This window comes from Engraulis encrasicolus, chromosome 10, assembly GCF_034702125.1.
Source record: "Engraulis encrasicolus isolate BLACKSEA-1 chromosome 10, IST_EnEncr_1.0, whole genome shotgun sequence".
Classification (NCBI taxonomy): domain Eukaryota; kingdom Metazoa; phylum Chordata; class Actinopteri; order Clupeiformes; family Engraulidae; genus Engraulis; species Engraulis encrasicolus.
Genome location: NC_085866.1, coordinates 26590997 through 26645996, shown reverse-complemented (window position 1 = coordinate 26645996; position 55000 = coordinate 26590997). Strand labels below are relative to the sequence as shown.

General features: G+C 41.7%; 4 protein-coding genes across 7 annotated transcripts in view; 1 reads left to right on the top strand and 3 right to left on the bottom strand.

The window, feature by feature from the left end:
• The window catches only part of mfsd4ab (major facilitator superfamily domain containing 4Ab), a 13553-nt gene extending 4122 nt beyond the window's left edge, over window positions 1–9431 (top strand). The window contains exons 4-10 of the mRNA XM_063209678.1: window positions 1404–1635; window positions 3179–3294; window positions 4247–4420; window positions 6696–6843; window positions 8129–8199; window positions 8875–8995; window positions 9205–9431. Coding sequence (XP_063065748.1) covers window positions 1404–1635; window positions 3179–3294; window positions 4247–4420; window positions 6696–6843; window positions 8129–8199; window positions 8875–8995; window positions 9205–9257 — 915 coding nt within the window. The 3' untranslated portion in view covers window positions 9258–9431. The remainder of the gene's footprint in view (window positions 1–1403; window positions 1636–3178; window positions 3295–4246; window positions 4421–6695; window positions 6844–8128; window positions 8200–8874; window positions 8996–9204) is intronic.
• Window positions 9432–12561: 3130 nt separating this feature from the next.
• On the bottom strand, window positions 12562–24685 carry nucks1b (nuclear casein kinase and cyclin-dependent kinase substrate 1b). Of its 4 annotated transcripts, XM_063208502.1 has the most exons (9): window positions 24365–24683; window positions 24055–24121; window positions 22471–22520; window positions 22208–22268; window positions 20945–20973; window positions 20355–20513; window positions 16110–16277; window positions 15540–15680; window positions 12562–15001 (listed from the first exon to the last, which is right to left on the bottom strand). In XM_063208502.1, the coding sequence occupies exons 2-9, from the start codon at window positions 24069–24071 to the stop codon at window positions 14604–14606; spliced, it is 1023 nt and encodes a 340-aa protein (XP_063064572.1). In that variant the 5' UTR covers window positions 24072–24121; window positions 24365–24683; the 3' UTR covers window positions 12562–14603. The 4 variants fall into 4 exon arrangements, with proteins under 4 accessions (XP_063064572.1, XP_063064573.1, XP_063064571.1 ...); XM_063208503.1 differs by having other exon boundaries at window positions 22208–22265; window positions 24055–24685; XM_063208501.1 differs by having other exon boundaries at window positions 24055–24683.
• Window positions 24686–25305: 620 nt separating this feature from the next.
• LOC134456886 (acidic mammalian chitinase-like) lies at window positions 25306–32699 on the bottom strand. Its single transcript, XM_063208500.1, has 11 exons — window positions 32642–32699; window positions 32370–32399; window positions 31534–31738; window positions 30811–30867; window positions 30235–30400; window positions 29525–29649; window positions 28498–28621; window positions 27954–28139; window positions 27324–27440; window positions 26204–26345; window positions 25306–25737 (listed from the first exon to the last, which is right to left on the bottom strand). Exons 1-11 carry the CDS (start codon window positions 32661–32663, stop codon window positions 25406–25408), a joined length of 1506 nt encoding a protein of 501 aa, XP_063064570.1. The 5' UTR covers window positions 32664–32699; the 3' UTR covers window positions 25306–25405.
• A 10639-nt stretch (window positions 32700–43338) lies between these two features.
• Window positions 43339–52899, bottom strand: LOC134456884 (F-box only protein 44-like). Its single transcript, XM_063208499.1, has 6 exons — window positions 52562–52899; window positions 50692–50953; window positions 49026–49140; window positions 48186–48281; window positions 47655–47790; window positions 43339–45901 (listed from the first exon to the last, which is right to left on the bottom strand). Exons 1-6 carry the CDS (start codon window positions 52643–52645, stop codon window positions 45725–45727), a joined length of 870 nt encoding a protein of 289 aa, XP_063064569.1. The 5' UTR covers window positions 52646–52899; the 3' UTR covers window positions 43339–45724.
• Window positions 52900–55000: the final 2101 nt, after the last annotated feature.

Genomic DNA, 55000 nt, shown 5'->3' with positions numbered 1-55000 from the left:
TGGAAACACAATTCTTGGCCCCCTATCTCCCTGGGCCCGGGACAACATACCCCTGTCTGCGGGCCTGCACGTACGCACACACATACAGATACATACACACATGACACACATACACACATGACTGTCATTATAATGAAACCTAACAATGGTAAACTATGCCCAGACCCAACCCAAACCAGTTCCAAAGCATAACCTGTCAGTAAATAAATGACAGTAATATTTAAAGAATGTAGTATTTAAAGAAGCACCATGTAGCTTTTGGTAGGGTTGTCTTTCTAAGCCTGCCCCTGTGGACCTGGATTAAATGTTGACCGCCAAATGTTTACCAGCCACTCACTCACAGATTTGCAAGTGCAATGTGCCCTTGAAAACGTTGCCTGATGTGGCTTAAAGTGCAGCTTTCACAAAAAAGAGATAGTAGCTCCACAGCAGCTGTTTTGTGCAATTTGGATGAAATCCATCTTTTATTTATTCCCACCGCACCTTACCGGCAGCAACGTTATATCTTCTGCCCATCCTGTAGTCTATCTCTGTCTCAAAAATATAATAGTTTAACAGCAGCTGTTTTGTGCATTTTGGCAGGAAGCTGTCTTTTTGATAATTCCCATTGTACACACGCTGTTGTCATATCTCCAAGCAGTGTTTTTAAATCTGCTCTGTTTGGCTTGCACCCATCTTTTGTTCATTCCTTATATACGAGCCATATTGTCCTATCTCCAAGCACTGATGTTCTATTGCCATGCCAAGCATTGCTGTTCTATCTCCAAGTCGTGTTGTTCTATCTCCAAGCCATGTTCTATATTCAAGCTTTATTGTTCTGTGTCCACGGACTGTAGTTCTATCACCAAGCACTTTTGTTCTTGTTCTATCTCCAAGTACTGTTGTTCTATCTCAAAGCAGTGCTATTTTATCTCCAAGCACTCTTGTTCTATGTCCAAGCAATGTACCTCTATCTCCCAGCTGTGTTGTTCTACATCCAAGCTCTGTTGTTCTAAGTGCACGCATTGTGGTTCTATCTCCACGCACTGTTGTTCTTGTTCTATCTCCAAGCAATGTGTATCTATCTCAAAGCACTGCTTTTTTCTATTTCCAAGCTCTGTTCTATCTGGTGCCTGTCCTGTAGCTGCTTTGAGGCTCAGCTGGCACTCCGCATCCTGGCTGAGCGCACACGTGCGGTTCAGCGAGAGGTGCATGATTATCTTTGGGTTTGTTTCTTTTGTTTACTTACCCCCTCTCTTGCACACTCACTCTGTCTCTCTCTCACACACACACACACAAACACACACACACACACACACACACACACACACACACACACACATGCACGCACCACAAACACACACGCACACACCTTCCACACCCCCCCCCCTCTCCTTCCCTCCCTCCCTCCCTCCCTTCCTCAGCTGCCGGTGCCGATCGCCGTGTTTGTCCTGATGTACGTGGAGAAGCTGCTCCCCTGCTGCCCCGGCACCAAGACCCGGCTGCTGGACAAGGACGAGCTGTCCATGGAGACCCAGGGTGGGGACGCGGCCCACTCCAACTCCCACTCCCACTCCAACCCAGCGTACGGCAACAACACGCCAGCCGGCACCACCGAGCCTGAGCCACCGCAGCCGGGGGAGGAGGAAGTGGGAGGTAAGGAGATGGAACAGCAGGAGCCTGTGATTTGGTACCATCATGTGTACACTGCATGGAACTGTACCCAGGGGTGGATCTAGCCATTTTGGGGCCCTAGGTGAAAAATAATTAGTGATGCACGATATGAAAAATGTCAACTGATACCGATAACAGATAATTTCCTGCAGTTCACATTTTCATATTTAATATAATATATTGATAACAATGGGCCCCTCGAAAAAGTCAGTATTCAGACATTAAATTCTGCGTTTGGTGCTATTTAAGATTTTTGTCTCATATATTTTCGATTAATTAACACGCGAGTAAGTCACACATCAAGATCAAGCCTACTTTTTTTGTGTTTACCGCGACTGATGTTACAATTCGGGCCCCTATGGAGGACAGGTTTGGTCGGGGTTTACCGCGACTGATGTTACAATTTGGTCCCCTATGGAGGACAGATTTGGTTGGGCCCTAGGCATTTGCCCAGGTTTGCCTAATGATTGAACCATGCAAAGTCATTGCAAATTCTGTGCAATCTCTATGAATCCCCCCCCACACACACACACACATTAACAACTTGGAAGTGCCATGGAAGTCGCATTGTGTGCTCATGAAAGGGGGAAAGAAATAAGTGGCTCCTACTGTGCTTCAAAGAGGAGATAACAAGAGAAGCTCTTTGTAATTTCACATAAACAGCTTCTGGAGCTACAGCTCTGTGTGAACCGATTTTCTCATTCAAAGCGTAGAAATGCGATTGTGGGCAGGGAAGAAGGACAAACTGAAGAGAGAAAGTGAAAGTCCAGCCAGCTATTCCTTCTGCATGTGCTCCCAACACAGTGGAGGAGAGACAGGCAAATGAGTGGGGAGAGAGACAGGGAAGGATCTGCAATTGACCCTGGTCAGAATCGAGCCCGGGTCGCTGGCATAGTAACCTAGTGCCCTACCGTTAGCCAACGGCAGGGCCAGCTGTTCAATTGACTGGAGCAAATTTGTTGCAGATATTTTATTTTTCTGAACAAAGGATGTAGGTGTATGGTTTTTTATGTAAGCATTCTCTCTCTTCTCTCTGCAACCCCCCTGCTATTCCTCCACAAGCCCGTTAGGGGTTCCAACCACCAATTTGGGAACTATTGACTTACATGTATGCCTGCCTGCTCTTTATTTTGTTGTACTGTATCTCCGAACTCATAGAAGTAGTAGCAATACTAGTAATAGTACCATTAGTACTAGTAGTTGAGTTTTCACAAAGAAAATGTATAAAGAGTTCAGATGCAAAACTCCCTAACTCCATTTCTGAAGACTTGCACTTCTATATTTTTAGAGAACCCCGTTGATGGTTTGGTTTAAATGTATGTACTTGATAATACCTATAAATAGTTAAATTACATAAATGAAATAAAAAATATGCAATATTGATAGCTTTGTATTAAATAAAAATGAATTAAGATTATTTTCTGAAAAGGCACTTAGGGGGGTTTTGCATCTGAACTCTTCATATAAAGAGATGATGTAATGGGCCATAGTCAGCATCATTGATGTGTCATGTATGTGTCTATAGGTCACGGGGACATCTTCAGCTGCTGTAGGGATGGCACCCTCAGTAGCATGCCGCCATCTTTCTTTGGCATCCACATCTTGGGAGGCATGGTGCTCTTCATGACGGACGGCATCGTGGTGAGTGTGTGTGTGTGTGTGTGTGTGTGTGTGTGTGTGTGTGTGTGTGTGTGTGTGTGTGTGTGTGTGTGTGTGTGTGTGTGTGTCCGCACGTGCATTTGTGCATTTGTGCATTCGTACGTTGAACATTACTACTCCACTATACCACTTCTCCTAAAAGGCTTTTAAGGCCTTTGGAATCTTTGACAAGACTTTAACCAGTCACTACTGAAGTTTAGCCATATCTTAAAGTGACCACTTCTCCTATTTGGAAAAGGGATGTCACTTGCGCTCAAAATATTTTTTGACGCTCAAAAATCCAGGACTATAGACTAAGGTCCATTTGAAAAAGTTGAAATGGCTGGAGCACTCAAATATTTTTGTATTGTGGTGCAAACATAATGACTAAAACAATGTGCGCCACAGTGTGTCAAAAGAAGAGACTCACAGCGAGGACACACATTGTGAAAAAAGTGCATTTTAGTGTTCCAGTCATCTCTAGCTCTAGCATTACATTACATTACTTTACATTTCATTTACAATTACGCGACTTCTCTCACTTAGGGCACTGTACAGTAGTACTCCACTTCTCATGCAGTTGTTGAGTTCATGTACACATACTGTAGATTGTGTGTGAAGCCTATTTCCAAGTGAATATCTGTAGGTGTGATACATCTGTGATGTACCGTACAGTGTATGTTTCTGAATTTTTCCGGCAGGTTCACACCGGACGGTGTGTGTGTAGCTTCAGCGCCCCCTTGCGGAGCAGGTAGTGTGTGTAGCTCTGCTCCACCGCCGAAGCTACACACACACCGTCTGGTGTGAACCAGGCTATAACATCTGCATGCACACAGTACACTTGGCCAAACAATGTCTCTTCCCTCCCACCTGGCTGCTAATTACTGCTGATATAATCACTACTAATATTACTTATATTTACTATTGTGTGTATGCTACTCCACCTGTCCTGCAGGGTGCGTATGCCGGCTTCGTGTACACGTATGCGGTGGCCAAGCCCATGTCCCTGCCCTCCCACACGGCCGGCTACCTGGCCAGTCTGTTCTGGGCCGCCATCACCGCCGGTCGCCTCATCTCCATCCCTCTGGCCTACCGCTTCAAACCCGTACGACTTCTCATGGTCAACCTGGTACGGCAGTCTCCCTCAAGTGTGTGTGTGTGTGTCCCTCTCTCTCTCTCCCTCTCTTTCTCTCTCTCTCTCTCTCTCTCTAACTGTCTTTCTCTCTCTCTATATATATACAGTGCCCTCCATTATTATTGGCACCCCTGGTTGAGATGTGTTTTTTAGCTTCCAATTATTATTATTTTTCTCTAAATAATATGGGACCTTAATGGAAAAAAAGAGAAAAATCCAACCTTCAATACAAGTGCATTTATTCAGTGGGGAAAAAATCCCACATAAAGAAATAATTATTTGACATCAAATAATGTGTGTCACAATTATTAGCACCCCTGTTGTTAATATTTTGTACAACCCCCTTTTGCCAACAAAACAGCACCTAATCTTCTCCTATAATGTTTCACAAGATGGGAAAAGCCATTCCTCTTTGCAGAATCTCTCTAAATCATCCAGAGACCTGGGTCCTCTCCTCTGTACTCTCCTCTTCAGCTCACCCCACAGGTTCTCAATGGGGTTGAGGTCTGGGGACTGAGATGGCCATGGGAGGAGCTTGATTTTGTGTCTGGTTAACCATTTCTGTGTAGATTTGGCCATATGTTTAGGGTCATTGTCTTGCTGAAAGACCCAGTGACGACCCATCTTCAGCTTTTTGGCAGAGGGCAACAGATTTTGATTTAAAATGTCCTGGTATTTCAAAGCATTCATGATGCCATGCACCCTATCAAGCTTCCCAGGGCCTTTGGAAGCGAAACAGCCCCACAGCATCACTGACCCACCCCCATACTTCACAGTGGGTATGAGGTGCTTTTCAGCATGCGCATCTTTCGTGGTACGCCAGACCCACTTAGAGTGTTTGTTGCCAAAAAGCTCAATCTTGGTCTCATCTGACCAAAGCACACGGTCCCAGTTGAAGCCCCAATACCGCTGGGCGAACTCCAGACGTTTGCGTTTATGATTGTGGGTGAGGAAAGGTTTTCTCCGTGCATGCCTCCCAAACAGCTTGTTGGCGTGTAGACAGCGCCTGATGGTTGATTTGGAGACTTTGTGACCCCAGGATGCTACCATTTGTTGTAATTCTGTAACAGTGAGCTTTGGAGATATTTTGATTTCTCTTACCATCCTCCTCACTGTGCGTGGTGGCAAAATAAACTTGGGTCCTCGTCCAGGCTTGTTTACCACTGTTCCAGTTGTTTTGAACTTCTTAATTATTCCTCTCACAGTAGATATGGGCAGCTGCAGTTGAGTGGCACTCTTCTTGTAGCCTCTGCCTGACCTGTGAAGGTCGACGCACATCTGCCTCACTTGTATGCTGTGTTCCTTTGTCTTTCCCATGTTTAAGAGTGGATAAGAGAAATGGCCTCGGTGTCACGTCATAGTTATACCCCAGGGAAACAGGAAGTGATGAATTACTAATTAAATGTTCCTACATACTCTGGTAAACTTTGTAAACTACTGTAGAAATGACAGAAATGCTTCAATTATATTTATTTCCTGGGAATTGTTAAGGGTGCCAATAATTGTGGAACAGGTGATTTAATGAAAAATAATTATTTTTTAGTCAGGGATTTTTTTTATTTTCCTACAATTAATTTGAGTTGAAGGCTACATTTTCCTAAAATGTTCAGTGTGACAGTATTCTTCTGCAATAAACACTGAATTTATTTTAAGGCACATCTCAACCAGGGGTGCCAATAATTATGGAGGGCACTGTATATATATATATCTCTCTCTCAAGAAACCAACAGTTAAATCTATATCCACACTTATGTCCGTATGCATGTGTGTCTGTCTGTCTGTCTGTCTGCGTGGGTGTTTAAGGGACTGAAAGGTGTTTGATTAGGTCAGGTGTGGGCTTGTCCTCAGGTTATTGTGATTGCCCTAATGTGTGTGTGTGTGTGTGTGTGTGTGTGTGTGTGTGTGTGTGTGTGTGTGTGTGTGTGTGTGTGTGTGTGTGTGTGTGTGTGTGTGTGTGTGTGCATGGCTGCGTGTGTGTGTGTGTGTGTGTGTGTGTGTGTGTGCTGTGTGTGTGTGTGTGTGTGCGTATCTGTGTGTGTGTGCCTGTGTGTGCATGGCTGTGTGTATGCTTGTGTGTGTGTGTGTGTGTGTGTGTGTGTGTGTGTGTGTGTGTGCATGGCTGTGTGTATGCTTGTGTGCGTGTCTGTGTGTGCATGGCTGTGTGTGTGCACGGCTGTGTGTGTGCGTGTGTGTGTGTGGGTGTGTGTGTGTGTGTGTGTGCATGGCTGCGTGTGTGTGTGTGTGTGTGTGTGTGTCTGCCCTCCCTCAGGCTGGTGTGATCGTGACAGTTCTGCTCCTCCTCCTCCTCTACACCAGCAGCACCTTCCTGTTCGTGGGCACCTGTCTACTGGGGCTCTTCCTCAGCAGCATCTTCCCCTGCATGCTCGCCTACACAGAGGACGTGCTGGACTACCAAGGTACACACAGAGATTCTTTAAGTATAGAGATATGCCAATGTAATAGGTTGCTATGGGCACCTAACATGACCAGGTTCCGGTCTGCCTAAAGGGGCGTGTCATAATACTCCTAGCATTGAATAGAACAGTCCTTAGGTCTGCCTAGGTCTGCCTAAAGGGGGATTCCCCCCCATCCCCCTTTCAATAATAGAACCCGGAAACAATGGGCCAATGGAACCTCTCTCTCTCTCTACTCTCTGGTACACACACATGCACACCAGGGCTTGACATTAGAGGTGCACCGAAAATTGGGCAACCGAAAATATTCATCCGAAAACGCAAAAAAAGAGACATTCGGCTTTCGTTCGAAAGTCACCTGAGTGGCCAAATCGGAGGCGGAATAGAAAATGAATTGAAAATGGGCATTGATGAAACTAATTTCAGTTCTACTGTAACATTTTAAGATTTCAAATAAACATTTATTTTCTTTGAAAAACATGTCTAAATATTTTGATAACTTTTAACTGAACTGTAATATTCGGTTTTCGGTATTTGAAATTAATTAATTATTATTCAGTTTCAGCCACAAATGTTAATTTCGGTACATCTCTACCCTACTTTTTCACTCACCGGCCACTGTGTTTTTCCCGAGTCATTAGCCATTCAGCTATTCTATTAGCCACAAATTTGATATTGTTTTTTTCTTTATCATGATACTGTACATCTAACTTCAGAAGATAAGTTGCTAAAGCAAGAAGATGAGTGCATAGTTTTCTACTGTACATGGAAATACATCAAACAAATAGAAACAGAGTAACTGAGCTTTTTCTTCAACTTAAATACACACAATTGATACACAAGGGGCAAAACAGATGAGCCTCTGACACTTAGTTTGTACTAGCCACAGTAAAGTTTTACCAGCATTTGACCGGTTGGCAGGTGCCAGTGCAAGCCCTGATGCGCGCACACACACACACACACACACACACACACACACACACACACACACACACACACACACACACACACACACACACACACACACACACACACACACACACACACACACTCACTAACTCACTCATGAGACTATTTGTATGTATGCACTATCCAGAAAAGAGAATCTCTGTCAATGCATGTGTTAATGGAGACACTCTAGAATACTGCTTTAACATTATTATTCAACCTGATATCAACTCGTCTTAGCTTTATGTCTGTTGCTGTCTGAATGGAAATGCTGCCACCTAGTGGTGGATTATTTGCTTTACACAGCCAGCAGTTGACCTCTGGCATCCTCCTCTTACAGGTTGTGCAACCACAGTTCTGGTAACCAGCGCTGGCTTAGGAGAGATGGTCATGCAGGTGTTGGTTGGATCGGTAAGTTATTTCAACATGTGGAGACAAGGAAAAAAGATTGCTTCACCACCATATTATTGTAAAACTGGAAAAAACACGCGTTGATGTACTACAATAGTTTTCATTGAATACTATCTACATTTAAAGTTTGCAGCGCCACCCTTGTATACGTCTTGATGACAGGGATTTGATTAATTTTGATTAATGAGTAATAGCATCTCTACTCTACTGTGCTCTACTCCTCCTTCCTTCAGATCATTTACATGTCGGGCAGTTGCAGTTTCTTATCGTGTGCGATGGCCATTGGATAAAATGTGCTATTTATATTGGAAAATGTATAAACACTGCTGAACACCTCACTGATAAAGTTCTTCACTGTGCTAGATTAGATATTTCTCAACGAGGGCTCTACAGTCCCCAGTGGGCATTGGGGGACACTAGGCGGGGTATTTAGAACAAGAGGGGGGGTGGCGCTAAGCTGCCATTGGGGGGCATGAGTGTGTTTCATATTTTAATAATAAGGGGGGCATTGGCATGCCTATGATGAGGTCAAGGGGTCGTTAGGAGGCTTATGATGAGGTCCAGTGGACGTTTATTCAAAAAAAGAGAACTACTGGCCTAGAGTGGTGAGGTATAACATGTAATAATAAATAATAACAAGTAATTGCATCTTCACCGTACTCTCCTTTCCTTTAGATTATGCCTACAGCAGGCAGCTACAGCTTCTTACTGTGTGGGATGATCATCGGCTGCATCGGTTTCATCGTCTTCTTCGCTCTGCTCCTCTGCCACCGCATTCACAGCAACTACCTGGCTGGTAAACGTCACCCACATACCCTAAAGTGTGTGTGTGTGTGTGTGTGTGTGTGTGTGTGTGTGTGTTGTGCGCTCAGTAAGAATTTGTTGGTAGGCCTAAACTAGTCCTGTGGTCATCCAAGGCACTTATGCACAATATGGTTTGTTAATAATAAACATTAATTTCGATAGCTTAGTTTTCTAATACCATCCTGTTCATTTTCCCTGCAGGAATTTCGAAAAAGCCTACCGTGGTAGAGGACCCGCCATCGGAAAAACAGTGAAGGGAAATAATCGAACATGAAATGACCACTGCCTACCCTACCTGATGGATCTAAATATTCTTCTACTGTACAACAGATTTGATGCTACTTGATGTATTTTTCATACTAGATGTAGTTTTGTTTTATGTCCAGAAAAATCTATACAATTACAACTTTCACTGAATTAAACTTTTTGTGCATACATGTGTTTGTGCACTCGTGTTTTACTGGTGATTCCTTAATGGGACACTGTGTGCGATTATTAGTTGTTTATTTCAAGGATTCATGCTACCCATTCAATAATGTTACCTTTTTCATCAATACTTACCACCACCACCATCGAATTCTAAGTATTCATTATGACTGGAAAAATTGCATTTTTCATACATGAAAAGGGGGATCTTTTCCATGGTCCGCTATTTTGAATTTCCAGAAATAGCCATTTTTAGCTGCAGAAATGACTGTACTTGGACTATACTGGAAAATATTAGCTTATTATTTAGTAAACTTTCATGAAAAGATCAAATTTGGCAATAGGCAACACAATTTCAACGAGCAGCATAGTTGCAGTACCTTTTTTGACCATTTCCTGCACAGTGTACCTTTTTCAACCCAAATATTCATAAACCTTAAAATGGCTACCCAAGGATCTTGCAGGCTTCAGATTAACCATGTATATAGGCTGGCTACTATGTTCATCTAAATACATTTCAATATAATAAGCAGGAATGACATAGTCTAACTATGCCAGCGTATATCATTTTGTATTATTAACACCTGTAAGTTTGCCGTGATATCTAGCCCTTCAGTCAATATTTGAAACCCAATGTGGCTCCTGGACCGTAGACATGCAACAAGTATAGGACAACAATGAACTCAACAATGGGTTTTAACAAGCTACTCTGATCAAATGCACTTCAGTCACAATCATGGGTGCTTGAATGTTGTATTGAATACTGTATTACATGTTAGCAGGGCAATGGTCTGCTGCACTTTGTCGACACAGTTGAGTGGAGGGCTTTAGTCATACTATATGCCAGTTTTTTAAGTGTTTCAGGGACTGTGGTCTGCTAGAGATGAAATGGTTCGTGAGGGGATTTCTACAAGTCTGTGTTTCCAGGACAAGCTAGTACAGACTATATTTGTAAAAATTGCCAAACATATCTAAAATTGTTCTTTTATTACAATAGGACAGGCCTGTAATTTAATATATATATATTAAGTGATCTGCAGCTGAAATTGCAGTGTGGAAATGAAATTGCAAGTGTGAGCAAACCACTCAATTTAGTTGACAGGTGGTCCATGAATTGTTTTAAAAGAAGCCATTTTAAATGGTCCTTTGTCTGAAAAGGTTGGAGAAACACTGAACTACACTGTGTGCAGAATTATTAGGCAAACATGTTTTTTGACCATATTGTCCATTTTATGCGTTTTTTCTGCCACCAACCTTTATGAACATGAAAACCTATTGGATTTAAGCATTCCAGATCATGCATATGTGTATAATAAGATGGGGGTGTGATCAAAGGAGCCCAACACCCAATATCCGGTGTGCATAATTATTAGGCAACTTTGCTTTCTCCTGGGAAAATGGACCACAAAATAGATCTAACAAACTCTGAAAAGTCTATAAACAATTTTGAAGTCTTCCAGAGGGATGTGGCTCTCTTGAAATTGGCAAGACGTTGGTAACGTTAGCACAGAAGTATCAAATGCACCGTTGCAAAGTCATCAGTCTCACATGAAATGTCACTGCCAAAAATTTGAAGAATTTAAGGTGAAACTACAAGAAAATTATTACCCTGCAGTGCTATCATATTCCAGAATGCAAACTTACATCAGGTGTCCAGGTTGTTGAGCACTCAGAGACATAGCAAAGGCAAGAAGGGATGACACCAGACAACCATTTAACAAGTTATTTAAGTCAAGACTGGGTCAAGAAATACCCTAGGACAGAGTTTTTAAAGGTATTATGGACTGGTGAAAGTGACTATTGACAGACAGGGTGGATGAGCCCATAGCTGGATCTGTGAGGGAAAAGTTTGCAACTTTCAAGAAGACAATGGTATTTATGCAGTATTCTGCTGGCATTTGAGTAGAACTCAGGAACTCATCTGAGTGTGCACATTACCGATCTAGCCATGGGCTCATCGATCTGGTCCATTAACAGTCACTTTCACAAGTTCATAAAACCATTGACAAAATTGTCTAAAGACCTTTCTTGACCCAGTCTTGACTGCATTTCTTGTTGAGTGGTCTTCAGGTTTCAACCTGTTTTACCTTGGTCATGTCTCTGAGTGCTGAATACAATGTTCTTGTGGACACACAATGTAGGTTTCAGTTCTGGGATATAACAGCACTGCAGGGTAATCATTTTGTGATAGTTTGACCTTCAATTCTTCTCAATCCGGCAGTTACTTTGTGAGCACAATGCATGTGACACTGATGACTTCGTAACGGTGCATTAGACGGATATGACCAATATCTGGGCAATTTCATGACAGCCACATCCCTCTGGAAGACTTCAAAATTGTTTATAGACTTTTCAGAGTTTGTTAGATCTCCTTTGTGGCCTATTTTCCCAGAGGAAAACAAAGTTGCCTAATAATTATGCACACTAATTTTGCCCTGATATAGGGTATTGGGCCCCTCCGATCACACTGTCTCTTATTATACCAATATGCATGACCTGGAATGCTTAAATCCAATAGGTGTTCATGTCCATAGAGGTTGGTGACGGAAAATATGCATATAATGGATAATATGGTCAAAAAACATGTTTGCCTAATAATTCTGCACACAGTGTATGCCGTAGAACACTTCCATAACAGTTCAGAACTAATACCTTAGAATGACAAGGCATTTTGGGTTACACTTTTGAGTTCAGTGGTGTAGTCTACGTAGAACGCGGGTATACGGAGTATACCCACTTCTAAATTTCAGGGATTTCAGTATACCCACTTAAAATTGACTGATCCATTGTTTTGAATAGCACAAATAGATACAGTATACTCACTTCAAAAAATGCTCAAATATACAGTATACCCACCATAAAAAAGTAGACTACACCACTGCTTGAGTCATTAACATTATGTAAATGTCATCACAAGTTTGTATGGCCATGAAAAGTTGAAATTGTTGGGATTGTCTTTACCATAACCGAATGTCACTTAATAGCAACAGTGATAACATGTTTGACATTGACATGTTTATGACACGTCCATGACAGTGTTATGACACTGTTATGACAAAGTAATGGCATACCTATGACACCACAGTCAAGTGAAGTGTTTTACTCACAAAAACACAAAGGCTGTCACTCATGTCTTTAAAACCTGGGTACATTTTATTTCTTTTCTTTGTAAAACAAATATTACAAAATCGGACCAGAGTAATTAAAACAAATAAACAAAAACAAAAAAAATGAACAAACAAAAACAAAATCGTCTTTTTTTTGGATAAATTATGATAAAGAATGTTTCAATGTGAAGAGAAGAGATTAGAAGCGGTTAAAAGGGTGTTAAGATTTTAAAGTATTACAAAGTAACTAGGCGAAAGAAAGCCTGGTAAAAAGGTGCTCACTTCTCTCTCCGGCACACAAGCGCCCGGCTCAGGTGTATCTTTACCTGGCACAGGTGTGTCTGTCAATCTGGTGCCCTACTGCCCAGACACAACCATCCGTCAAGAAATCTCATCAAGAAGGCACCCAGAAGCATCAACGACATCCACAGACAACGTACGAAAGGTCACAGAAATAAAATTCATACAATGCTGCTGAAAATCTACCATTTTAAGGAACATCAGGGAAAGAGAGAAAAAAAAGACGACGAATAGAAGTAGTAAGTGTGCTGTCATGTAGCCGTATGTGCACCAATCTATAGACATTATCCCCCGCCTTTAACGCACCTTAAACAAATCCCCTTGCTTCATTAAGTAAGATGCACACAGCAGCAACACATACAAAAGCATGCCGCCAAAAAAACTATATAAAACAAAAACAAAAGAAACAAAACAAAAGAAACAAACAAACAAAACAAAACAAAACAAGAGGACTGAGGCGGAAACAAACGGTGATCAAAAACTGCAGTCTTAGTATCATTTACATTGGTGAGCTGAGAGATACAGATTCATCAAACCAGGAAAGAAAATGAAATGGTGAGCAGAAGTTGTAGACCCAACAACACTGTTGCTCCAGACAGTTTGGGTCTTCAAATAGCTACGTCCATGTCACTCAAACTGTACTGTACAAAGGGTTCGGATCAGAAAAAAAAGCCAAAAGACGTTATCGGCAGGTTTGATTCCTCGATTCCCTTACACTGGTAAATAGAGCAGACACATATTTAAGCTCTCATACACAACCGTCTTTTATGTTTTGATTTTTTTTTCTTTTCTTATCGTTTTCTTCTTCAAAATATGCATTGACTGTAGCTCATGGGAACAACCAAGGCCTGCAGTCCCAACAAAGCCACTTCACAGAGAGGTATACTGGAAAATAGCACTACACAAAATCATTTAAAAGCAATAAAAACAAAAAATAAAATTAAACAAAAACAATAAAACAGGATTCTGATTTAACCGTTTTTTTTTCTTCTCATCAACAGCATTACGGTGATCCACAACGTCCTTGCCAGACACACAGGGCTTTTGACTCTCACATTTCTTTTTTTTGTGTTTGCTTTTTTTCCTCATATAAAAAACTGCAGCCAGGAACAATGAATTCAAGCTGCATACAACATCATCTTCATGAAGAAGTTAGCAAATTTACACGGCCAGCTAACGTAGTAATCCCTGAAAACTTGATTCAATAAGATCTACCGAGCAAAAGTTATTTTAAACATAGTTAAGTATGCTTCTTCTTACGAGTCGCATTATAGAAACCGTAATCAAGAACGCTGTGAAATTGTACTGTCATGATGACACAACTGTCCGTTAAAATTAGTTTGGAGATAAAAGCACACAAAGTGAGTCATAATCCCATTATTTTGCAAAAGAACAACAAAATAAAAGCCAAGTTTGGATGCTTCTTCTAACACTATTTAACTGTTGTTTCTACATGTGTGTATTTCTGTCAAAATGGAAAGGCTTTATGACTCATATTTTGATCAAAGAGGGTTTTGGGGTTTGTTGTTTTTTTTTTCTCCGGCAAGTCCATAAAGATCTGATATGGTATTTACAAGCGAGAAGAAGAAGAAGAGGAACAAACACAGCAGACACAACGAGCCGAGCGGGGCCGACCGCTAAGCAGAGCAAGAGCGCTCCACTGAGGCCCACATCAAAGTAACTTTCTTTTTTTTTGTCAAAAAATAAAAGATAAAACCTTTGCAAGATCTGGTGCCGGGTGGGTGATTTGAGGGGGGGACAACACGGCTAGTCGTCACCTGACGGGGGTTCCTCCTCCGAGCCATCGTCCTTTTCTGTCTTCTTCTCCTTGGTGGCTTTGTCTTTCTCCTTCTCCTTCTCTTTCTTCTCCTCTTCCTCCTCCTCCTCTTCGTCGTCTTCGTCATCCTCCTCCTCCTCTTCCTTCTTCTTCTTCTTCTTCTTGTCGTCTGCCTCGTCGTCGGACTTGTCGGCCTTCTTGGCGGCCTGGCGAGGCTTCTTCTCGGGCTTGGTGCTCTTCTTCTTCTGATCTTCCTCCTCTTCTTCCTCCTTGGTGCTGTCGATGTCCTCCTCCTCATCTTCCGACTTTGGGGGAGCCTTCTTCTTCACCACCCTACGGCCCTTCGTCGCCACCTTGCGGCCGCGCTTTTTCTTGGGCCCGCGGGTGCCTGGATGGGAAAGCAAAGGAGACAAAGTATTGCAAAGATTAAGTGTTATGATGAGGCTATGTTGTGTATAAAGAAATACTCAACAAACAACACACAATATTGAAGTGTTTATGCTAACATCTGAGTTCACACGAATCCCAGGCAAATCCCTTTTAATGCTTTTAATTATAAGGCAGCTCATCAGTGTGCGGATCATCCTTGTCTTACGACAACTGAGATCACCACATCACTTTGGTCATTTTTAGATGTCTGAGCGGAGTGGGTTTGCAATAGAGAGCAACAGCACGCATACAATAACATTACAAGCATCTCCATCTCCAGTGTAGACATAACTGAATAGTAATTTTAAACATTTTAAATATACTTTTGGGGCGTTTTTGCCTTAATTTGACAGGACAGAGAGGGTTATAACAGGAAGTGAGTGGGGAGAGAGATGGGGAAGGGTTGGCAAAGGAGAGCCCTACCATTTCGCCACAGTAGGGCCATGAATGAATAATTTATGAATAGTACATGAATGACAAATGAATGAGGCGTTTACCTGTAGACTTTCTCCTGCCTCTGGGGGTCTTCTCGGGCTTGCCTCGCCGGCCCCCCTTGGCGGCCTTCCTCTTGGGTTTGCCGTAGTCGCTATCGTCGTCATCGTCGTCCACACAGAAGTCTTCGTCGCTTCCCGAATCTTCTGCCGGGACAACAGTACATTGTGAGTCATGTTTCTGATACAACTTAAGATTTAGGAGAAGACTTGTGGAATCAAACAACAAGGTCTATAGACAGATAGACGAAGTCATGTTGTGTACTTGTAGAGTCGCGGGTTGCATGTTGAGGTGCTACATGACTTAAGAAGGCCTGGAGACATGTGTCCAAAATGTGTCGTCCCGGGTTCATAAAGTAAAAACTCTTGCCACAAATTGGTTCCAACCAACTCTGCAATGAGTCCTCGAGACGGGTAGACCAGGAAACTGTGGCAAAGTTTTCAATTTCTCAACCGGGTTTTTGACACCTCTGTCTGATGCATACAAAGTTCAAACTATGTGCCAAAGGTGAGGTTCTACACGATTGATAGGACCCACAAACTTTTACTAAACGTCTCACAAAAAGTTGTACCCACCACCAGTGTAGGCATCACCGTCATCTTCCTCATCGTCCTCCTCCTCACCCTCCTCCTCACTCCCGCCGTCGCCCAGGATCATCTCCCGTTGCTTGGATACGGCCTTGGTGGCTGCCTGACGCACCTGCCGGCCCTTCTTCCTGGGAGCGCGCTCCTCGTCACTGTCATCTGACATGGAGGGACACACACACACGTAAACACTCCTCGCCACATCCATAGAACAGGGGCCTGTACTACGAACAGAGTTCAATATACCCAGCAGTAACCCAGGGTTAACTTGGCAGGGCTCCAGATTAACTTTTTGCGCCTGTTGCACTGGTGCACCTACACATTTTTTTAGGTGCACCAGCACAAAATGTAGGTGCACCCAGATGTTTTCACCACCCCATACACACTCGCACCTCAGCTTTAAAAATAATAATTAAAGGTGGGGTTGCAGGCTAACCATCGTAACAATATGTACTAATATGACATCACTTTGGGGGTTCCGCAGGCTCATAGGAGTCTATGTAGAACCTTAGAATCCTGGGGGAGTTCCCCCAACGTGATGTCATACCTGCAACCCCACCTTTAAAAATAATAACAATAGCAACAATAATAGAATAATAATAATAATAATTATAATTATAAATATAATAAATATAAATATATTAATAATATTATTATTATTATATTATTGTTGCTATATTTTAAAAGACCTGGAGCCTTTCATGTGCTATAGGCTAGTCTTCCAAATGTGCTCCTTATAAAAGACATGACAGTAGGCTAACTAACTACAGTAACACATCTTGGCTACAAGCAGTTTGGCTGGTAGAAAAGACCAAATTAGTAGCCTTTTAGTCAGTATGTGTTTGACTAGTAAGATCAACATACCAGCCTTTTCTGCAATAAGGCTACGCACACGGCACAAGCACAGAGTTACAATATGAAGATAGATAGATGGATGGATGGATAGATTTTTTTTTAAGCAAACCCTGCTAAAAATGTGATGATTTTTTAAAATCATTAGACACAAATAGCCTAGCTAGCCTATGTTTGCAGTGGAATCTGAGGTGAATTGGGTTTTGTCCATTTCCCCATTTTTGAGCGCTCTCAAATAATGATTGTGGTATCTTAGCAAGCGCTACGAACAGACACGACAGCACTAGTGCACTCGCTCACTCACTCTCTCTCTCTCTCTCTCTCTCTCTCTCTCTCTCTCTCTCTCTCGTGCTGTCTCGAGGTGCATGAACGATGCCTTGCCGACTGATAGGCAGTATGTAGCCTGCCCTAGTCGCTATCAAAAAACTCTCACTAGCGCGTCACCTGTTGTTTTAGCCAGCTCTGCACGCGGCTGAAACGGGCAATTATCCGCACCCGTCTGCGTTTTTGTGTGGCAATGTTTAATATCCGCTCAAGCCATTTAGTTTTTCCCCGTGATTGTGACTCTCTCGTGTTTAAAATATCCTCAAGTCATTTTGCTGTTTTTACCGTGATTGTAACTCTCTCGTCCGTTGCAAAACTCGCCTGGTTGAGAACACAAAACTCGCTGGCACATGTGAACTCAGATAGTTGAGCGAAGTCGAACATTCTATTCTGAAACGTCGGACTGCCTGTGAACGAGGAAGGGGGAGAAAGCTACCGGTAGTTCAGAGGAGTTGAAGGAATGACCGCATCGGCACGTTTTATTGTGTGATGATGGGCCACTACTGTAGAATGACTATTAATTTTATGTCCATTAAAACGGTTGTTTGGTAATTGATTTTGTTCTACTGATGGCTGGTCGCACCGGTGCGCCTAAAAATATTTTTTAGGCGCACCATTGAAAAAAATGGGCGCATATGCGACCAAATTGGTCACACTCTGGAGCCCTGCTTGGTAAACCGGGGTTGACAAAACCTGGCTACCTCGACTGGTGGTAGCGCATACTACAACGCTGCTTTAGATGTTGTTCTTTTACGCCAAGTTGCCTAAACCAGAGTATCTGCAAGCTCTCGTTATAGGGCAACCACGGCCAAAAAGAGAGGAGTTATGACCAATCAATGCTCCAGAGCATGAAACTGGAATGCTGGGAAATTACATTAAACACCTATTTGTTTCAAATTCACTTTGGCAAAAATGTGCAGCCTTTATCCCAAAGGTTTAGTATCCTAACTTGTTTCACCAGATGCATAAAATACAGGGGTGATAGTAAAAAAAAATCCTGAGCCTGAACTTTTTTTCCTGTTCCAGTGGCGGAGGGCGCGGGGGTCTCTCATACGTCACATAGGCTACAAGGCCAATTTTGACTCATTATTCAAACATAAACACATTATTCAAACATTTAATAGTCTCATTTGAGATGCTTTCATTTTTGCCTCGTGTCTAGTGTTATTCACGAAAACACAGATCATTTTCATCTTGTTAGACTATAGCCCTTAAGATTGACTGAAAGAAACTGGCCACGTTCAATTCTAGCTGTAAAAACGAATACCAACGAATGCAGTTAGAAAACCATTCTAGGCTTGTGATGTTGCAGTATAGTTATTGAGGTGGGTATTGAACCACAATGCAACATTTCAACACCAGAATGCATGTCTGAAAACATGGTAGCCCACATATTTTACCACATTAATTAACTCAAAGCTGCATAGGGGCCTATGTAGCAGCCATTCCCTACAGGTCAGTAGGGGGCAATACTACTACAAAGTACAGTAACTACACTGTAATATACTTTTCCTGTGTGCTGATTCATTTCATTTTCATTGGGGCATTGTTCATATAACTTGTCTATTTCCTGATATATGTTTAGATACTCATGGCCCCATGGTCTATCCATCAAACCCTGCCTTCCCGTTGTAGGGAAACGCCCTTTATTTACATGAATATTTAGGGGACAAGCGCATAATTGGCTACATGTGTAGGCCCACGTTCACATCGCTAATTTCGGACTCCACAGATGTCGGAACCGGCTCATGACAGTGACTACTGTGTGACTACTGCGTGTCTTTTGCAATGGCTTGTCGTCAATTAAAAGACATGAAATCACTCGCGTGCACACATTACAATATATGAGTTGCGAAGATAACAACAGAAAACAACAAAAACAAAGACCGAATTAAAGTACTTGGAAATAGCCCAGGGGCATGACAATAAGATGAACATTCGCTGCATGTCTAGGACACGGTGGCCTGGCCACATGAAATTCATGATGGGAGTGTCTGATATTGATCATTGCTCCCTGCCCGCGAGGCGGGCTAAAGTATCACCCTTTTTTTTAATAAAACCAGTGAGAGCGTGCAGGCAAGATAACCTGTGCATCGTGCGTGGAATAATTCGATTCGAGTACGCAGACGGGCTACGATGGGCGCGCGCGAGAGAAAGGGTGAACCTGTGCAAGGCTGTTCGAGTTTCACCCAGTAAATTGTAAACCTTGATACATGCAGACTGGTCGATTCAATCCATTTTTCAAAGCAGTCACACACTAGTTGCAGGTTAAGCCATGTCTCAAATGTGAAACATTAGCGATCCAATTTCAAGCATTCCATGATCATTTGGACATGTTGCAAATGGTAGCCGCGGCTATTCCAATACAGACAACATAACGCAACGCATCAGCAAAAGTATCATGACTGCCATCGTTTTGAGCATACAAACTTTTTTTTGAAAGAAACTAGGCCTACTTCTACCTCCATCAAAGTTTGTCAACATTGCACCGTCATTTAGCGCACACAGGGACAGCCGAGTCTATTTCAAACATATTCTCTCAAAGATTTCCCATGAGGTGACACGCCAACATACAGCGGGCAAATAATAACCAAATCGCTTACCTTCAAACGTTGTCTTTATCACAAAACTTTACAAGTATTCCACTAACATCCACAGTTTAACACACCCAAATCACAAAGCAAGCAAGCAAGCCATGCGGTTTTGTGCTAACATTGTATTGCTAATTTTTGCAATGCTGCTTCTGCTGCCAGTGGTGCTGGTGGTGAGTGACTCGAGACATATTTTTGTTTACATGTTACAGCTGTTAAGCTGTCGGGATGATACAATGTTATGGGCTACTGCTCATTGGGTTCCTTTCACGTCTACAACTGGCTGTTGCGCGCTCATTTATTTTCACCGTACATTAATGAAGGCCCACGCGATAATTTATTATTTCATTAATATTGGGGAAAGATTTATTTTTTTTCTACAGCCACCCTACGCCGGATTTCCGGCGCGGCGCCGGACTGCTATCACCCCTGAAAATAGCATTAACTATGAACTACGAGCTTTAGATACCTGCTGCACGTTTCCTCTTGGCTGTCACTTGCTTTCCCTTCTTCTCCTTCTCCTTCTTCTCCTCCTTCTTGACGTCATAGTCGCTGTCACCTCCCTCCTCCTCATCCTCCTCTTTGTAGTCATTGTCCTCGTCACCGTCACCATCACCATCAAAGTCGTCTAGGAGAAGAAAAAAGGCAAACTATTTTCTTTCTTTTTAAAAGCAAGAGGGGCAAAAAAACCCTGCTCCTTCAATCAATACTTTATCTGCCCCTTTTCACAGAAAATGTTTAGCTTGTTAGTTACAGCATTTAATGGCAAAAAACAAACCATCTGTTTCACCAAAAAGCAAGAAAAACAATAATAAAACCCATCGAGAAATGTATTTAAATCTATAGTTCATCTTAACTAAAAGTCTGGCTTTTTCATGACAAAATATCAGTTTGTCGGTTAGAACATTTGATGCATAAGTTTCTGCATGTACACAGTAGGCAAGTGTCCTGTGCATGCACGCTGAAAATATGACAATGACCTACCAATACAGAACCTGAACATGCGTTAGGCTTTTTAACATTACATTTTAAAAAAACCTAAAACGATGCTGTACTTACTTGACAATTTACGCTCCTTTGAGTCATCACTGCATGAGAAGACAAGAGAAGTCACCTGAGAGATTGACTTGGCACAAAGGGATTGGTACATAGTGACAGGATGTAGGACACATATACACCAACATCCTTCATACTGGATCTTAATAGCAACAATATTTTAATTTTGTTGCATCTCTACTATGCAGCCTTCCATAGGCTACAGCAGCAATAAATACATGTTTTTGAAGCAGAGCATCTTTGAAGTTCTAAATGAGCGTTAATTCTGCTTCTAATCTGTAGGACAGGCAACTTAACGCAAAACTACTTGGGGTTGCTTTATCTGTTATACACTTGCCGGTACCAGAATGGCAATGACCAAGTTGTAATGTATTACTAAAGGCCCGGTGTAATGTCGTAGTGGTGTAGTACTATGGTAGTTACCGGGTTCTCACTCTATGTCAGACATAAAATTCCATGACTTTCCCAGATATGACCATAATACAGAATTTCCATGCCTAACATATTGAGAGGACACATTTAGCTCTGTGTCCACCAGTTTGCGATGATCAGTCTTTCAAATGTTCTGTCTGCTTTCTTCTGCATTTACCAGGAATGCTTGCCAGAATTGATAGGTTTCTTGAAGATTTTGCATTCTAGAATGTTGCAAACATGTGTTGCAGAATTTCAGACGAAAGAAAAACACTGACTGTAGTGTATGCAAATGGTCAAATTCCATGACTGCAAACACCTCTATTGAATTCCCGGCGAGCATTATGGGGTAGGGGTGGGCAATATGGCAAAAATGTCATATCACGATTTTTTAACATGAAATCTCGATTTCAATTTTTTTTTTTATCACAATCTTCCATCCAAAAAATAAAAACAACAAAAATCAATTTTGATATGCTTGCAATTTGCAGTTAATAAAATGTTAACACACTGATGACACTCACATAAAGTGCATTTATTAGAATACAATAATGTAAAGAATAAAAGTGAAGACAACAACACAAGTAAGTTAACATCACTTTGATACTGATAGTTAATATCCTCACTGCAAGACGATCTATACGATTTCTTCACTTTGGCTGATTCGAGACGATCTTGTACTCGATATCCTGATTCACAATTCATATCATCATATCACCCACCCCTATTATGGGCTAGACATGTTTGGATCTTACTTTGTCTAGGAACTTGATATTTCTACACTGTGGTATGTAGATGTGCTATAAACATACTGAATGGCTGTCAATCATGTCATGACCTACACAAGTGGCCTACCTGTCTTTAACAATCCCTGGCTTCGGCTTCCGTTTCCTCTCAGTATTTCCTGCAAACTCTTCTGTGTGAAATGAAAACAAACAAACATACACACACACACACACTTTTAGATACTTGCTAATCTGCGGTGAAAAAGCACTGTAGTCACATGCCCACTTTCAGACAGACACACGTGTGGCAAAAAAAGACACACACACACACACACGAACAAACCTCATTTACACTTCATACAAAAAGTGCTGCCATGTTACATGAATTCATACCTCCATCCGAGTCATCAAACTGTGCTGCATAATCAACCACCCTCTTGTTCCTAAGGAAATAACAGATTTTAAAAAGTCAGATAGGATTCAGTTCTGCTGCGTATAACTTTGTACTTAAAATTTGACAGGTTACAGAAAGGATGCAGTCATTAAATATCAAGAATCAGATACTTCAGGTGATCTGAAAAGACAGTTAGGCCTATTGTATTATGTATTTGTTTGTAAAGCTTCCACTTGCACCCCTTTTCCAAACAACAGGGGGGGAATTATTCAGTTCTGTTCTGAATGTCCCTTCATGTTTATCTCAACTGTCTGGAGGTGGTGGACCAGTTAGTAGTCACCACACCCCCTTCTCACGTGACAAGTGATGTTGACCCAACCAAACAAACCTATGTGCTCTCCAACTTTATTCATTTTGATTACAAAACGGCTGAAAAAACACAATCCATTACTACTATGGACCTTCCCACTTGGTATCCAGGTTTCTCGCAGATGTGTCAAGACGTCACCAAATATATTACTAAATCAATTTTGGTCGTAAAACAGAATGGGCGGGAGTGAGCACAGGAAAACATCAAAGAGAGACTCATTCCAGCCTTGACCGACTTCTGTCCATTCAAAATGTAGTGCGTCACTGCACACTATGCAAACGTTTCCATTTGAATTTGAACATGTGCAACTTGCAGCAACTGCAACACAGCAGATGCACACGATTTTTTTTAAAGTTGCAACGAGGGCTGGATATTATAAAACTTTAAAAACAGACAGTAACATTAGCCCAACAAAGCTAGTTGGCTAGTTAGAGCATCCCACCAAATTAAAAAAAAATTGCAATGCCATTTCGAATGAAAACCAAATGATACATAGTATTCAAAAGAACCAGCCTTCATTGTAGGTTACTGTTTCCTTGCGCACCACCATACCAATAACAAAGTTAATATCGCTACACCTGAAGCCTGTTGCATTACCTCTCGCTAGTAGTAAGGCAGCTAGCTGACATCCGTTGGGTTACCAGTTTCTCAAGTATCACCCACCAACTCAGTCCGAGTATCTCGTGTTGTTCTGACTTGTGCTGGCACCATGGCCTGATCTACTTCACCTTGCTTTGCACGTTCAGCTATTATTGCAATAGTTAAAACGATGAACACCATTTTTATTTGAACATGCATGCAAACTAGCAAGGCAGCCAGACACAATCAATCATTAACCTTATCGAATCCGCTTCCAAGTATGGCACCACAATATCACTCGCGCTGCGATATGCATTGTTATTCTAATAGGTTAAATATATGTTCCAAAGGTTTACCGTCTCTGTGGAATAATTATAATATTACTCATCATTGTGTTATGTGTGCAACCTCACAATTTGCGTTGAGCTCACATGTGGCTAAAGGTAGCTTAATCCATTAGCATACGGTGCTACATAGCACCCGTTTCCTTATATCTGCTAGCCAAGATAACCTTAGCTGCTTAGCATTAATTAACGTCTAATGTCAGCTACCTCGCGCCAGTGTTGTGGTCTCGAATAAAGAGCGAGGAAGCAGGTACAGCGCTGCACGTGAATGGAGCGGGCACTTTACATACCTCGAAGGCCTGGCCATTTCGTGGGTGGATATCTTGCAGAAATTCCTGTAACGCTGAGAAAGGTCCTCTGTTTGTGCAGCAAGAAATGCGTTAGCAAGCTAATTGCAACCCCCTTGCTTGATACCTCTACTCTCCTGACGCATCAAGCTTGTTAGCTTGCTGGCTAGCTAATATAAACAAATGCAAGTCGCTAGCCAACGATGCAACGCTAGCGGACTCCGCGCAGGTTAGCTAGCTTGGTAGCCAACTAACTAACAGTTGGTTGTATAACACAGGTAGAATGGACACTAGAAAACATTCTACTACTTACAAAGCCAATTTTCACAGTGGGGTTCTCCAACAGTATGCACAGCGCATTCGCCTACTATTTGCACGGCTTGCCCGCACTACTGCTAGCAAGCTAGTGATGAATGGCCAAGCAGCAGCAGCAGCAGCTAGCCGTAAATTTTGTGAGCGAAACTGGAGAATGGTCGCCAACGTATGCGTGAAACGAGGGGTTGGATTGGACGAATTTGCCCACCTTCACTACCTTGCAACCGTCTCTTCTGCCTGGTTTCACAGGGTTGACATCAAAATGCTCGATTTCGGCTAAAAAGCACGCTTTTGGATGAGTGGTGCACATTAAAATGATTTGGAGCAAATGTAACACATCACAAACACAATGTTTTGCTCTGTATTTATTTATTTTGCTTATATGTCAACAAGTTGTTTTGCTTTATCGCAGTGTTGGCCAGTAATGCGTTACAGAAGTCATGAATTATGCTTTACTTTTTTGCTATGCAGTATGTAAGGCATTAGAGGGCAAAAAAATCTGTAATATTTACTTAGTTACAATGCATTACAATGACCTGGATTTTAGTGGTAATCAGTGTGGTGGGTCAGAAAGAAGCTATTCCTGAACCTGCTAGTTTTTAGTCCGCATGCTGCCATTAGGATGGGAGGTGAAAAAGTCATGAGTGACTCATGAGCTTGATTTATTCTGTAATAAATGGCCAGATCCATATTTACGCCTACAGTTCTTTTGGCGAAAGTAACTAAAGTAATGCAAAAGCAGTGTAATGCCTTACTTTTTATATATAGCAATGTTGTAGTGTAAGGGATTATTTTGAAAGAAAAGTAACATGTGATCAGTATGCATTACCGTCTTTGAGTAACTTGTCCAACACTGTTTATCATAGTGTTCTTCACAGAGAAATATTTATTGCAACTAAATAAATGGTGCTTATAATGAACTTGGACAGTATTGACATGCAATGTGAACAGGCCTTTATTTTTTATAGTTTGTCATAACATGATAACGACATTCTGTTATTTTTTCAACAAACTAAAAATAACCTAGTGTATGACCAAGTTAAGCCCAGTTGCAACAATTGCAGCTGGTGTCAAACACTAGGCCATTGGTGCAGTTCTGGAAGAAGGTCTTTCCTCCGTTGCACTGGTAAAACTGGGCCTTGTTCTTGGGGTTGGGGTAGAAGCCGTTGGCTTTGCCTACGCAGAATGCACTGTTCATGCCATCGTGGCCGCCACCTCCACCACCGCCTCCTCCACCACCACCGCCGCCGCCACCACCACCTTTGCCGCCGCCGCCGCCGCCACCACCACCACCACCTCCTCCACCACCACCTCCATCTTCGCTAGTCACACCCTTAATGGGAGGTACAGGGGTGGCAGGAGGGGTGCAAGCTGGGGGTAAAAGTGAATAATAGTATGTCAGATATAATATGATAAGGTAACATAATATCTGATATAATGATGGACAACCTGGATTTAGAAGCTTCAGTCCTGTGCCATATTCCATATTCTCTACTTTTACCTGTCCGGTACTAATTGGATTGCCAAAACCAGGTCATTTGGAATATGCCACACGAAATTGCAGCTTCTGAATCCAGGTATAATATCCTATTATTGTTATATTGTACTCATTCAAGCATTTATTTATTCATTCAGTTAATTTAAATTGCACAATTTATTAAAAAAAAAATTTGCTTACACATGTTGCTTTCATATAACTTTCATACATTTCCCAAACTTTTTTAACAGGCCTTTTAGGTATGCCCAAGCTAACTGGAGAGACTGCTGATGTAAAAAAATGGAGGTAGAGAGAGATAGAGAGAGGAGAAGAGAGTATGTGTTGGTAAGTTATCCTCACCCAGCTTATCGACACCAAAGGCCTTGCGGAGCACGTTGATGAGGGGGTATTTGCCCTGGTTACAGAAAGTGCCCAGGTAGTCGTCCATGTCAATGGTCCATACCATGGCCCCTCCGAAGTTGTTCTTCAGCACCCAATCAGCCTGTGGACATGAAGGAGCCACATATTAACCCATTTAAGCCCAAGACACCAGAAAAAAGTCTTCTGAATGCCTAAACCGTTTTTGGAAGAAGGTGCCCTTAGCCCATGAAAACCTAAATATTGCGTGAGAATGTGTTCATTCATTCCTCATTGAGCTCTGAAAGAATGAGAAATAGCTTTGGATAATGATCTTGGGTAACACTTTCCAATAACGTCCTATACACAGCTTTATAAACACTTTGTAAATAATGAACTAATTATCAACAAAATGTTTACAAATGTTTATAAATGAGCAAGAAATACTATGCTAAGACAGCAGACACAGCGCAGTCGCAGCAGTCCTGGAAGTTTCTCCTCCAAAGACCAGAGGGCATGAAACCATATAAAACTCACACAGTAGAAGTTGATTCCCACTCCACAGTGCAGTCATAGTTTGGTTATTACTCGTTTACAAACATTTGTAAATGTTTTGTTAAATGTTAATTGTTATTAAATGTTAATAAAGCTCTGAATCGGACATTATTGTAAAGTGTTACCTGATCTTGAAAAACGGAAGGTTGCAAACCCACCTCAAAGATTCACACAGAGGGTGAAAAAAGTCTTTTTGATTTGTGGTCATAGGCTGGGGACTGCTTTGGTGAACAGGGCTAACATTTTTGGCCACTAGGTGAGTAGGTGGGTTTGTCTAGTTTACTAGGCTGTCAGTTAAGTATAATGTAAAGTAGTCTTTCTCTGCGGGGGCGGAACAGCCCCCCAGGGGGCATTGGGGAGCCCTAGGGGGGTGTTGAGAAGGAGACAGTTGAGAGGGGATGGGGCTTAGTCGTCATTGTGGGCATTAGTCCGTTTATTTTTGTAACACTAAAGGGGGTGTTGGCAGGCTTGTGATGAGGTCAAGGGGGCGTTGGGAGGCTTAGGATGAGGTTCCGGCGATGTTTGTTCAAAAAAAGGTTGAGAACCACTGATGTAAAGCAATGTGTACCTTGATCTGGAAACTCTTCATGTTGTCATATCCGACCCACTGGTTTCCTTTGTAGGCATATGGCACGTCCTGAACAGCGTTCCAGACCTCAGTAGCACCGTTCAAGAAGCCACAAATCTACAAACACAGAGATTTCTTTATTTAACAGCTGTATTAGTACATAATGTCAGGTTTGATGCTCGCCCTCCCTCAACCTAATGAGGAGACTTTGGGTTATTATCATGGACACAGTATCACAGTAATATGTGCTAACCATATGGAAGTTATTGTGTTTGGGGGTTGAATTTGATTGATGAAAAAATGCATTCTTTAAATTGGATGTAGCCTTTTGGTGAAGATAACATTGTCAGCGATCGCACTCACTGTTTGCTGTTTAAACTTCATCATAACAACATTGCAATGATATTACTGACAGTCTTACAGTACATCTTAAATACTGTATAACCGTATTTTTCAGATGGTAAGGTTCATTGGATGATAAGGCACACTATGAATGAAAAGCAATGTCATTGTCTATTTTCATACTGTAAGGCACACTGGACTACATGGCGCACTGATGATTTTTGAGAAAACTTAAGTTCTATATGGTCCAAAATGTACGGCCATTTAATTATCTTTTTTTCGGCATACCTCAAAGTAGGCCAGCTCTCCGGCCTCCTGCGTGTATTTGCCGGGAGTGCCAGCGCCAGAGACGGGGGCGCCCACGCCGTGGTTGGAGGCGTCCTTTAGGGTGAAGGTGTTGCCGTAGGTGGGGAAGCCCACGATCAGCTTCTCCGCAGGGGCGCCGTGGCTCAACCAGTAGTTCATGGCATAGTCCTGTAGCGGAGATGTTTGGAGACAAGGAGGGGGGTGGTAGATTTTAGCGGGTGGAAAATGTATTGAAGGCTGGGGCATGGTAAACGCAAAAAAGGGCATTACGAAGACGTGTGTGAGAGAATGGTTGTATGTGTGTGTGTGTGTGTGTGTGTGTGAGTGTGTGAGTGAGTGAGTGAGTGAGTGAGTGAGTGAGTGAGTGAGTGAGTGAGTGAGAGAGAGAGAGAGTGAGAGAGTGAGTGAGTGAGTGAGTGAGTGAGAGAGAGAGAGAGAGAGAGAAGTAGAGAGGTAGAGAGAGTGAGTGAGTGAGAGAGAGAAGGGACGAGAATGAGAATGAGAATGCTAAGCTCAGGGTACAGACCACATTGAAGTAGACGAATCCGCCAGAGTCCTCGGGGCCCTTGTAGAGCGGGCTGCACTCCCCGGTCATCGGGTCCCAGGAGCCGTGGAAGTCGTAGGTCATGATGTTCAGCATGTCCAAGGCCCTGTTCAGAACACATGGACATCAGGAGCCTGTAAAGTATACCCCCGCAGCCCCCGCGAGGCAGGGGCCCATACGAGGCGGGGGGGCACATGGGCCCTTGACTTGAAGAAACGGGCTCCCTCCACATGATATTAGGTTCTCTTTTTTCGTTCGGGGGCCCACTCTTGGTAGCTTGAAGGGGGGCCTGAAGTACTTGTACGCCAGTGATGGACATGGTTTATATTGTCATTCATGCAGTCGGGGTGTCTACTTTTTTGCAACGGATATACTGTTATACTATATTATTACACCCTGACACGGTGACACTTTTTTTTGGCATGGGTGTCATAAGGGTGTCGTGACAGAACGCTACATATCCTACCTAGAGCATGCGCATAAAATGCTAACACAGTGCACATGCCAGTAAAAAATGTGTATGTAGGCCTACTGTATGCACTACTACTAAAAAGTGAAAAAAAAGTGAAAGCCCATTGGGAAACTCCAACTCCCATTGTCATTGTGACACAGCACTCCACAGCACATGAGTGGACACTGCACACAACGAAATTGCATTCATGCCTCACCCGTGCAAGGGGGCAGCCCTCAGTGGCGCCCCATGGGGAGTAGTGCGGTGGGACGGTACCATGCTCAGGGTACCTCAGTCATGGAGGAGGATGGGGGAGAGCACTGGTTGATTACTCCCCCCACCAACCTGGCGGGTCGGGAGTCGGACCGGCAACCTCTGGGATGCAAGTCTGACGCCCTAACCGCTCACCCATGACTGCCCATACCCATGACTACTATACCACTTAAGCCTGAAAATGTTTTTTTTCCCTCAATATAGGTGTTTTGTGTTTCCAGGCAACGTTGCGTATTACTCTTCAAGCCTTATTATTATTTAGACCGTAATAAAATTGCGTCTTACTCTGCGACTTGAGGGATCTCGTAGGCGGACTGGATGGTGTCGAGGCCGGCAGAGAGGGCAGCAGACAGCAGCAGACGGGCCTTGGTACTCGTCTTGGCCTCCGCCTCAAAAGCAGCCCTCATTTCCTGACATTTACACACACAAAAAATAAGTGTTAGATATTAATATTAGATTTAGCATCAGTTTTTTTCTTACTTTTTTCTGTCAGCAAAACAGAGGAATTTTAAAATGGAGCCCACAAAACTAGGCCTGTTCTTCTGTCTGGACTGGAGGGGAGTCGCTAGTTCTTTTTATAGGAATATTTAGTCAGACTACTCATACACTAAGTACACAGTAAAGCTAGTCTACACATTGCATATGCTGTATACAGTATGATGTTTACTCTATGATATGTCTATGAGAATACAGTCCATCACAGCTATGGTACGCCTGTGTGTGTGTGTGTGTGTGTGTGTGTGTGTGTGTGTGTGTGTGTGTGTGTGTGTGTGTGTGTGTGTGTGTGTGTGTGTGTGTGTGTTTGTGTGTGTGTGTGTGTGTGTGTGTGTGTGTCTGTGTACGCGTGCATGCTCTGTGTGTGTGTGTGTGTGTGTGTGTGTGTGTGTGTGTGTGTGTGTGTGTGTGTGTGTGTGTGTGTGTGTGTGTGTGTACGAGTGCATGCTGCATGTGTATGTGTGTGTGTGTGTGTGTGTTAAGTCTATGAGTGTACAGACCTGCACCAGAAGGGAGTACTGGTGTTTGTCTTGGGGAGGGCTCCCCCTGTTGGCAGGGTACTCCCAGTCGATGTCCAGGCCGTCAAACTCATACTTCCTCAGGAACTCAATGACAGAGTCGATGAACACCTTACGGGTGCCAGCACCGGCCACCATTTGAGAGAAGCTAGTAGGAGGCACAGGAAGAAAGAAAGTGTTTTTTTTTAAATCATCATTTTTTTTATATATGTATAAACCAAGTCGTAATGTATTACTAGGCCCTATGCACTGTCATAGTGGTGTAGCACTATTGTAGTTACGGTGTGTGTTAAGGGGCTACCCCTCACTACCATCGTTATCTCTCACTTTTAAATATCACTTACACATACACACACAGCACAGTATTGCCAGGGAAAGTGAACAATATAATATTACCTATTCTGCCATATGTGGTGTGATGTCTGTGCCACTACACCCCCAGGGTAAATATAAGTTGATCACAGTGTTCCAAAATATTATTGCAACTGTAGTAATACAGTAATTGTGTGAGTCATAATCATTACTATCTATGACCATAAGTCTTAATAGCAATCTTACCCTGATGAACCAAAGTTCCATCCTCCCACAGACAGCAGCAGTTTCAGATCTCCATTCCTGTGAAGAGACAACACAGATGTACTGATGATTCACAAATAAGCCACAAATGGTAAGTAAACAAACATTTGTATAGCACCTTCTTACGTTTGGCAGAACACCTAAAGAGTCTTTATGTAGGCTACATTGATTGACATGCCTCACATTCATGTTCACTATTCACATACACCGTCACATTCTTGTTTCCAAGGCCACCATGCCAAGGCACCAAGCAATCACCACACTGGGAGCAGTATGGCTTTCATGGCCTTGCTCAAGGACACTCTGACCTCGCCATGACAAGACAGCTGGAATTAAATCAAACCAGCGACTTTTTGGTTGCTTAGCAACCCCTCTAGTCACTGAGCTTCTGTCGCTCCCAAGAATCACCTCTGACCTCTAACATTTCAACGTTCTGATGTCACGACCTGTCGTTCCATGATCATTTAATCATTCCGTCATTATGTCAGCCTTACATTGTAGAACCAATAGAGCCTAGTAGTGGTAGTTTTATGTGTCCTAGTATGGGTAATTGTTTTGACAGAGTAGTACACATAACAAACAAACACTAACCCCACAAATCCCCCACAAATCGTCACATAACATTTTAAAACAACAAATATAATAGGAATAAGACGTTGAATAATACCATAATAACTCAACCGACTCTGATCATTATGCACTCACTGGTTCTTGAGCTTGCTGAACTGGCTGTAGAGATAGAGGTCGTTCCACTCAAAGGTGGCCAGCTTGCCGTTCTTCATGGTGGCGAAGGCGTAAAGCAGGTGGGTGCAGAGGCACGGGTCGATGTCATGGGGCATGTAGATGGTGGGAGGGGGCCTGTACTGGGCCCAGTTGGTGAAGTAACATGACAGGATTTTGTTGCAGGAGCCTGTATGGTGGACACACAGAGACGATCATACAGTATATTAAGTATACAGTGTAGTGCTAGTTATAAATCTAGTCTGAATACATGGTGGCCTGTACAGTTCCATGATAGGATGTGGCAGGAGCCTGGTGGAGAGAGAGAGAGAGAGAGAGAGAGAGAGAGAGAGAGAGAGAGAGAGAGAGAGAGAGAGAGAGAGAGAGAGAGAGAGAGAGAGAGAGAGAGAGAGAGAGAGAGAGAGAGAGAGAGGATAGTGTACTAGTATAGTATAGACCAGTAGGCCTACTATTCTGTGAGTTCTATTTATAGTCTACTCTGTTGTTAGACTTTGAAAATTGTGCTGTTGTTAGACAGGATGTGGCAAGAGCCTGGCCAACCAAAAGCCAACCCAGTATGTGGCTGTGGTATGAAATAGTTGGTGGCCTGCTGTACGATCCTGGGTGAAGCTGGTGAAGCGTGATAGAACATAGTAGTTACTCATCTCATGTGATTACCGTCTTGATGAAGTGGCCAGTGGCCACCACAACACATTTTAGGACAAACTGCATATGTGTTGTAAAATGCATATTTGTGAAAAGTTCTACGTACAACCTAAGTGACTTTTGAAACCGTGATGTGATCAGATAAATATGCTTACCAAGCTGCACAGTCAGCAGCAAGGCCAGAGCTGTGGAGAAGATGAAGAGGAATAGAGAAGTATTGCATATAAACAACAACAAAATAATAACAATAACAATAAAATAATAATGACATCAAAAACAACAATGAAAAATAATAATTCAAAAGAATAATTAAAATCATAATGGTAGAGGATGGTTGTTATACAATTTTATGAAATGTCATTCTTAATTCAAGTCATCCGCGGAAAGACCGCCAGAGATACTGTAGTATATCTCTGAGACCACTCACCCGAAACCAACAGTTTCCCCATTGTGTCTCGTACTGGGAGATGGCGAGGACAGGTGCACTTTTATACGCCACTGGCTTGCCCTTATGCTCTTGAAACGTGTTTTTTGCCACTGGGAGTATTTGCAGTAGATTGGAATCTAATGCTTTCCAGTGCCAAACAAGTGGCATTTGTTTGAGCGTGTGATTGTGTATCTACAATCCTAAAACAACATACTGCTGATAAAAGTACAGTATTTTTGAACCTCCTTGAAAGTGAGCTATATCCTTCAGTTTAAAAAAAGACTGGGTCTACACACTGTGTCTTTTGCATTTACACAATTGCACTTGTGTTTTTTATATATATATATATATATATATACACGTATATATATATATATATATATATATATATATATATATATATATATATATTTTAGGGGCTTTTATGCCTTTATTTGATAGGGCAGTCTGAGATGGTGACAGAAAGCGAGTGGGACAGAGAGACGGGTTGGGATCGGGAAATGACCCCGGCCGGACTTGAACCGGGGTTCCCGAGGGCATGCAAGCCCAAACTTAACATGTGTTGGTTTTTGCATACATTTTGTTTACATTAACAGCCTTTAGATACTATGGGGACATCTGTAACTACAGATGGTTTCCAAATCATTCCAGGCTATAGAGACCAAATAGCTGTACTGTAAACTGTGTGTTGCACAATAACAGATCATGGTTTATTTGATGCACTTCAATTTAAACTTTTGTACATCTGTGCAACTTTGGTACTGTATCTGTGTGATCATATTCACCTATTCTTTTTTGCTATTTGTTGTCTATTTATTACATTGCCCTATTAAAGGACCACTTCAGTCAATTTCAATATGCTGTTTTATTTCTCCCTGCCTTGACTTGTCAGTACCCGGTGATGCCACATTTTTCGGCTCAGCCCTTTCAGAGATATGAGCTATTCTAATGGGGGCAGCATTTGTTTACATAAAAAAAAAAATATATATATATATATATATACAGTGCCCTCCATAATTATTGGCACCCCTGGTTGAGATGTGTTAAAAGCCTTAAAATAAATTCAGTGTTTATTGCAGAAGAATACTGTCACACTGAAAATTGTAGGAAAATGTAGCCTTCAACTCAAATGAATTGTAAGAAAATAAAAAAATCCCTGACTAAAAAATAATTATTTTTCATTAAATCACCTGTTCCACAATTATTGGCACCCTTAACAATTCCCAGGAAATAAATATAATTGAAGCATTTCTGTCATTTCTACAGTAGTTTACAAAGTTTACCAGAGTATGTAGGAACATTTAATTAGTAATTCATCACTTCCTGTTTCCCTGGGGTATAAATATGACGTGACACCGAGGCCATTTCTCTTATCCACTCTTAAACATGGGAAAGACAAAGGAACACATCATACAAGTGAGGCAGATGTGCGTCGACCTTCACAGGTCAGGCAGAGGCTACAAGAAGATTGCCACTCAACTGCAGCTGCCCATATCCACTGTGAGAGGAATAATTAAGAAGTTCAAAACAACTGGAACAGTGGTAAACAAGCCTGGACGAGGACCCAAGTTTATTTTGCCACCACGCACAGTGAGGAGGATGGTAAGAGAAATCAAAAGATCTCCAAAGCTCACTGTTACAGAATTACAACAAATGGTAGCATCCTGGGGTCACAAAGTCTCCAAATCAACCATCAGGCGCTGTCTACACGCCAACAAGCTGTTTGGGAGGCATGCACGGAGAAAACCTTTCCTCACTCACAATCATAAACGCAAGCGTCTGGAGTTCGCCAAGCGGTATTGGGGCTTCAACTGGGACCGTGTGCTTTGGTCAGATGAGACCAAGATTGAGCTTTTTGGCAGCAAACACTGTTGCGCATGCTGAAAAGCACCTCATACCCACTGTGAAGTATGGGGGTGGGTCAGTGATGCTGTGGGGCTGTTTCGCTTCCAAAGGCCCTAGGAACCTTGTTAGGGTGCATGGCATCATGAATGCTTTGAAATACCAGGACATTTTAAATCAAAATCTGTTGCCCTCTGCCCGAAAGCTGAAGCTGGGTCGTCACTGGGTCTTTAAGCAAGACAATGACCCTAAACATATGGCCAAATCTACACAGAAATGGTTCACCAGACACAAAATCAAGCTCCTCCCATGGCCATCTCAGTCCCCTGACCTCAACCCCATTGAGAACCTGTGGGGTGAGCTGAAGAGGAGAGTACAGAGGAGAGGACCCAGGTCTCTGGATGATTTAGAGAGATTCTGCAAAGAGGAATGGCTGAAGATCCCTCTTTCTGTCTTTTCCCATCTTGTGAAACATTATAGGAGAAGATTAGGTGCTGTTTTGTTGGCAAAAGGGGGTTGTACAAAATATTAACACCAGGGGTGCTAATAATTGTGACACACATTATTTGATGTCAAATAATTATTTCTTTATGTGGGATTTTTTCCCCACTGAATAAATGCACTTGTATTGAAGGTTGGATTTTTCTCTTTTTTTCCATTAAGGTCCCATATTATTTAGAAAAAATATAAAATAATTGGAAGCTAAAAAACACATCTCAACCAGGGGTGCCAATAATTATGGAGGGCACTGTGTATATATATGTTGTATATATATATATATATGTAGATGTTTTGGGAATAAATAAAAATGTTTTTTTGAAATGTAAACTAAGCGCTTTCCCCATTACAATGACCAGGATCTCGGAAAAGGCTGAAGAAGAAGGAAAAAAAAACTCAGGTACTGACAAGTCCAGGGTAGTGTGAGCATTACAACTGCATGTTGAAATTGACTGAAGTTATCCTTTAACCCTAATATGCCTATACTGTATGTGTCTGCCTTCTCATCTTCATACTTTCTTTGGCAGCACTTGAAGGGGTTGAGTCTACTTAAGGGAGTCATGTTACTGACATAAGAATGGCAAGACACATGTACATTACTAACAAAGAAAAATATATTGTGATCATGTCTCATTCATTTTTTTGAAAAGAGCAGCCATAAACTTAAATAATGTGTCATTACTGCTCCTGACACGTGTCATTCTTATGACACGTCACTCTTACATCAGTTATATGACACCTTTATGTGGACCAAATAAGTACATTGTAACTCTAATCATTTAATTACACAATCCATGTGTAGACCCCATTCAAAGAAAGTGTACCCTTTCTTTGGGTTTTTAACATGACATGTGCTGCCTGCATGCTTGGTGCAGGGGCAGTGATAGCCACATTAATGTCCTCTAGCTGAATGATAACATTGACTTCGACATTGTCCTTGGCCTTGAGCGGCATGTTGGCTCATTTTCATTACAGCCAGCCAAGTAAACTCTGGATGCAATCCTTTTGTTACATAATTACAGATGAACTGAAGTAAGACAACTGTGCTCTTTTATTTTACCTCGTGGGGCAGCATTCCCGGATCAGTATAATCTGTAATAGCTGAAAAAGGTGGACCCATATCATATTGAACCCCATGGTTTAGGAATAGGAACTTCAGCTCATATGCCAGTCAATGTGTCCATAAAGGTATCACATACACACAGTACATTCTGCAGTGTTTATTCAACACGACACGTCTAATTTCATTGTGTTTGTCAAAGACTCTTAAGTGTAGAATTAACACTGTAAAATTTGCTGAGCAGTAATAATTGGTGAACCAATATCAACAGTACCAAAAACTTCCCTTCCCTACATTTTATAGTTGTACTATGTTCTTTCACTAAAGTGCATGGTAGTAAGTACAGAAGTATAATGGAGTATGCACAGTAAGTCACTATGAGTATGAGTAATGAGTACGCACAGTAAGTCACGTCAAACGGGGAACATCAGCATGCATTTCCTGTTGATTTGCAGAACTAACAAAATGTGCTAAACAGCATGTGCAATTGATGTCAACCATAAAATGAGGTTGGGATGGAAACTTGCATGACCAAATACCTTCCATCAGACCTGCTCCCTTTTGTGTTTTATTTTCTTAAACTCTCTTACTGTTATCACTGCAGAGATAAGCAGCACTGTATTGGCAGCCGTGTTGAAATTAAGTGCTGATGGCAATGGACCTCGACGGTTGCCATTACAAAGCCCAGCGATAAACATGCAACAGAACGGCCCTCAGTTAACCTACAGTAACTTGCGGCAGTTTGCAAGACCTCAGGCCTGATCGCTGATTAGATGATTATCAGGCGTTAATATTAGTAATGACTTAGCTGTGATCATGGCAGTTGATTTCATAGATATGAACACTTTTATAGAATGGATGGTTCACCTATTGTGGACACTGTAATAAACTTCCCCTTTTGTCAGAGCGTGTCTCTGTCCTCTGCACACTATGCAATATATGCCACAAGGACAGGATGCTGTGTTGACATTGCAAGATGCAACTCGAACTTCCCTGAGCTAATACGTATTGCTGTTTTTTGTGATAGTTTTCTATGAATTGAACTCTAAACTGATCGAGGTGAAAATTGCATATTTCCTGGATTTTCACTGTGACCTGTTGCTTGACACCTGTAGGCCCTACTGTATCCAGTGTTCTTAGACTACGGCCGTCAGACAAACAGCCTACAATGGGTATCACGACAAGTGAGTGGTTTTATTCTTTATCTCTTTTTAAACCTAAATCTACGTTGATTTAACAGGCAATTATTTCTAATCATGAAACAGTATACTTAATCCACATATATTGAATATCTGATATATAATCTTTAAATCGCAAGGCTTTCTGTGATAGCAGACACAGAGAGACTATACCCATTTTGAGACAAAGTCTGTTAGTTATTTTTGTTACACAGCAAGCTGGAATTTTCAATGAAATGAAATAATTAGAATATTGCCTTTTGGTTCCATCATGTTTTAATATCAATTCCATGATGCTTAATGAGTTAAGGAAACACACATACATATTGAGGCATTATGAATATCTGGCCATGTACATTTTTAAATGGTGTGCTTAATGAACATGAATTGAAAGCCATGTACACTGTAGAAATGGATGAGGCGATGTGTTGGATTTAACGTTAAGTATATTTTGTGAATTACACCATCTAATTGGCTGTTTAGTATGCTGTTACCGCAAGGACTGTGGTCTACACACACAATGAAGTACAAGGCATTTTTCCCTCTCTGTATCATTAGCTGACTGTATTTGTCAATTTTCCAACTCCAGGCACAGCCAAACCACCAACGGTTCCAACAACAACACCAACAACAATACCTACAAGTACAATCACAACTACAACCATCTCAGCCATTACAACTACACCACACTTTCCTCCTCCTCCTCCCGCTCAAGCGTAAGTTAATGAGGTGGTAAAAATGAGGTAGTGTTATTGAGATTAGCCTATACTCTCAATGGGTATAGTGCTCATACTAGCCCCGATTATTTATTTCATTATTGCTTTAAGTTTGAGTTCAATGCATTATATTAAGTGCAAAAGAACTACACTCACCGTCTTCTCATAGCCTATAAAAACGTGTAAATGCTGAACATGGTTCAATAACTATGGAATTATAGAACTATAGAACTATGTTCATCAGAGACTTTCGAAAGGGAGTATCTTCAGGACCTAGAAAATCTTTGGTGACATAATCACTGGCAATCCACACTCTTGATACATAATGTAGGATGTGTGTTATTACCAACATAACTGGTGTTTACTTTACAGCATGTGTTTACAGCAGGTTACAGAATTATTTTATTGAATGGTATGCATGCTTATGGATGGTTACAAGGATGATTGTTGATCATGATGATGATGATGATGATTATTAATGGTGTTGTTAGTAAATACTACTACTACTGCAGCTGATAATAATAATAGGAAGAAGAATGATCATAATAACATAATGGTGTTTTTGTCCCTTCTAGCATGTCATGGGAAGGGGTGCTAGCCATCATGTCCTCCTGTACCCTTGGCCTCCTCTGCACGGCTATCGGCTTACTTGCTATTTACATATTCGCATGGCGGAGAATACCATGTAAGTAGTCTTTTTCTTGTTTAGTAAAAAAAAATGTGTATTTAGTGTTTCTCTAGTTCTATGATGTAAGGTTCTTCTCATATCATGGGGGTGTCATGGCGCAGCGTGCTAACACATTATAACTTACATGGTTAACACTGACCATGGAAGACCCAGGTTCAAATCCAGCCATTTCCCAAACCTTCCCCATCTCTCTCCCCCATTAGTTTCCTGTCTCCTCCGCCTTCACAGTCCTGTCCAAAAAAATAACCCAAAACAGACATTTTCAAGAGGTCCTTCTCATGTTAAATAGAGAGTGTATTCTTAGATTTTCTTCTTAGGTTTCTTAGGTGAGGGACATTTCCTCTTAGTATTATGTATGGTATGGACACAACAAGTGTGAAAATTGTAATTTGCTGACATTGTTTCTGGTCTCAAACTCTCCTTCTCCAAAGTATCGACCTTCATGGGCCCTAAAGGCCAGAAAACCAAAGACCCAGAAGCACCCAGTAGCCCAGACACAGTAATGCAGGACACAAGCGCTAACCACCAGGTATCATCAATCATCAGTCATCTTCCCCTTTCTACAGTACTGTATAGTATTTTGTGATAGTGTGATAACATGCTAACCTTTTCACAACTAAAAATGTTTAATCCTTTTCTTGTTTCACATTTCGTAAAACAATAATGTAATAATGGATAGATTGAAATGTCTGAAAATAAAGTAAAAGGGATAATAATATCACCATCCGTGACCACACTTGTGACCCCCCCCCCCTCCATTTACTACTTCAGAGGTCAAACAGAATGTAAATCAGTCATAAAGATGTAAAAAATAGTAGTGTCTATGTCGAAATGACAATAGAAAAATTGTAAAATAAACGTAACTGTGTTCTTTTTGTGTTTAGATACGCAGCGCTGGCATCCATAACCACACTTATGAAAACGAGTATGAGAATGTGGGGGACACAGAGATGCCAGATGTGACATACAGCAAGGTGACCATCACACCCAGGAACAGTGTGACGAGGAAGGAGACTCCAAACACCGAGTACGCAACCGTATCCAGGTCTTCATCTCGCAATCAGCGTGAGCGTACACTCAGCGAAGTCAAAGAATGAATTTCCGGTGACAAATCACTTGACCCACAATGAACTAAAAAAATACATTTTGGAGCACAACACTGTGATAATAGTAATAGCATTGTTATATACAGTGTGCACAGTATGTTGTTTTTAATGTTTTTAAATGTACATATTTTTTAAATGCAAAAGTCACTTGCACTCTAACCTTCTTGGTGCTACCAATTCAGGACAGTAGAGAATGGAAAGCAAACTGTTCCACCTCAGAAAGACTAGGCCAGGGATGACTGGAGCACTCAGATACTTTTCAGTTATTTTATTTTATTTTATTTCATTATTGCACCACAATAAAATAACTGAAAAGTATCTGAGTGCTCCAGTCATCATTGGCCTAATATATATTTTTTAAATGTTTGTAATTTGTCATTTGACTGAAGAGGATTTCTCCAAGCACCATTCACAGTATCAATAATTTCATTTGTATGTATATAATAAATGTAATTCATATTGATATTTAAAGATTTATCAATAATATTGTCAGTGTATTTTTTGAGACATACGGTAGAATAGCTCCTGCATGTAACGTAACAAAGTGTTCAGTACACACACACACACACACACACACACACACACACACACACACACACACACACACACACACAGTGTGTGTGTGCCTGCGTGCGTGTCTGTGTGTGTGTGCGTGTGTGTTTCTTTATTGAACACTTTGTTACATTACAAGGATCGTTCCTTTGTCATGTTTATGGTCATCATTAAAAAGGCATATTGGGCTAGGTTGCGTTATCTTATCGCCTTATCTTTGAATGTGTAGTAGGCCTACAGTACTTGATCAACACCTCAAACTCCTATCAGTCCGAGTCCTTGGCCAGTGAGCAGGGACATCACAGCAAATTTTGGGCCCTATGTACAGTCAGTTCCAATGGATTATCACCCAGTGAGCAGACGGAAAGTCTTCTGATTGGCTGAGCAGGTGTCCTTTATTCCCCGGTAGCAGGACACCTATGATGTCATGCGGGCGTGCGGGCGTCAAAGTTGCTTCTTTTCTAACTTTCTGGCGAAGTGCCGTTACTAGTTCTATCGCATCTTGTCAAGTCAAGACCGCGTCGTTAGTTCTATCTAACATTGTGGGAACAGTTTGAATCGCCCCCCTTCCTCTTCCAACATGACAGTGCACCAGACATGGATGACAGAGTCTACTGGTATGGATGAACTTGACAAGCCTGCACAGAGCCCTTACCCAAACCCGACTGAACACCTTTGGGATGAATTATAGCGGAGACTGAGAGCCAGGCCTTCTTGACCATCATCAGTGTGTGGACTCACCAATGCAAAATATACACACTCCTCAACCTTGTGGGCAGCATTCTCAGATGAGTATAATCTGTGATATCTGCAAAAGGTGGACACATATCATATTGAACCCCATGAGTTAGGAAAAGGAGCTTAAGCTCATACCGTATGCCAGTCAATGCAGGTAAGGTAAGGCAGGTGGTGTATGTAATGAGAGAGGGGGGTATTTTACAGTGGTGGCTTTAAACAAAATAAATACTAGAGGGCCCTGGTGGGGTCAATACAGCATAACAGTCAATATTCTATTTTATATATTTTATTTTAAAATTTGCCTTTAATTTATTTTTATTAGCCTACACATTAATATTTAAATGATTGGATGTGTAGGCTACAGAGTCCCATTACCACCACTTCCACCCGTTCTAACCCCTAACACTCCCTTTTGAAAATGTAATGGGTCCCATTACTCTCAAAAGAAAGTGGAAGTGCTATTAAACCCCTAAAACCACCACTCTGTAGTGAGATTCTGCTGAGAATATCGCATGTGGTGTAGAGAACTGGAGGAACAGCAACATCAAATTCTCCTCTTGCCTCCATACCTTGGCCATTGGCGTTTCTTTCATCACCAAGGGATGGTCTGGAAATTGTTTTTGGAAGGGGAATCTTGACAGCTGCTACATCCTGATACAGTCCGGAAGGGCAGTCTATTTGAAAAATGACTAGGGCCTACACGTGGATTTTCGAAATGGGTCTGATGTGTTGACAGCATTTCTTTGCGATGGATGAATCAGTCCAGCAGAGGGCGCCAAATTGCCAATATCACACATGGAAAAGGCCATTATACAAGTACGTAAAGACTAAGTTGACTGAATGCCACTTGATTTAGAGCACTGTAGAAACAGTGCAGTTAGTCGTGTGTGTGTGTGTGTGTCATGGGTGTGTGTCCCTGTTTTCTGAGGAACTGTGTGCTCATACCTTCTTACCTAATCCGTCTTTTATTCACACCTGAACACCACTCTGCAGCCTCTTTGTCTTTCTGTCTGAGGCTGAGCTAGCCTGTGACTTAGTTTTACCACAGGCCAGACCAGAGCTTCAGCTTCCAGATACATACAGCATGCATATCCCATAGTACACTGTAAAACATATATCAGTGATAAGTCATGATAACTTATATACACTAGTTAATCAATTCTGCTATACAATGTAAAATAAATCAGCTTGGTTTAATCAAGTAAGTTGTGTGGAGTTTTTGTAAGTTGTGTGGAGTTGTGTGTGTTGTTTGAACACAAAGCTGCAATTAAAGCTTCACAACTTACAATAAGGATTTCAATTAACGTGGAATTCTGAGGCAGTTGCTAAACTTCTGATATATTTTACAGTGAACACAATTCAAATGCTACTGGATTTGGAGTGATGAAAAAAAAACTCCCTTTCGGTTAATTTTTCTGTATTTGTCATATCTTTTCACAGGCTGTAAGCTATCTTCAAAGTTGCTTTCTTTCAGTTACAGCAAACAGGCCAGAACCACGTTCTGTGCTGCACACATTGCTTGTATATTCTATTTACTGCCATTGACTGTACATAATCCATGGGCCATAGTAACAATGAAGTCTGAAATGTCTCACATTGTTGTTTCACGTTCCATTATAAGGTGCAGTCAAGTGAAGGGATTAGGGAAAACCACTCCACCCGGATACAGAGTCCACAACATGCATTTTGACCGAGACGCAAAGGGCAAGGCTCGTTACCATCATAGGCAAGATACACCCAGTTACAGCACACAGTGGTGATTCAATCTATGCCAGTGGTTCTCAACTTTATTTGAATAAACGCCCCCTGGATCTCATCATGAGTCTCCCAACGCCCCCTTGATCTCATCATAAGCCTGCCAACGACCCCCTTAGTATTAAAAAATAAAATGGACGAATGCCCCCCAAAGCCAACTAAGCACCATCCCTTCTCAACTGTATCCTTCTCAATGCCCTCCATGGGGCTCCCCAATGCCCCCTGGGGGGGCTGTAGAGCCACTGGTGAGAAACACTCCATCTAGGCAATGGAATAATGCTTCTATTCTGATATATTTGTATTATTGAAGGATCTCTGGGCTTTGGCATAATGACATTAAGTGTAATTATCTGCAAATCAAATGCAGGTCAAAGGTCACCCGCACAGGTTATCCAATACTCATCACAGCTCATCATTCAGTCAACCCTGATTGACCTTCAGTGACATTTGAATGGCCCACCAGACAATGTAACACACACAAACACACAAACACACACAGTGTCCTGAAAGAAAAAAAGAATATGGAATATAAACGATACTTTACTAAAAGTTATAAGGCATATACGCCTATGCATCACTTGGGTCCAGATTGCCATCTCTGATTACACTTTTATGTAATGGGAATAGCAGATTCAGGCTTATCTGGGATATATGGTAGCTCTTGGCTGATCATAGTCAAAGCTCCTGTGAATGGGCCTTTCAGGCATTTCCCCCCTTGCAGCATTTTGCAATTACAAAATGTTAACCAGAGGACCTCCACCTTAGCTTGGCCTCAGCCTTTCGTAAAGTTCTGCTCAATCAGCTTTGCCCTATATGTTATGTCTAGACTAGTGTTCTTGGATGTGAATTCAGTGAGTAAAATCAAACTTCTGAAAAGTTAAACATCTCCCGACTGAAATCCATGGTCAATTACGGTATGCAGGCCTAGACCCTCTACGAAACGAGTACTAGTGTATGGGTAGGACCTCGCTACCTTAACCTGTGTATATACCATTTTAAATAGCAGCACTACAGCATACATACTACTTCGCTGTATATATTCCATTTTTCTCAATGTGTACAGGCTATGCCCATTTCAAGTGTACTGCCGGTAATCTGTTCAGACCTTTGCCACCTTTCATAAGAGCATAATGTGTTAATCAGCTCGCAGATTGCCACATAACTTTGAAGATTAATCTCAAACTATGAAGGCAGTCAGGCAGGCAGACATATTTGTGTGCACTTGATTGGCATCGTCAATTCTAACTATTCCTGCCATAAAAATAACTAAAAAACCTATTCCTTCCTACAAAAATCATGCAGTTTTATTGTCAGTTGCCACTTGTCAACCGATGACGCAGCATTTCTTTGTTCAGCCCTTTCAAAGATCCTCAACAGGAGCTGAAGGGCTGAACAAAAAAAATGCAGCATTGTTGGGTGTTAATTTAGAAATCAATTGTACCGTTAGCAATACAACTGTATACTGAAATTGGTAGAAATTCCCCTGTTAAGAGCAAATGTAAATTGCAGAATATAGAACAGAGATCATCTTAAAGATTTTTTTCTTTCTGCAAGACTTAACATTAAGTTTATTTAGGTGCAATTTGTTCATGTAAGACAGAGACATTTATAATAACAAGAAATTAACACGATTTATATACAATTTACCATGGCTTGTTAAAATAATAAGTTATATTATTGAGGATTGGACATAATGTCATAATATTGGATAATTAACAAATGTGTATTTTGGACCTATATGAGGATTACACACTGACAAGTCAGTTCCAATACCACAACATGCAACAAGTCAGAAATATTGTTGGAGGGATGGATTACAATATCATGGAAATACACACAAATAATTACAGAATTAGAGAAAAAGTGACAATCAGATACAAAAGACTATAGACAACTGTGAAAGCAATGTAGAGAGAGGTGGAGTAGAAGGAATCAGGACAAACATATAGTGGAGTCAATGGACTTAGATAAGGGAACTAGATGGCTGGCTGACAGGCAGCACATTCTTGTCCTAACACCACAATACTTAACCCCTGGCAAGTGCAAGGCAACCCGAGCTCTCCACTTTATAATTTGACAGCAGGAAAAAGCCTTCACACTCTCGTTTGACGTGATGTGAAGTCAGGTATCCAGCCAGCTTGCCAGCCAGCTGAAGTTGAAGGAGTTGAGTCAGTAAAGTGTCAGTCAGTTTCAAGGCATTATGAGGCATAGCTTTGGACGGGCAGACAGCAGCACTGTACTGAACCAGGCTCCATTTCCCAACAACACCACAATTGCTAACTACTGTACAAAACCATAGATATGAACACTAGATGCAGCCGGTATAACACTGCCATGAATTGGTGACACATTATCCAGTAGGTGGTGGTCACATAACCCAAGGTCTACCATACTGACTATCTTTGACACGACGTCTATGGGTGCATTCCAATATGCGGACTTCCATCCTTCCTTGCTCACTTGCCTGCTTGTGACCTCATGATGACATCAGAGACGTCAGAAAATTAATTCAATATCTTGCAAAAGCACAATTCTAATGTCATTTCCTCATTTCCAATTGGGATGGTGAATGAAGAACAGTCCCCCCAAAACTGTTGTGGCTATGCTGACAGCGGGGACGGAGACGGGGCTGTCACCAACATGCGAGGCCACGAGCACAAGTGGAGGACGGAAGTCTGCCTATTGGAGTGCACTTCATGAATAACAGGATACCGGACCAAGATGGCGGCACCCGGGGTTGGGCCATGCCAAAAGGCTAAATACACCATCTAGTGTTCATATCTATGGAACGTAAGCTGCTTTTGTTCTCAGTTGCAATACAACCGCCTATTTCCAGCCAACTCACTCGCCAACCGACATATCAGCTGTCGTGTTGGGGAATAAAGCCTGGGTGTATGAACGACATGAATATGTCGTATTATATTAACATTTATTATATAAATATATATATCTAATTTGTGACTTGACTCTGATCTACCTCATCTTTCTCATCTAGAGGGCATATCTCAACGCTGCTGTTGGTAACCCGTATGCCATACCAGCCAGCCCAGAACTGGGTGTCCTTCCCTCCGTGCGTAAATCGGATGTAGCGCACTCCTTTTCCGTAATTTGTAAACACGCGCGTCACCTGAAACATGGAAAACAAGAATATTACACATTACAATATTGCATTGCATATGTTTATTTTAGTAGTGTATAGTGCCCGTAAAAAGTCTACACATCCCTGTTCAAATGCCAGGTTTTTGTGATTACAGAAAGAAAATAGTTTCACATCTTCTTCCACCTTTAATCTAAACTATTAACCTTTACAATGCAATTGAAAAACAAACTTGAAGGGGAAAAAACAGCAAATAAAAAGCTCAAATAAATATGGTTGCATAAATATGCACATCCATGAACTAATACTTTGTTGCAGCACCTTTGACTTGTAATACAGCACTCAGTCTTTTTTGGGTCAGAGTCTATCAGCATGGCACATGCTGATGTGGCAATATTAATCCACTCCTGTGCACAGCCCTCTTCAGTTCACCCCTCAGATGTTTGATGGGCATCAGGTCTGAACCAGGTAATTGTCTGGGCCATTCCAAAACCTCATCCTTTTGTTGATTTAGGCATATGCATAGGCTAAAGGTCATTCTGAAAGATTACGTTCCTTTTCATCTTCAACTTTCAAACAGGGGTCCGAAGATTTGTGGCAACACTGACTGGAATTTGAAGCTGTTGTGGCCCCAGTACCAGCTGAAGAAAAACAGCGCAAAAACATGACGATGCCACCACCTTACTTAACTTTGGGTATGGCGTTATTTGGGCGATGTTTTACACCAAACATACCTTTACGAATTATGTGCAAAAACGTATGTCCAAAAAAATGACATCTATAATCTCAAGTGCATGCATTTGGGAAAAGGTGTTATGGGCTGATGAATATGAGGTTGAATGTTTTGGACATAATTTCAAAAGGTATGTTTGGGGCAAAAACAACTCGGTACATGGCCCAAATAACACCGAGCCTTTCGTAAAGTGTGATGGTGGCAGCATCATGCTATATGACGGTTTTTCTTCAGCTGGAACTGGGGCCTTAGTCAGCTGAGGGAGGAGGAAATTATGAACAGCTCCACAGGAGCCGTGGTAGTGGCACAAAACCTTCGGTCCCCTGCTAGAAAGGTGAAGATAAAGAGGAATTTAATCTTTCAGAGCGAGAATTACCCCAAGCACACCCCTAAATCAACAAAAGAATAGCTTCACCAGAACAAGATTGACAGGGGGTTTTTAATGGCCCAGACAGTTCATATATGTATCCCATTGAGCATCCGTTGGGTGATCTGAGGAAGACTATGTACAGGAGATGCACTCACAATTTGTCAGCTTTGGAGTGCTTTTGCAAAGAGGAGTGGACAAATATTGCGACCTCAACATGTGCCACTCTAATAGATTCTTATCCAAAAAAGACTGAAAGAAACTGCAGTAATAACAGTCAAAGGTGTTGCGATAAAGTATTAGTTTAAGGGCGTGCATATTCATGCTATCATGTTTATCTAAAACAAAATTGTAAAGGTTAATAATTTAGATTAAAAGAGGAAAACGTTGTGCAGTTATTTGTCTTTCTGTCGTCTTTTTACATTATGAAAACTTCGCAATCGAACAGGAGTGTGTAGACTTTAAATAGATACTGTAACCGTTTTGTCTGAATGCGTTTATAATTACACCACAAGTCTTGGTTAGCTGTAGAGTACATTATATATTGCATATTATTGTACATCGCGCATCATTACAAAAAAAACCTTGACATTTAACAGCAAGAAATATTGCATCTGGTATTTCTGAAGCAGCCACTAAACACATGTAGTAAATCAATGGTCCTCCTAACAAATGGTACTTGCCTGGGTCCATTTCTGGTCGTTCCATTGCTGAAAGGTTTCCTTTTCTGTCAATGAAGTGATGATCTTTTTTTTCTTTGCACCGAGGAGCTCAACTCTCATTTCATATTCCGATCCACAATCCCAACGAGGTGCATACCTGTCGAGGTAACAGGTGTAAAAGATATGGTGAGTAAGGCTGGGAAATGTGGAAGACAATTTAGTTTCTATTTCTAATTCATCTAAAATTGATGTTCATCACGATTACGACTAGAAGATGGAACTTAAAATCGACGTTTTCGAAAAATTGACTCAGCTATACAGAATCACATAAGAAAATACTGTGCACGTTAGTGTGCTTTAGTATAGGGCATGAGCATACACTGTGAAGTGCAGAGTAACAAAACAGTTTACAAGATGCTGTATATAATAATCACAATACAGTTTTGGATAATTGCAGTGCAAAACAATTGGAAATATGGTGTGGGATGCAAATATCTGGATTACAGCTGAAGATAGTAAAAACGGTCCGCGATAAACACATCCACATCTTACCAGTCAGATATACGAATACTGGGTTGAAATTCGTCCATGAAAGAGGCACTGTAGCCTTCTGCTTCTAAATCAATCACTTGGCATTTCATACATGAGCTGTAAGGAGAAAAAAACAACACAAGTTTGCTTATAAAAGATGAAGTGTAAATACGGTTTATTTCTTACTTATTTAGTTTTTTTTTTTCTTCAGAAATCAGCTTCCTCTTAATAATCTAAGGCTGTGTAGAATGTGGCCAGAATGGGTACTGCAACTATGAAGGTCAATGAAACTGTTCTGCCTATTGACAAATTTGATCTTTTCATGAATATTTACTAAATAATAAACAGATATTTACTAGTACAACCAAAGTACAGTACGTTTTGCACCTAAAAATGTCTATTTCTGGAAATTCAAAATGGCGAGCCAAGGAAAAGATCCCACTTTCCATGTATGAAATTTTCCCAGTCATAATGAATACTTGGAATTTGGTGGTGGTGGTAAGTATTCATGAAAAGGGTAACATTTGTGAATGGACAGCGTGAATAATGGAAATAAACTACAAAAAATATTACACAGTACACCTTTAATCAATCCCAGGTAATAATAAATTGATTAAACTGACATAAAGAAAAACCTGGTTAAGCTTAAAGCATTACTTTATTGTTTTTCACACTAATTGTTTTTCAGTACCATGACCAAAGGTTAGCGATTAGGTAAAATAAGACATTATTGTGAACACATTTCAAATTTAAATGGAGTTCACGACTCGCTCCAGGAAAACGTTTCTCAATTGGGTCGTTCAAGAACCCTCCTGTATGACTGGAATAAGTACAATGTTATGGTAAGACCAAGCTACTTACAAATAAGATGTGACAAAGTTCTTGGTGATTGTGTCGTCGGGATGCTCCATCATGACGTCCTCCACTTTCCACTTGTCCCCTCCGTTCTCCAAAATCTCCCATCCTGAAAAACCCTCTGGGGGGAGAAAACCAAGGCATCAGCCATCAGTACTAGGAGTGTGTGCAATAATATATTGTATTGCAGCATACTGTATCGTATCAGGCCTTCTTCAGTCTGCACACTTGGACTGCGTCACATTTCTATCCCTTCCACTTCCACTTCCACTTCCACTTCCACTTAATTTGGAGTGACCTTCAAAAGCGAATGTTAGGGGTAAAAATTAGTGGAAGTGGTAGAAATGGGACGTAGCCTTACTCTATTGTATTTAGGAGTTTAAAAATCATTATGAAAATTGAATTTGTCTGGTAGAAAAGAAAACTTTTCCTAGCCACTTTAACCCATTAGCGATTGCGTGTTTGTCTAGTAGTAAGATTGACATCTACTAGCCGTTTTGGCTGGCTTATTTATAAATAAAAACTGTTAATGGGCTCAAAGGCAGCCTTACATTGTTACTTAAAATGAAAAATCAGTTTATTTTACTCTGTTCTATTCTCTGAACTATATCACAACAACCACTTAAATTACCAAACCTCAGGACTAAACATTCAGCAACTATGTAATGTAAAAAATGTCTTTGCTCTGCTCTCCTCTCTTTACCCTCAGGCTTAGTGTTCTAGTGATAGACCAGGGGTTGGGAACCTATGTTTTGACTACCAAGCTTACGTAGCTTCACATGAAATATGACATGTTGCGAAATTAGAAATGCTTGCTTTAGATGGTGTTAAACATGTGTGGTGGTAAACAAGTGATTTTTACCAAAAAAAGTGCATCATCTGGCTAGTCAAGCATGGTAGTGGGACTGACATTGTTTGGGGATGTATGAATGTCGTCAGCATTGGAAATCTGAATTACATCTGAAGAAGCATGCATGTCAACATGCACTGTGACTACAGAAGCAGATCATGATACTCTCCATAGGATTTCATTCAAAACTCACACCCATCTATTTTAGCCAGGTGCAGACTCAAAATGTACCATTTCAATGTACTGAAAGGTTGAAACACACACCGATGACCTCCCTTTTAATCCCTTTTCATTTCGAAATGAAAAAAGAATGTAGTTGCTGCCAAAGGTGGTTCTACAAAGTATTAAGCAAAGGCTGTGAATATTTTGGTAAAAATGATTTCTTTGTATTTTATTTTTATAAATTTTCAAAACAGTCAAGACAACTTGTTTTTCACATGGTCATAATGGAATAATTTGTGTAGGATTTTGACAACAGAGATTCATTTGTAGCATTTGGAATAAGGCTGTAAGATAATAAAATGTCAAAAAAGTGAAGCGCTGTGAATACTTTCCGGATTGACTGTACATTTGCAATACAATTTAGTCATATTTCAGGGCACCTAGAGAAGGTGGGGTCTGTTTTAAAGGTGGCTGCCTTTCACTATGAGCCTAAAGCGCAGGGGGAAATCCTGGTTTGTGTTCATACTCCGGCCCTTGCAGGACTTCTACGGCCCTTGGAGGAATTTGAAGTGGCCCCTCGAATGAAAAAGGTTCCCCACCCCTGCTAGACTAAAAGTACATTCTACAATTATAATTACAGTCTGTCTATCCTCGGCTCACCCTCAGCCTTGGGGTTCTTCAGCAGGTTCCTCCTGTTCTTGCACAGGAAGTAGAAGAGCCTCCAGTCACTGGGCACCCTGTCGGGGTGCTTGGGCTCGAAGCCTTCCCTGCGACACCTCTCCTTCCACAGGCACGCGCTGTCCACCGTCTCCCGCCACTCGTGGCACACCAGCCGGAACCTGCACACCAGCTGCTCTGGAGGAACATTGTGGAAGATCTCCTCCAGAACTCCCAGCGGGAGAGCAGGGACATCTGTGTATACCTGAGGTGGGGAAAAAAAATAATGGGCTCAGTTGTGATGAAGCAGTGCTGCACCGACCGAGCAGAACACATGTGCAATGCAAAAATTATGATGCATTCTGGTTAGAAAATTGTAACCAAAATGCATTGAAATGGCAAAGTGTGCATGTGCGCTGTACAGCAAAAACAGCACTGCGCCATCATGATTGAGCTTAAAGGTGGGGTTGCACGTATGACATCAACGTTGGGGGAATTCCCCCAGGATTCTGAGGTTCTACATAGACTCCTATGAGCCTGCGGAACCCCCAACATGATGTCATAATAGTACATTTTCTTAAAATGGTTAACCTGCAACCCCACCTTTAATGTTCTACAGTTAGAATGGGTGAGGGACATCTGTAGAATATCGAGGGGGAAAAGACATTCTTCAGTTAGAATGGGTAAGGGATGTCTGTGGGGTCTGTTGTAAAGGTGCCTGCCTTCAATATAGGCCTCAAGTGCAGGAGGAAATCCTGGTCTGTGCTCATGATCATTAAATTAGAAGTGGCTCCTCGAATGAAAAAGGTTCTCCACTCCTGTTGTAACTAGACCTAGTTCCAGTTGTCCCTCATGGCCTATGGAAAACTTTGGAGAGTCAACATTCTACAGCCGGAATGGGATTTAAGGGAACTTTTCCACTGATTAAAGGTCTGATGTGCAAGTTCTCCTCTGCCCTCCTTCAAACTCGCTAAGGCTGAGAGATCTCAATGTATCCTGAATTAATCTTCTCATCAGGCCTAAGCCCCATCCCATATGAAAGTGCAAATGTCATATACGCCTACACAATGTGGAAATGTTTCTTTGTGGATGTCGCAGTTAGCATGCTGTGAGCAGTCTACATCAGTGTTGTTTCCACCAGTTGGCCTGCACACTGCAGCAGTGGGGAACTTGGGGGGATATCCCGCCCTGTAGGTGGTTTTAGTGACTCACTGAGGAAGAGATGAGTCAAGAGAGGGTAGCAAACTCCTGACTGGCCTGAAAAACGTTGGACTTTATTTTATTTGTTTACATCTGATTGCCACGACCAAAGCAAAACATATTCTACCATCATTCAGCACAGCAATTAGGCTCTTGGTTCGCCACTTGCTCAGTGTCAACACAGTCAAGAAAATGCCCTAGCGGTATCGAAAGGATATTCCAGCATCGTCAGAGAGCTAACTGGCTATGCTGCCAAAGTGTGCAGTGACAGTCTCAATAGAAAACAAGTCTAGACTAGGCTGTGCGTTACATTGTAGCACTCCATTGTAAGCGTAACTACTGTACGACTAGAAACGGATTTGTATCCCCCTAATTGTAGAGCTATGCAATTTCATTCGTAACAGCGTTGTTTGTTGTCGGCTGTCAAATAAAGTAACGTTGAAGCCCGTTTGACTATGACATCTACACAACAGCAAAGACACAACACCACAAACCCGAAGAGCAGATATTCACCGACTAATCTAGGTACACAGAAATATTGCATGTTGCACAGGTGTTATCGTCTCCTCCTGCCTCTGTAAAGCGAAAGTTTAGAATATGCGCTGTAAGCCCCGGAAGGTTCATACAACACCATTCACTCAGCCAAGCAGAAAAATGGTCAATTCAAACCTACCTGTTCCCCCTCTTGGGTTTTAGAAGAACCTGACGTGCTAGAGTTCCCCATGTGTCTCCTCTTCATATTACTTTCACAGCTCATCCAGGCTGAATAAAGCGACACAGGACTAGACTTAGCTAAGTTCCTACCAGCTAGCTTTTAAGACATTATCGAGCACCGACAACGGAGAAAACTGAGCATAATGAAACAAGGGCACACTATATGCACACTATATGTAGACCTTTTCCGCTAAACATGCAGCTCTATATTTATTGCATGTAGTTATTAATCTCCTTAAAGGGATTTCTCGACTTTTCTCTCCTGTCACTTACAAGAAGCCACAGAACTACCCGGAAGCTGACTGACTCTGACGTCACACTCAACTGGCCAAACGCAGGTCCAGTCACACGCATGGGAGGGACAGAAACCTAGGCCAGGGGTTCCCAAACTTCTCCATGACAAGGCCCCCCACATACCGGTACATTCCAGCAAAGGCCCCCCATGACATGGGCCGTGTCACATTATTTTTTCTGTGCAACCGGTTTCACAACTTGATGAAGTTTGTGGATTCCTAAACCCATTCAAGTAGGCTACTACAGAAAGCATAATACATAGGCCTATCACTGTAAATAAGAAAATTATTCCACTGGTATTTTTAAGCCTATTTTTGGTTTATTTTGGCAACTGAAGTTATTCAATTTATGAAATTATTCATTTTATTTTGATATATTTTTCCTCCCAACCTGTTGCGCCCCCCCTGGCATCCCCTTGCGACCCCCAGGGGTTCCCGGTCCCCAATTTGGAAACCCCTGACCTAGGCCGAGGAAAATAAAATTGAATCGCATAGCCTTCAAAGAAGCAAGCTAAATAAGAGACGAAGCCAGTAGCAATGTGTTGGAAAGTGTGGACACCTAGCCTAAATAGGCCTACTTAATTAATTATGGGTTGCTCTTTTATTTTCTACAGTACAGGCTTCTTGAGAATGATAACAGTAGCCCACTATAACAGTAGCCCACTAATGAATGTTTCGACTGAATTAATTTAAGATGTAGCAACATGTTTCCATTTACATACCCAAGCCTAAGCCTACCCCCCCCCTCTCTCTGTTTCTCTGTGTGTGTGTGTGTGTGTGTGTGTGTGTGTGTGTGTGTGTGTGTGTGTGTGTGTGTGTGTGTGTGTGTGTGTGTGTGTGTGTGTGTGTGTGTGTGTGTGTGTGTGTGTGTGTCTGTGTGTCTGTGTGTGTGTATGTGTGTGGGTGTGTGATTAGGCTACTCTCAAGTGTGATGTGATGTGATCAGAAATGTGAATCTGGTCAAGAGTAAAGAGAGGTTTCAAGTCAAATGTCAAGAAGTGTCAAATGAAGAAGGTAACCGCACTGAATGGGACGACACAAACACCACGATGAGCCGACCCAGGATTAATACACACAGGCTAGATATGGCTGCAGCCTATATACCACCTGCCAGGGGGACCTCAGTTGGACAAAGGGGGGAAAAACCAACATAGTTGGAGAAATGTGACCTATTGCGGTTTTGATAACTGCCTTGTCAGATAGAGTTTGAAATCTTATTAATACCCTTCTTGGTTTAGAATTATGTAGTGAAAGTGAAGTGAAAGCCCAACTAGGAAGTGAACATGAAGTGAAAGCCCAACTGGGAAACTCCAACTCCCACTGTCATTGTCATTGTGACACAGCACTCCACAGCACACAAATGAACACAGCAACACAATGAAATTGCATTTATGCATCACCCGTACAAGGGGGCAGCCCCCTAAGACACCCGTAAGGAAGCAGTGCGGCAGGGCGGTATACCATGCTCAGGGTCAGTGATGGAGGAGAATGGGGGAGAACACTCAGCTATTAGCCCAGCCAATCTATCGTTTGACCTGGAACAAATTGCAATAGTACTCATTCCAAGTTTTCTATAATCCCTAGGTATGTCTAAATAACATATTAAAAATCTACAGCTTTATATTTAGTGGAACATACTTTTTTTCAAGGTCAAAGTTGGAGATTTCCCATTCATTTTCCCATAGGGAGACATAGGAGATACTTGGAGAATAGGCAAACATTTTAAACAATTATATATCAATTTGAAACTTTCACAGTAATTGTGCCGTAAATATGCAACAACGGGTAAAACATAAAACTAATGTCAAAAGTATTTGGGGGGGGGGGGGGGGTGTTACAGATTCTAAGGGCCCAAGCACTGACAGAACTGACAAAGGCCCTTAAGGGAGCCCAAAATCTGAATCTTTTCCTGGGCCCAAAATTTCTGGCAGCGCCCCTGATCGGAGGAATAGTGGTACAGCAAACAGCAGAGTTGTAGGCCTATAAAGCAAAAGTACAAGTACTCTTACAGATGTCAACTCAAAACAGCACTACCGCAACACATAAAGAAGTGAAACAATTTAAACTAAGGTAATTTTACCTCAACTGTACAATTAACCTTTCAC

What these genes read in the sequence shown, in the direction of transcription:
- LOC134456886 (XM_063208500.1), bottom strand. Translation starts at nt 32,663, where the DNA reads ATGGGGAAACTGTTGGTTTCGG. An exon ending in TTCAGCAAGCTCAAGAACCA is followed by an intron (nt 30,868 to 31,533) that starts GTGAGTGCATAA and finishes GTCTCTTCACAG; the next exon opens with GAATGGAGATCTGAAACTGC. An exon ending in GATTCGTCTACTTCAATGTG is followed by an intron (nt 28,140 to 28,497) that starts GTCTGTACCCTG and finishes TCTCCGCTACAG; the next exon opens with GACTATGCCATGAACTACTG.
- nucks1b (XM_063208501.1), bottom strand. An exon ending in CCAGGGATTGTTAAAGACAG is followed by an intron (nt 20,974 to 22,207) that starts GTAGGCCACTTG and finishes CTTCTCATGCAG; the next exon opens with TGATGACTCAAAGGAGCGTA. An exon ending in CAAGAGGAAACGTGCAGCAG is followed by an intron (nt 16,278 to 20,354) that starts GTATCTAAAGCT and finishes CCTCCATGTCAG; the next exon opens with ATGACAGTGACGAGGAGCGC.
- LOC134456884 (XM_063208499.1), bottom strand. Translation starts at nt 52,645, where the DNA reads ATGAGCTGTGAAAGTAATATGAAGAGGAGACACATGGGGAACTCTAGC. An exon ending in AAACCCAAGAGGGGGAACAG is followed by an intron (nt 50,954 to 52,561) that starts GTAGGTTTGAAT and finishes TCCCCACCTCAG; the next exon opens with GTATACACAGATGTCCCTGC. An exon ending in GAAGAACCCCAAGGCTGAGG is followed by an intron (nt 49,141 to 50,691) that starts GTGAGCCGAGGA and finishes TTCTCCCCCCAG; the next exon opens with AGGGTTTTTCAGGATGGGAG.